A 57,745-nucleotide genomic window follows, 5' to 3' on the forward strand; every position below is an offset into this window, starting at 1 on the left:
AGGAGGTTGTCACCTCCGCCCGCCCACACATCATCATCTTATCAGGGAGGAGATTCGTTTGTGTTTTGCAGCTGTCTGGCTGACTGGTGCTGGCCGGGCCAGACACATTTCTGGAAAAAAACAAAACAAAAAAACAGAACAGAACAGAAAAGGGGATTTCTGTGCGCCACCGACGTTACAAATGAAATTGATTTTCATCCAGTGTGTCTGTGTGTGTGTGTGTGTGTGTGTGTGTGTGTGTGTGTGTGTGTGTGTGTGTGTGTGTGTGTGTGTGTGTGTGTGTGTGTGTGTGTGTGTGTGTGTGTGTGTGTGTGTGTGTGTGTGTGTGTGTGTAGCCTACAGCAGCTGAGCCTATTCTGACAGCAGGGTAAAGTGGGATACATACCGCAGCCAGACACTCAAACAAGAGATGAAGATGATTTCTGGACAGTGAGTGCGGTAACTGCCTGTGCATTCCACAGGCCTTAGCCGTGACATAAATCAGCTCCCATGATGAGTGGAGGTGCAGAACGCACACCAGAAAAACAGAGATGCTGGCAACCAGTACAGTGCTTGAAGGTGGAGAGAAGTGCCGCACACTCCCTCGAGTTAAATGAACAAGTTTTTAATGTGACAACGTTTCGGCCTGTCTGCCTTCCTCAGGTCACGTGTGCATAAATCAGTTCCCAACCAGGGCAGGGGTACACAACAGTGCACCGGTAGGAGTATACGACCGCAATACAGGGGGCACTACGTGGAAAAATGTAGGCATCTTATAACAAAAGTATGGAGAGCATTTCACACATGTAGAATATGAGTTAGGGCAGTGTTTTTGGACCCCATGTAAGGTTGCTTGGAATTCAAATGGGGTTGTCTGAAATGTCTAGGTGTGAAAAAAGCAATACTGATAGATATCACAAATTATAACATAATAACTATTTAATATTCTGAAACAGCACATGCAATCTTATTCTTTGATGACTGTCTTTAGGGTTTCATAGCATATAAGTTACCTCTTTGTTTTTTGTTTTGTTTTTTACGTGTAGAAATTTGACATGAGAAAATGGGGTCCCGGGTCAAAGAAAAGATTGGAAACCACTGAGTTAGGGGGTACTCATGCCAGGTATAACAAAAATAATAATAATAATAATTGTATTTGTATAGCACTGTGTCATACAAGGCATGTAACTCGAAGTGCTTAACAAATGGGGGAAAAAAAACATTGTTAGAGATGGATTTAGAAGGAGAGGTATAGAGGAGAGGCAGAAATAGCAGGAAGGCAGAGGAAGAAGAGATAGATAGAGATCGTAGAGTCATAAGGTCAACGTAGGTTAGGACCAGGATTCTTAGATGCATAAGGTCCATGGTGGCTGGGCCTAGCATAAGTCATAGATAGTCACACAGAGATTGGGCGCTCAGGTGCGGGAAAGGCTTGGGGAGTGGACCACAAAACAAAATGGTTGGGAAACACTGATCTAAATTAATACAGCATGACCATGCAATGTGGCACGCAGCAATGGGCACGGGTGGGGCACGAAAAATCAATACCACAATCCCTTCTGAATACAGTGTGGAGATAAATCCCCATCTGTACAACTGGTTGATGGTGGTGAGGTGACCTAAATCCATGCATTGGGTGGTTGGTAGGGTTTACAGTGATGCCCTGGCGGTGCATGGGCTGGACACATATGTTTTTCAACTTCATAATCCTCCTAATCATAAGATGTCATGACAGCTGAACTGTAAGTAATTGAAGCTAACTGTAAGCTGTCTGCTGGACACCTCTCTTGGCTACGAGACAGCCAATCAGCATGGCTGATGATGGGGGACATGCATGCGTGTCTGTGTTTACGCTCGACTAGTGAGCTATGTGCACCTACATGCTTGCTTACCAGAAACCCTTGTCTGTTGATTACGCTGCTGCTGCTGTTGTATTCTACGCCACCCTATGGGCCTACTTGGCTGACCTGATGACTGGGTCGGTTACGGTGAAACCAGTTTGCTCACATTGTAGGCCTATTAGACACAGTGTTGAAATGTAATGATAGATCTGTGCACTGCACAGGCCTGATCTAATAAAAAAAACGTGATTGCACAAGGGAAATAAAAATAAAATAAAATAAAAGAATATTGTGTGGATATCCTTTTGGCAACAATGGAATATCAAGGTGGTGTGTGTGAGGCAAAGGACAACAGCTAGGCCTGTTCACTAAGCAGTGTCTAGGCCTAGCGCTGATCCAGACAGCTCAGAGGTTAGGGAGAATGTGAGTGTGAGTGATGATGACGGAACTTGTCAACTTACCATTGAGGCCATTCGGGATGCTTCTGTGGTGATGTGGGGCCGACAGGTCATCCATAGACCTCCCTATGGTCGTCGTCGACACCACCTTGGGGTCACTAACTTTGTGTGAGTGATTGTGGTTGTGGTGATGGTCGGGGCTACCCGCGCTCCCGGTGCTTGAGGTGCTACTTCCATCTCCCACGTCTCGCACGTTGCCCGTGCCCCCGTTGAGGTTGGTGAGGCTCGACTGGCTGTCGATGGAGCTCCTGGAACCAGCTCCGTTCCGGTCCTCGTCCAGCATGAGAATGATTTCCTTCAGGTCCGCGTTCTCCCGCAACATGCTCTCCTGGCAGGACTCGAGCTCCTTGAGTTTCTGTTGGTACAGGCCCACATCCTTCCACATGGAGCTCGCCGTGTACCTGCCAAAGCGCTGCCACTCCCGCGACAACTTCTTGCCCTTCTGCCGGTCGTCGTCCAAGAAGCAGCATAGCTCCCGCAGCTCCTGGTTGTCGTCCTGAAGTTTCTGGTTGATCTCCTTGAGATTCCTGATCTCGTGCAGGTGTACCTGCAGCCGACGGTTGACGTCCTTCATCATGTTGCCATGTTCTATCATCAGGTTCATCTTCTCGCCGTCCGCCTTGCGCAGTCTTTTGATCAGCTCCTCTTTGCTACATCTGAATAGTTCCTCGTCGGAAACCTTGCCCAGGTCGTCCCTGAGACCGTCAGTACAATTTTTCGCCATAGCCTATCCTCGGGTAAGATTTATGTCCCCACGGTCCTCGTTCAAATACTTCAGAGCCCGCAACCCAGGCTAAGTCATTGTGATGGAATGCAAAATGTAACCGAAAACAATTACTATAAACTGTTGCGCGCGCTCAGTCAAAATCATACATCAAACAAGTTGTAACTGCACCGATGGCATGGACATCAAATTCGACCAACGACTGAAATAAATCATTTCATTCCACCCTCGTCCAGTCTGTGCCGTCGTTAGGCTAAGCAGCCCACTTTACAATGGCAAATGTCTTTTTAATAGCAATGCGTTGTAACTGAATAACAGATTAGCACATAAATATAGCTTCGATATCTTACCGTAAAATTATGTTTTAGAACCATAGCGTTGGCTCCATCCTCTAGGGCGCACAGCGCTATGGTGTGCGACGGGAGTGTACCAATTCATCCGCATGTAGCTCACAGAAAATCCTAGGACGCGAGCCAACAGTGTCAAAATATGAACGCCAGACGAAATAAAAACGAGAAAACAGCAACGAATCCAATCTATTCTGCTGAAATTCACCGGTTCAAAATAGGTCCACACATTAAAATTCTCATGGCGCCTGAAAAAGGCAAGCGTAAACGTTCCAGAGACACGCTCAAGCCAAGCCCGGAGTCTTCCCCTGGAAGATGTTAACGAATTGGGGTAGCCTATTGAGTCCTCCCCGTTGGAATTAGCTGCGCTGTCCTCCCCCGCTTCCCAAGGATTGGTTTGAAATCATTCAAGAGGATTTTGGCCAAGACGGCCAATCAACACGGAGGGAAAGAGTCTGAGCAGGTACTCAGATGAGAACTATGGTCAAGCCTATCCTTCACTTAGCTCTGCCTTCTTAAAGGGCCAGCAAACCCCACCGATATGTAACCCACACCTGCTCCGCGCCAATTAGGCCTAGTGCACAATCCACGAATTCAATCGGGTTATTTAGTTTTTCAACAGGTAGCCTATGCCTAATGACGCCTAAAGTATTTGGGGAACAACTTTAAAAAACAGTTATTAGGCTATTTTATAACTGGCATGGCATTAATAACTATAGCCTAATACTATAATAACATTGTTATTGGTGGTGGTGGTGATGATGATGATGATGATGATGGTGGTTGGTGGTGGAAATGGAAATGATGATGATATTCAGTTATCAACATATTTAGGCTACTATTTACATATTACATTACATATATTTTCTCAAATTGGCCTACATGCTCTGTTTTTTAATCTACCTTATAATTCATAATAATTGAGATGCATCTAGTTTCTGCATTTATTTCAGCAGTTGGTCCCAATTATTTGTGCTATAGACCTAGATTGGAATGTGCGCCTAGATAGGCCCACTCTGGAAAGTAGGCCCGTGCACCAATTCTTAATAGGCCTACAACATGAGATGCTTCAGCCTTACAATCCGAATGGCTCAGATCACAAGAAAATAATTTATAAAAACTGCCAGTTAAGTGAAAATATATGTGATGAAACAGCTTTTAGTCAATAATAAAAAGTGCCCTAAGTGATCCAAGGTTAGACTATATATTGATATGTCCATCAAAATATGTTGTAAGAACTGCTCTACATTTGTTTATTGTACTTTCTGTTTACTTGTCTTATAAGTTGTTTTATTTACTTGTTATTCTGTTTTTTTGTTTTACCTGCTTACTGTATGTTGGATTCATTTTCATTTTTGTAAAGGCTTAGTTGAGCAACCTTGCTGCAGGTATAGGAAATATGCCATGTAAATAATCCTTATACCTTCTTATTGATTTATAATACAGTATAGGTTTAATACATAGCCTATAGGCATATGTGTATGGTGAATGTGCTGGTGAAATGGCAGAGTAGTGGCATACATTGAGGTGCAATTACATCTCAGGGTACAGAAATGAATGTAGGCCTACTTATATCAAGGAAATAGCCAAGGCCACACATTTTGTTGTCTGAGTTTGTAACCTCTTTGAGAATGCTGCCATCTAGTGGATGATAAAACACTTACACATGGATGCTCGTCCAAAGTCTTCATGTTGAATTCTATTGGTCATTCTGATATAAATATTCTGTTACTATTAACCTAATTGACTTTTGTAGGTTACTGCCAGGCTCTGGTTACTGCTGAATTGGTGGACTCACACATCTAATAGGGTCATAATACCGTAAAGGAGCGGTTCTCCAACATGATTGGAACGCCGAACAAGAACCATACATACCCTACCATATGTGTCACCTTTTGTCAGGAGGAGAGTTTGTGGGGGGGAGGGGCTTAGAACAACATTTGCAAATAGTTTGAAAAGACATTGCAGCAACTGGAATTCTAACAAAAACAAAAAGGAAATAACGTATGCATGACTGTTGAGCATATAAATTCCCAAAACTTGCCGCTAGGTGCATCAGCGGGCTCCATAGCTCAGTGGTTAGAGCACTGGTCTTGTAAACCAGGGGTCGCGAGTTCGATCCTCGCTGGGGCCTAGGGCGCGTTCCTTTTCATCTGTGAAGCTGATCCTTTGAGATTCTTTGTAACTAATTCGCGAACATGATACAATAGGGGAGATTTTGTAACGAATGCGTGAATATGATGCAATATGGTGGCTACATGTGTTTCTAGCTGTTATATAATTCAAATACAGTACATCGAACAGTAAATAGCCTAAATCCCATTATGACTAGATGTGTAATCTGCGAATGGTTTTGTTGTGAACCCTTGATTTATCTGATACAGTCAGCCAAAACATTGAGTGAGAATATTTTGTAAATAGCCCAAGTGACATGTAAAGATTCAACTCACCTCAGTCAGTGCTATTCTAATCTAATTTATCCCGGCAGGCACCCAGGATAGTCATGTTAGGCAGAATGCTGGCTACTGTGGCTTTGTAGGCCTAGGTCACAAAACAAGCTTCTTTTATCATGCGTAGTGTACACATATGAATGTATAATCTTTGCTCATCATTTCTTGATCGATTCACGGATCCTACACTTCATCTAAACGCACCCTGGCTCGTAAGGTATGCCCCAAAGACAAGACGTATAGTACTCCCCACTGACTTACTCCCCCAATCCATATGGAAATGCCACCCCCTGTTGGCTCTCCCTGGTAAATTCATGTTAGACCACGAGGAAATCATCTGTAATGGTGCTGGTCTCACTTGTGACTTGTAACCGATAGCCTGGCTAGGATAGTGCTGCTGGTGTGGAGTCCTCAACAAACATATTCTGAGCTGCAAGGATGCAGAGAAAATACACCCGAGTTTTTTATTTTCCAGAGAGTCGCACCATGTCAAGGAATTGTGTCACACTGTTTGCCTTACAAGCACAAGAAGGAGAAGGACGGAGAAGAACAACATATAACAAACTTGTAAAACACATATTTAATGTTTTTTTTTCCAGTAGGCTGCTGTTATTGTGATGCACAATGAAGCTGCATATATTACTTTGTATTTTGCAAGGTGTAAATAACTGGAAATTATGTGTGGATGCAGTTTTGTTCAATTATTGAATGCAGGCCTATTGATAAATACAGTATAGCTTACTATACAGTATTATCAGGGCTCTAAATTAACACACGCCAACACGCCAAACACGGGTGAAAATTCATTTTGGCTAGTAGAAAAAAATACCTACCCGCCAATTTGGCTAGTAGCGCCCGAGTACAGTAACTTATGAACGGTAAACCGCTGCTCTGACGAACGTTATACGGCGAGATTTCCTACATTACCCATGGACACTAGCGTCACGACGTAGCCTCCCACCGTGGGCTTTCCACAAGGCTTTCCAGTGCATCGAGCGTCAACTCCATGCTGTTGCGCGCGCCAGGATTGAAAACATTTCAGACGACCAGCCTTCTGTCAGCTAAGCTGTGCTCACACTATTCTGACGGGCGGCTCTCCTCCTATGCTCTCGCCGCTTTCGCTACAACCTTTTTAACGTCAACCTTGCTGTAACAGGCTGCATTTTTGAAGCAGCGAGGCCCTGACCGTTTCAATAACAGGACTTACGCAGATTATGCATAGCGCTACTTCTGTTGTGTAGACTATGTTTAGTGCGAGTGATGAGAATGTGGCGAGGGTTAGAGCAAGGTTCTGTGTGTTGGTGAATGCTAGTAGTGGTTGCAAATAGTGGCGTTAAAAATGAGTGGTTTTGGAACGAAATAGCGGCCGGGGCGGGGGAGGAGGGCCGACTGTCAGAGTAGTGTGACCGTGGCTGTCAGTTCAGTTGTCTTCTGAAATGTTCAGTCCTGGCGCAACGCAATTGGAAAGCCCACGCCATCGGAAAGGGAAAAAAAGCAACCAACGATGAAACTGTGGAAGTAACAAAGGAAGCGAAGATTCCCGAGATTTACTTTTAATTAAACTAGGCTTCTTGTCATTTTGTTGCGCATGGTAGAGAAGAGCTCCTCCTCTCTCCTCTCCTTTTCCTCTCATCTCTTCTCCTTCCTTGGGGTGTGCGTATGTGAGGTTTAGTGTTTGGCTGTGTGCTTGGTTACTGTATGTTATAGGTCTGTTATGTGAGTGGCTTGTGTGATGTGATTCAGCTGTTTTCAGAGGAATTGAACAAAAACTAATCAAATTAATTAGGCCTAAGTAATGAAAGTAAAAAATAAAGCAGAAGTTACAAAATAATTAAAAAATATATAGCCTATAATATGCTTATTATGTAGGCATATAATAGCCTATGCAGCCCTATAGTGTATCTGTGTTGTAGAAACAGTTGGACAAAATGACCATTTAATTAGAAAAAAAATAACTAGCCTAATGCATAGTTTATTTTGGCGAGATTAAAAAAAAATGGCTAGTTGAACTTCTGTTTGGCTGGTAAGAAAAAATGTCCACTAGCCAAATTGGCTGGTGGTGGAAAAAGTTAATTTAGAGCCCTGAGTATAATACAGTATAACACACTACTGTCCAATATGAAAATTTAAATTATATATGTATATTAATATTATATTAATACACACGTATATTAATATTCAGTTATTTTAGTACATATGCAAATTAATAAATAATAGTCAATAATGTACTTTTTCAAAAGCAAAGATACATTTTCCATAGCTCTATTTGCACAGAGTAACCAAGGATTAACTCAGTCAACCAACCAATCAATCAAACAAACAAACAATCAATCAAACAATCAAACAAACACGCTACCAAGAAAATCACAACTCATGACAATGATATTTTTATGTCAGAAGCCTCTTTGTGCAGATGGGGTCGCCGGCGGGCATATTCACTGCTATGACATTATCGAGAGCCTTAGGTAACAGATTAAGACATAACCATTACAATTTTGGTGACAGCAAGGTTATAACCTAGGATTTACGCAAAGGGGTTAACAAAGTCTTATAGATATGACATAGAATGAAAGTGCTTGAATACTTTTGTCCTCCAAACATACAAAGTCAGTGCTCGTGTTCGTGATGGTGTAGTTCTGCGCAGATTGCGCTGCGTGCACACGCAATGTGAAATTACGACGGAATTTTCTAAGCAGAATGCATCGTACTTTCTCATTGCCCATGCACGTTGCGCAGAGTGCACAGAAATGCGCCGTCACAAACACGGCCAATGTCTCTGTGGCTTATGCAGTGCCCCGCAGTTTGAGCGTGCACATGACCCCACTCTCAGGCCGCAGCGTGCCTGTGTCCAGGATCTCAAAGGACTGCCCAGGCACCAGGCTGAAGTCAAATCTCTGCAGCAGTTTAGCCATTGCAACCTTTGCCTCGATCTGCAAAACAAACATGCCGTTTATGGCCCCACATTAGTGGAACTGACAGGTCATTATTATGTAATCCTTTAATGGGAGGGTAATATCAAGGCAGGTTGGGTGATTGTTGCCCTGTGTTGGTGTGTATGTTTTACCTGAGAGAAGTTTTGACCAAGACAGGAGCGTGGGCCCAACGCAAAGGGAAAATAGCAGTAGTAAGGTCTGAGAGAGAAAAGCACAGCAAGATGCTTTTACTGCTTACAAGACAACAATTTTGTATACAATTTATGTCTTCAATGGAAACAAAAGAATTTGATGTCTTACTTGGGAGCATTCACATTAAATCTCTCTGGGTCGAACGTCAATGGATCTTTGAAGAATCTGTCCAGTCTTGAACTCACATATGAACTGAACTATTGACAGAAGAAAAAATAATTACCTTAAGGAACTGCCAATATTAAACAATGGTTATTTAACAGTAATATGTATCATATTTAATAACATTACAAACTAAATTGTGGCAAATAAACAATCTAAAATTGTTATCACATCACTGTGTGAGAAATTGGACACTCACGAGAACAGCGCAGTTGCCTGGGACCTTGATGCCATCGATGACGATGTCCTTAGCCAGCCAGCGAGATGTGCCAGGGGCAGTAGGGTACAGCCTCAGAGTCTCCTTCAGCACCTTGAATAACAACCAAGGATTGACATTGGCACTTGCAGACCAGCAAAATACTGGTAAACCAACCTGTGGGCAGTTCAGTGACACTTGTCCACTTTGGCAGGTAGCCAAGTGTCCTTTTCCCCATTGTGCATGAAAAAAACCTCAAAACAACACTCAAGAAAAGGCACATTCCAGACAGTGTGACAATGCAATTAAAGGACCAGTTCTGTCAATTTCAATATGCTGTTGTATTGCTCACGCTACCCTTGACTTGTCAGTAGCCGGTGATGCTGCATTTTTCCGAGATCCGAGCTATTCTAATGGGGGCAGATTACAACTCCAAATGTTTTCCCAAAATGTATCACTGTTTGCTAGTTGTTTGCTGATGTTGCATAACCTTTTAGATTAGGGGTGTCAAACATACGGCCCGCGGGCCGCATCCGGCCCGGATGTAAAAAAAAATATATATATATATATATATTTTTTTTTTTTTATTATTTATTTTATTTTTTTAAATGAAATAACCGAAATGCGCAATTACGGCCCTCGGGGCAAAATCGAAACCTGCATGACATTAACCCAATGGTCCCTCTGTTACACTGTATATATGTAGTAAAGTGCACATCACACTTCTATTATAAATAGTGAATTTGTACTGTAACAGGCATTTCATAAAGCTCATATATTATAGACCTCATATATAGAGATAAAATGTTAATACTTCTTATTCTTATTGTATTGGTATTGGTTGTAATTAAATAATAAATATAATAGGATTTGTATTGGTTCCTATTAAGCTCAAACTGGAAACGGGATGTTAGAATGCGTGAAAATGCAGGAAATTACATATAAGAAATACAAAATGTTCTGGGGGTAAACCCCCAGACCCCCTGCCAAAATGAACTGTCCCATATTTAATTAATTGACGGTTGCCAATGAATGAATGAAGTCAAGGAAATTTTGCATAGGATTATCAGTATTGCATTGCTTTCTACATATTCAACACACTTAAAACGTGATAGTACTGAACACTAATCCTCTGCTTTACGTTTTTTTTTTTTTTTTTGCGATGATGTTACTAATGCGGCCCGCTTGAGGTCCACATGGGTTGTATGCGGCCCCCGGACCAAAATGAGTTTGACACCCCTGTTTTAGATGTTATTGGGAATAAATTAAGATGTTTTTTTGAAATGTGAGTATTACAACTGCATGTTGAAATTCGCAGAAGTTATCCTTTAACTTCATGTCAAAACTATAATGATATCCCAGACTAGTGGCAATGTAATAGTGGTGTGTGTGTAAATGACCTGGTTTAGATAGGTGAGGCGACCAAGGTCTTCATTGCTGATATCCTGTTTAACTCCAAGCACATCGTCCACTTCCTCCTTAAGCCTTGGTTAGCGATCACATACTGTACATTAGTCTCTCGTGCAATTATTCACAGATTAATAAATGGCTAATGAAACAATTCTCCGTTATGTATTGTCTGTGTTATTACAATCACATACCTCTGTAGTATCTCAGGGTGTCTTCCAAGTTCCATGATTGCAAATGCAAGCTGATTGGCAGTTGTTTCTTGTCCTTGATACAGAAAAAATATTCAACCAATTAAAACATAAAGAATAATTGTTAGGTGAGTAATTGAAATAATGCTGATTTAGATTTTCTGTTTGCGTATTGTGATTATAACCTGCAATGAAGAATGTGACAAAGTTGTCAAGCATGATTTCTTCGTCATCATCTTTCTTGTTTTCCTCTGTAAACACAAAACAACATGGTTTTTAGTATCCTCACTTACCCCCATCTTATGATCACTTTACTTTTTGCAGAGTGTCTCCATGCACCTTACCAGGATTTATATTCTTTGTTAAATACTATTTTATGTCTTTGTCCACTATCTTCTACATTACAATACTATATCATAGACTTACTGTATCTGTCATTCTTGGTCATGTTAACCTCTTGTCTACCTCAACTCACAGAACATGTTTTTGCAATTGCCATTTTTTCTGTAATTTTTATTTTTCCCTCCCAAATTATTGTCTGTATTATATGTGTCTTGAAATGTCCATGTGGACATTATGTGTATTTATGTAAGATAAATGACACCTTCATTTCCTCTAGGGGATTTAAATATACATTGCATTGTACTGTATGTTAAAGCTTTACCATATGTGCAAAACAGAAATATTTCATATTGCATTCCCAATAAAACTTCAAGTGTAAGGATGGTGTGCGGGATATTTGTTGTCCAGTAGTCTACATAGAGTATCATAATCTTTGTGCTGTTGTATGAAGAATGTATAGAAACATTAGTCACCAGCACTCTTGAGGATCTGAGTGAGAATGTCCATCGGGACCTCCTCTCCACTCTGGACAGCCTTCTTCCTCTCGTTTATCCACATGGCTCCAGTTTTGCGAAGCAGTTGGCAAGCTTCCTTTATTTCCTCAATCACCTTTTTGTTCTTACTCCAAAGCTGGATTAAATCAAGAGAGTTGTGTTTCACCGATATAAAGTTAACCGGATTCATTTGTTTGAAAGAGGGTATCATTATGTTTCATAAGTTCCAACAGAGTTTCCGAAAACATTAGCTCGGACTTTGATTTGCCACTGAGACTTATATTATTTGCAAACGTTAGTACTAGTAATAAAGCTAGTACTTAGCCATTTTGCAAATCGATGGACCACTACAATTTTGGAAACATTATTTAAGGAATCATATTTAATGTTGTTCAAAGCAGGTTTCCATTAGTTGATTAAATATGTGCGTTGAAATCCCTCTTGGTAACACTTTAAAATAACATCCTATTCAAAGGCATATAATCACTTCATTAACATTTAATAATAATTAAGATTTAACAAAGCATTTACAAATGTTTGTAAATGAGTAATAACCAAAGTACAACTGTACAGTGGAGTGGGAATTAACTTCTACTGTTTGAGTTTTATGTGGTTTCATGCCTTCTGGTCTTTGGAGGAGAAACTTCCAGGACCGCTACGACTGCGCTGTGTCTGCTGTGTTAACACAACGCAGTCTCACCCCAAGTAGTCAATTTCTGACTACCTTGAACCAGACTGCAATTTTTGACGTCTTGGGTATTCCTTCCACGTCACATCTTGACTATGTGGCCTAACCCTAAACCTATTCCTAAACCTAACCTCAATGACGTTATGCTGCCACAAGGGTGCGCCTTTGAGGACATAGTCAAAATGTGACGTGGAAGGAATACCCAAGACGTCAAAAATTGCAGTCTGGTCAAAGGTACTCAGATATTGACTACTTGGGGTGAGACTGTGTAGGTTAACATAGTATTTCTTGCCCATTTATAAACATTTTAAACATTTTGTTGATAATTAGTTCATTATTTATAAAGTGTTTATAAAGCTGTGAATAGGACGTTATTCTAAAGTGGTACCTCCCTCTTTGTAAGAAAACGAAATTTCATACAGTAACAAGTTCTGCCCCTGTTGTGCCAGTTGCTCACCTGGAAAAGTGGGTCTCGGATATAGTGGACCATCCCTTTTAGACACATCTCAATGGCTTGGGGAAATGGAGAGTCATTGACATTCATCAAGTCAAGGTCCACTCCAAATGCAATCTGGATTACAATAGAAAAAACGCAACTTCGTGATCAACAGATTAACTCTCACTATAATGCATTTGACAACTTCTTAATTGTAATTGTAAAAATATTTTCTTAAACATGTATGAGGGGGCGTGATAACATTTATCTCTGGCATCTGGTTAAGCGAGATGAGTTTAAATTGTATACCACCTGTTTTTGTGCTATTGTAAATTCTAAATACTTTACCTTTACATTTCTAATTTCTAATTTACCTTGTTTCTAAACTGCTTCTTTTCAGGTGCACTATACTTAAAATTGGTATGGCTCTATAGGCAAATACACACACACACACACACTTATATACTATATACCGTAGGGTGAACATTGGTAAAGTGGGACAACTGGTAAAGTGGGACAGTTAACATTTATCATCAATATCTTCATATTGCTTTACTGTAGCCAATTAAATCTTTTGGATATATTTTCTCTAGCATGTAATGTTTAAAATATAATATTAAGTGTGGTTCTGATGTCTTCCTGGGGGGCGTGATAACATGTCATTCAAAGGCTGAGCCAAAAAAACAACGATTTTGAAAATGACATAGCAATCTGAGGTCAATAATGTTAAGGGCCTAGCACTTTCAAAATTGATGTTAGGCCTCAACAACTGTTTTCATATGAAAGGTGACTTCATTAAGTATCATCTAGTTAAAAATTCATTAATTTTTTTAAATAAAATATTTTAATTAGGGGCACATTTTCCACTGTCCCACTTTACCAATGGCTATTGGTAAAGTGGGACAGGGCACATTTTTTATGGTGAAACAGCAAATAATGTATTATATTTCAATAAAATGTTGCTTATAATTGCTTATTATAAGAAAATTACCAATAAAATCGTGTATTAGTCTCTTTTTCAGTAGTAATATGCATGCTGTATCAGGTTTATGGGTGCGTTGCATGTAAACAGGTTTATGCAACAAATTCTTCATATAAAGGTAACAAAATGTATGTAAACAAACAGTTTTTACATAAATGCACATATAACAAACTTAAATATCCATGTCAATTGTTTAATAAATAAAATAAAATGTAAAAAGCAGCAATGTCCCACTCTACCAGTGGTCAGGAAGTTCATTCTGAACTTGGCCAGAACTGTTTAAAGCCAAATAATTTCTTCTGTGATGAAAATATTTCCAAAATTTCTGCTTAATTTTGTTAAAGACACCCTAGATTTTGAAAATAACATGAAAGTTTGACATGTGATGTAATGGCATTTGCCTACAATGGCAGAAAACCTGAAATTTCTAAAATCGTCCCACTTTACCAATGTTCACCCTATATATCATCTGCCTTCGAGACGAAATTCTGTTCTGATTGGCTGATCGGTCAAGCATGCAACTTAGATGCACATAGAGTCTTCGTTTGGAACGCCGACGGTATCTAAGACACAACGCTGTTGGATTTTGTGCTGTGCACATCGCCAGAGTTCTACACCTCTGCCTCGCCATGAACTTTTTGGAGGCTGCCACCTCATCGGCCGTTATCCCTTAAATATTTGAGTAATGTAAAATGTATTGATTTAATGTAGTATTGAACAAAATGTTAGCCCTAAACACTGAACACTAATTCTTCTTTAACCAACATTAACCCATTGATGCCTAAAGCACCTGCAAAAAAGGCTGCTGAATGCCCAAGCCCTTTTTAAGAAAAGTTGCCTTCAGCCTATAAAAACCTAAATATCTCAGCCTCTGAAGCACATTAAAGGATAGTTCCGGCGTAAAATGAAAGTTTCACCATCGCTTTCCCATGCCACATAGGGCCTAATGTATCTAATGATGAGCCATTCCGGGCAATGCCGCGCCGTTATGGAGTTAGCTAATTTTAAGCTTTTTGGTGAAAAACGCAGCCAACGCATCACGGCGGGGCCAATTATAAACCTATTCTTTTCTGATGTTTCCCCGCTATAAACAACTTCAAAAACGCTACACACTTCATCACAAAGGTCTCGTCAATCAAACCGAGGCACAGAGAATGTCATCGGACCACACAATCTTTCACTGGCCAATGTTTTCAGAGGTGTCTCACTGTTGCAACTCTCTGACCCGGATGCAGGCTACTCAATCAGGTGGCAAGGTAGGCTAAACATGGTCCGCGGTTCGCACCGGCTGCGACCGTAAAATGAAAAGCTGGAACCCCGACCGTTTTCACCGACTGCCACTGTCTAAACCAGCCATATTACGGGAATGGCTAATAGCATTAGAAGTGGACGAAACTGGCGTAAAAACCCGGAGGGATCGCTACTACCGTGTGTGCAGGCAGCAGATTTGAAGAGTTGCATGGTACAGGTAGGCAGACTACTCTTACAAAGTAATTGCAACACGGTATAATATAACATGGATTCAGCTTTGTCATAACGGGTACAGGTCTTTTCGTCGAATGGATTCTTGAGAGGGGACCATTCGAACAAAACGTTGGACCATTAGTATAAGGCAGGGGATCTTTAGTCGAGGACGGTCCGTCTACCGCAAAAGCCTACGAAAGGTCCTTAAAATTGAACTAAAGATCCTTAGGTTTCAACTAAAGGTCCCTTCAGTCTGCCTATATTAGAAATGTAAATCAGCTTTTTTAATGCGGGTTTTCTTAGAATCAGCTTTTTTATTGCTCATTTTAACGGTTTTGTCTATTTAAATATGTTCATTTTAACGGTTTTGTCTAGCCTATTTAAATAGGCCTAAATCAGCTGTTAAGTTTTGTTTTTTTGTTGATTTAAACATGTAAATCTATAAATAAAATGTACTTACTCGTTTTTACTGGTATGTTGTTGTTGTTTTTACGATTACGTCGTTACATTTTTTGACAATTTAGCCTACGTTTACGCCCTTAAATTTTTTGACAACAAAGTTTGGCACGAACCAGAACACTAGGCTTATATAACAGTGTTGAAAACATTACAGAACCCATGCACCTGTGTTAAGTCCATGGCTACAGTAAAGAGAGAGAGAGAGAGAGAAGTTAAATCGTTACATTAACACTGCATAGGAGCTCTCTCTCTCTCTCTCTCTCTCTCTCTCTCTCTCTATATATATCTCTCTCGCTCTCTCTGCCCGGCGAGGCAATGTTCTTGGGCGGTAACTTTTTAGATGCGAAGCACCAGCAACAAGAGAATGCTGTCTGCCGACACTTTGATGTTTCTGATTCTGAATGACAACAAAGTTTGCGCATGAGCCAGAGCACTATGCATATAACAGTGTTGAAAACATTACAGAACCCATGCACCTGTGTTAAGTCCATGGCTACAGTAAAGAGAGAGAGAGAAGTTAAATCGTTACATTAACACTGCATAGGACAGCTCTCTCTCTCTCTCTCTCTCTCTGCCCGGCGAGGCAATGTTCTTGGGCTATAGTTGTATTAATTGAATAAGCTGGTAGCTGCCTATTTTGTTTCATAGCCTGTCTTTTTGTTGGAAATCGTCCATCGATCCAGTCAGGCTGCCTATTTTATATCCTATTATTCCCGTGTGTCCTAGGCCTATTTCTTTTGTTCGAAGTCTAAATATGTGGTAAAACTTATTTACCCGCGATTCATATAGGCCTAGGCCAAATAATTGCACAAACTGAATGACAATAAATAGTTCGCGCATGAGGCAGAAAAAATAACAGTGCATAATGCTATATTAACACTGCATAGGAGCGCTCTCTCTCTCTCTCTCTCTCTCTCTCTCTCTCTCTCTCTCTCTAGTAATGTATCTAGTATCTAGTAATCTAGTATGTAAATCAACTGTTTTTTTTGCTGTTTTCAGATGTGCTTCATAAATAAAATGTACTTAGGCCTACTCATTTTAACTGGTATGTTGTCGGTTTTTTACGTTTATGCCGTTACATTTTTTGACAATTATCTAGGTTACTTTACTCCTTACATTTCTGGAACAATATTTGAGAAGCTTTTTTTCACTTTTACGCCGTTACTTTACTCCGTTACATTTTTTGACAAATATCTGTAGGCCTATGTTACTTTCTACTCCTTACATTTCTGGAACAGTATTTCAGTAGCCCCAGCTGCGGGCAGAGAGGCGGGACCAAGCACAGCCTTGTCGCTTTGAATCAGGGCAGCGTGTGTCTACTGAGCACATTTGGTTGTCATGCAGCGAGTTTTCTGACTTTCCGGTAACTTTTTAGATGAACGCTTCTAGCTACCGTCTTCTGTAGGTCTGGAATATACCTACGTGTGGAGTAGGCCTAGAGGTGCGCGGTGGATGTATTATTTCATCCGCAACCGCTTCTTAGAATTTCTAATCCACCTGCTATCCACCCGCCCTAATGTTTTTTCTCCAATTTCCAAAACCGAATCCACCCGCCATCCGCCTATTAGTTTTTAGTATTTAAGATGCCTGAGGCACATAGTCGATCGTCTTTTTCAAGCAGTGCAGGTCATTTACATCTTGCCAGCCTATGTTTTAAAAAAATCTCTAACTTACAGCGATTCCCAAGTTGTCTCCACCCATCGCACAACGTGAAAGTTGAAACGTGCGGATGCTTTAATGCAGCCAAAATTTTAGCAGTTTAAATAGGCCTACCTCCAGTCCAAGTAGCACAATCGAAACTATTGGCTATCTAGCTTACAATTTTGGCTGGTATCCCATAAGACGAGTCAAGTGACAGTAGAGTCTTGCAAAGAGTGCAGAGAATTACGTCGCGCGTGTGTGTGTGAGCGAGAGAGGGAGAGAGAGGGAGCGATTCCAAACTTGTCTCCATCCATGTACAACGTGAAAGCTAACGTGTATGCTTTAATGCAGCCTAAATTGTACCAGTTTTGCACCTCTCCAAGCACCTTTTTAAGTGGTGGCAACCATGCATGTTTTCTGTGGAAAACATCAGGTCCTCATGGCGACGCCAGGCTTGCTGAAAACGGCAACAAACACATTCAGAATACACATTTCTTAATGGGAAGTTGTTGAGAACAAAGTGTTCGCTAATGGGCATGAAGTCTTGTCATGCAAATGACCTGCCGTGTTCAGTGATGACTTCCCCTTCCCGCATAGACAAGGCAACCCTTTCAACAGGGCCACGCAGAGGGGACAGTGGAATGCTGCTTGAAATAAGTCAATAATGAATAAAATATTACGCGCAACGTCTACAAGAAAAGTAATGGCTATTATTACCGTTGCGCGTAAAGATGAGGAAGGGATGGATAGATGGATGGATGCTGTCCTATGGAAGGGGCCGTCAAACAGTCTACATGACATCTTCATTAAAGTCGTTAAATAAGTATCCATAGCCTACTGTGTTTGACGGCCCCATCTTCTTGCAAATATTTACGCGCAACGGTCATAATGGCGTCTCGCACTACACATACTCGGATGATGCCAGAGGCGAATAGCAAACAGCCAAATTAAGGCATATTCGACATAGACTACCACGACAAGTTACCGTTTGGGTCGCAGTTGGATGTTTATTCAGTAGAATTATGTGCGTAATATCAGCTCCATCCACCAAATGCAGCACAATCCCCGTTACTTTCACGTGAGGTTCAAATGGACATTACTCGACAAAAATGCAAGTCTGGGTACCAACAACTGAAGTAGGCTACAACATAGAATATGTACCACATATAGGGGATTACCACCCATATTTGGTGCAATTTGAGGACAAATTTCAATAGGCCAACTGCTTATTTCCCAGGATTCCCGGGATACAGTTCGTCTTTTCCTGGGATTTGATTAATTTTCATTTTCAGTCCTTTATGTGCGTTATGCCCAGCTTTTATTGAATACAGCGCAGGTTTTGAAGTTCACCAAACGAGCATCAACTTTGTGCAAGTCATTAAAACTCTTTTTTTTACCAGCACTGACCTGTACACTGTTTCATTTATTAACTAATTGCACTTTCTGCCTTCTCGTTTCACATGTGATAAATCCACTTAGTATGCTTTATCCAATTAGCCATGGATGCAGGATCATTCACTGGACTGGACACTATTGTAAGAGGTGAAATTTAGACCACGATTCAGGAACGACAGACAACGGGAGTAAAGGTTATGGTAGTTTTATTTTTACAATTTCATAAAATACAATTAGGAGGGAAAACCACCACAATATCCATGCAACCAGCAGCGTCTGTAAACTGCTATCGTCTTTGAATAAATGAATAAATAATCACAATCTGGAGACACTCGGACGATAGTAGCCTACAAAAGTTAGCCTAAGTTAAGTTAAGTTACACACTCAGCCACTGCTGCCGGACGTTGGCCCGTCAATTACTTAATCAACTATAACACGCGCAATAGCCTACCCAAATGCAACTTACACACAGTTCCCAAAGCGACCGGCCGCGCGCAATGGATACCTACAGCAGCCCTGCCCCACCCCAGCGTGTAGCGCACAAGTCTACACTATTGTCCGAATGTTGTTATTTCAAGAAAGCAAACTGTCACTGTCCGCCGGCCGCTGTCGTGACATATTTTATTAACACTAGTATGTGAGTAACAAGTGAAGAGCAAAGCGCATTTTAGATGCGTCCCAGCAGCAGTCTGTCCGTCCGTCCGAAACGCGTTCTTCAAATTGTTCCCTTCCCGCCTGTGTTCACAAGGTGGACTATTTGGCCCGAATTACGCACCTGATTGCATTGTGAGACAAGCCAGTGCAATGCAAGTGCTTGTACATTGAAGAAGAAGCCGTGATATAACGCGCCAGTTGCCCATTTGGCCCGGATTACGCAGTTGATTGCATTGTGAGACAAGTGCAGAGCGAGTGCAATGCAAGTGCTCATACATTGAAGAAGAAACAGTGATAACGCGCAGTTGCCTGTAGCCAGGACAACTGAAGAGGGCATTCAGTTTTCGGCATTATTTTGCGTTCGGGCCGTGGGAGGCAACTTCGTTTCGTTTTCACCAACACCACTGTGAAGTGTGTGTCACTATGTTCACGGGCTTTTGTCTATGATAGTGTCACGTTGTGCTCAACTATTTAGTTTGTCAGAAACTCGCGGCAATGACGGTGCTCCAACTACAAGTAGACAAATGCGCCATTCGACATAGCCTACGGCGTGTTAGTGTTAGCCTATGTTGTTCTCGGAGTCGGACATAGGCCTATTGCAAGGGAGTTTCATTTATTCGTTTTCTGCTGATGGCCCTGTGGACCGCACATGTGCTTGCCGTTGCGCTCAGAGAGATTGCTTTGCAGTCGTTTAAATTAGGTAAACTCTGGCACTCTTACAATGAAGCTGACTACTTTGACGGCTGGCATTGAACCAGAGCGCATGATTCACCCAAATGGTTTTCTTTAGCCTATTTTTTATTTGTCTATGTTTACATTCTTTCCCACATGCACATGACGCTGAAATGGCGTGATAGCCTACTAAAGGTTGATGAATAGGCTACTAACAATGCCTGGTGGTCACAGCCTACTACACCATGGTGCGCGCTGTGATGCGCACGCAAAAAATTCAGTTAGGCCTATCTGAGTGTAGACTAGGCCAATCTGACTGCAAACTATGGCCTACAGTAAAGCAAAAAAGCGTGATACAGATTTTTTTAACCAATACACAACACGTTATTCACATTCGGCGCTCATACGGTCTATAATCTCTTTATAATCGTTACATCGGAGACGGTTGGGGTTGAGGTTGAGGTTGTCATCTCAACGCAAGACTCTTCAAAGAATAGCCTACCCGACATCTACCTAGGCTCTATCTTAGCTAACCCCTTAAAAATTACAATGATTTTGGTCAGCATAAATATAAAAGGTTAAATAAAAATGGTTTATTTAATTATTTATTTGCAACCTTCCCCATTCAGAGACAATACAGAATCTAGTAAAACCCAGGGGGAGCCCCCAACGTGATGTCATAATCGCATTCTATCTAAGAATTTTGGCCAACCTGCAACCCCACCTTTAAATTATGAGCGTTCCACGAACTATCTTTCTTTGAGCACGCTATAAAATGGCAATAAACATGTTACTATAAACTACTGGTTTACTATGTATGCTTTCTAATGTTGGTAAAGGCGGCATAAGCGGGATAATGTATTGTCCACACGTGACTACGGAAAATATATTTCCTTCGAAGCGGAATAACAGCACTCCGCCTTCGGCATTGGGGGTGTTATTCGCCCCGTAAGAAAATATTTGTAGTCTAGGTGTAGTCTACTTTTTTTGAAGTGGGTATACTGTATATATTTATGCCATTCTAAATAATGGATCAATCAATTTTAAGTTGGTATACTGAATCCCCTAAAATTTAGAAGTGGGTATACTCCGTATACCTGCGTTCTACCACTGCGTGTGGACAATACATTATCCCTTACCTTTAAAGCTGTTGTAGGCCTACATTTAAAAAAAAAATCGTCGATATTGTAGCGGTGCAACCGACTTTAGTTTTAAGTTATGAGATGGGCGCCAGTCAGGCAGCAATAAGACTGCCGTTACCTTTCCAAAAATGAATACAAATCAGTGACCAACACATTAGAAATAACTCAGATCATCACAACGAATATCTTGTCTTATTTTTAGTAGTGCACTTTTGCAAAACCCTTGTTTGCAGACTTGTGCGCTTGTTCTCAATTTGGAACAGCTCACATCACTATTTCATAGGCCTACTGTATTTATGATTTAAAAAAAAGAGCTTGCATTGACACGCTGTTTGCATTTCGCATTTCTTTCAAGTTCATTTGGCATGCTTTATGGAATTAAGCATGGTGGACCATTCATAAGACTTCATTCTAATATAAGGTAGGGTGGGGTAAAACGCCCCCACGGGGCAATATGCCCCCCCACCTGTTTTCCCTAAATAACCACTAGAGGGCTTAAATATACATTTTCACTGTTTCTATGCATTACGTTGACAACGGGGATATACAAATTATCCAGAAAAAACGACTGAAACAAAGTATTTTTTGAAGGGAAACGATTTACATGGTATTGATGTAATTTTCAGATGTGAGTAAACAAGTGTTTATAAAAATGTAGTTAAGCATTATATTGCAGTATTATATGATAGAAGAAGAGTGAAGTCTGTAGTTTCAGAGCATATAGGCTGTTTATAATGAATACAATTACATTTGAATAACTTGACCATTTTTTGAAAAAACAGCTTGTGGGGTAAAACGCCCCCTATGCAGAGGGGCAAAACGCCCCCAGGGGACTATCACAATATTAGGCTATAATAACATTATTATTAACATTACTTTGTCAAAAAAAAGACATTTTTTTATATTTCATGGTGTAAACAGATGTTAAAATCTGAATATTTGAACAAAACCTAAAATATTTAGGCTAAGTTACCTCAGCTATTTAAATATGCTAGCAGAGTTAGCACAGTTAGCTAAGGCTAATAACTAGGCTATTGTATAATAGGCCTATTATTTTTTATGCATGTATTTATTTTCATATATACATTTAGCCTAGTTATTGTGGTATAGGCCTATATTTATTCACAATATATGTTTATTCATGCTAAATTTAGCTTGTATTTTACATTTGACTGTTCAGATTTATGCATATTAGGCCTATATTTGTTAATTCATATCATCCTTAAATAAATATGAATACGATATACTGCACTGTTGAAAATATTACCTCTCTTTTCTTTTCAGAGGTTAAAATTCATACTCTGGTCACTTTGGTGATGATATATGAAGCAAACAGGCTAGTAAAGGGGGGCATTTTACCCCATCTCAGGGGGCGTTTTGCCCCACTGGTGGGGTAAAACGCCCCCCTCACACCCAGTTTTGTTTTTGTTAAAATATGAATAAACAATTAATTTTTAACAATTTCCGTGATGGATTATTAATCATGTCACTGCCACCAAAAACTGTGACAAAAACTAAATCATATGGCTTACTTCTGCTTAGAGAAAAGTTACACTTTCCTTAAGGGGGGCGTTTTGCCCCACCCTACCCTATCTGTTTTTATAACGAATATAGGCCTAGATGCATACAGTAGAACAAATAACGTAACAGTGATGCGTTAATCCAGGACCAGTTTGACGTCTTAGGACAATTGTAAATGGCAGCTTTTGATTCTGCATTCAGCTCCAGTGTGCGACTCCTTTCTTTCTTTTTATATCTTTTTATATCTTTCTTTTCTATCTTTCTTTGCGCACGCTATAAAATGGCAATAAACCTGTTACTATAAACTACTGGTTAACTGTGTATTCTATGCTTTCTAATGTTGGTAAAGGCGGGATAAGCGGGATAATGTAGGCTATTGTCCACATGACTACGGAAATATATTTCCTTCGGAGCGGAATAACAGCTCTCTGCCTTCGGCATCGGGGGTCTTATTCGTCCCGTATAGGCAATATTTTCTTATAGTCATGTGGGACAATACATTATCCCTTACCTTTAAATTACTGTTGTAAGCCTACATTTTAAAACATTTCGTCGGTAGGCCTATTGTAGCAGCGGTGCAACCGACTGTTTTAAGTTATGACATGGGCGCCAGCTAGGCAACAATAAGACTGCCTTTACCTTTCCAAAAATGAATACAAATCAGTAACCAACACATTAGAAATAACTCAGATATATGTGATGCGATCTGGGAAAACCCTTCACATGGTGGGATTTTACATTTTTGAGATATTGTTAGCATTTGAAAGTCAATTTCAAGCTCTTTCCAAAGGTGTTTTCGTTATTTTCCTATCTTGTCTCTGTCGAATGTTATACTTACCCAAAGTCAACTTAGTCGTTCGGAGGAATTCTGAGAAAAAACACTGTAAAGGTTGAGTATGGAGATTGTGGCCAGAGGAGGTATTGCAACTACACAAGGTGATTGTGGCCACAGTGGGTATTGCAACTATGCAAGGTGATTGTGTCCAAAGCAGGTATTGCAACTATGCAAGGCACTTGTGGCCAGAGTAGGAAGATGTGAGGTTGAGTATGGAGGATTGTGGCCAGAGTGGGTATTGCAATTATTTTTTAATTGATTTATTTAATGTGTTTAGTTTTGAGTCAAGGAAACAACTAAGGAAAACAAGCAAAAAAATCCTTGTTTCAACGCAGCATGGATGGCACGTTCTTATGGATAGTAATTAATATCATATTAGTAATTATTATTATGAATATTATAGTTATTAGACTACTGTACAACTGAACCATTCTAGGCACTTGGATCACTCCAATTTTTTGTAAGAGCATTGTTTTCTACTTCAACACAATGTAATGATTCTTTCACGCCACCATGTAAAAAAATATAAATTTAAGTATCTACTGTGCAGCCTAGTGTTTTCCTTTGAGATTGCTGGAAGTTAGGTCATTCTCTGCAGAACTGTAATCTACAGTCTAGACTGTCCTATGACAGCCACATAGGGAGAAAGCAGTGCAGCCTCCTAGTACGATGCTCAGGATGCCGCACTGATGGTGGCAGATACGGGCAAGACAGTTTTTTGGTGAAGGTACCTCTTTAAGAATAGTCTCCTCCTTCTGTATTGTCTCTAGTTGAAGTTTGCTCTCATTCATGACCATAGCACAGCCCCACCCCCCTGAGCATCACCATAACCGAGCTAACTCATCTTAGAAGTCGCCTCCGCCCCTAGTCCCTCACCACAGTTGGAGTACTTAGAGTATGACATAGGGCCAATGAAATTAATTTCAAATGAATGCACATTGAGTTCTCCAACTGTTTACATGTTAGCTTGCAACTTTAATCTAGAATATTATGAAGAAAGGAAGAAAATGTTACAGGCAAAGTCCTTATTCAGATTTGGTAGGTTTAATTTAGAACGATGAATCAACATCAATTACCAGTTAGGCTACTGCTCTAGATTACATCATTGACCATTTTCATGACTCAAAAAAGTAAGCTCAAGAAGCAATACCCGAATGAAAGCAAAACTTAGGGAATTAATTAATTTCATGTATTTATTTGTAATCCAACGGCACTACTTCTGAGGACAACAAAACACTGGAAAAAAATATTGTTTGATGCAACAGAGCAAGAGTAGCACATTGCATTTGGCTTTGATATTCAGATTATTATTATTATTATTATTATTATTATTATTATTATAGTAAAAAAAAAAAACAGAAGGCTACTCATCAAACACTACCTACCGCATGTCCATTTCAAATCGGCTGAACCAATGTCATTTCATTAATTTTCACTAGGCCTATTAGCCTATGGCGTCTTCCATGTTTTTTTTTGTCTCCCTGAGACACCCAAACTGCTGGCTACTGTAGGTCGTCTAATAGGCTACATAGTGGCCTGTGTGCATAGAATATAATTTCAAATTAAATTGGGTCTATTGATTCGACATGTGTAGTTATGTAGCCTATTCGTACTTTACTGCCCAACTTTTGCCATTTTTAAATAGGTTCCTAAAGCAGTTCAGGAAAAGAAATGAATGACGTGTATTGTACATTTCTTACCGTTTAGGGTATGAAGCGAAAATATCAACAAAATGTGCCAGAAATGCAAACATGGGAACCATCAGTGTCTCGGAAAAGTGCAATGAGCTCTCTGCTTGGAGGTAAACATGGTTTTGCGCGCTTCCAAACCCACCAGCTCCACGCAAAAAACAAAAAAAAAACAAGCCTCGGATTACTTGTAGTAGGCTACAAGACGGTCGAGACCGCTTTGTTTTTTACACTCTGCAGCAGGCAGCTCATTATAGAAGAGAAATACATTAGCAGACATTATAGAAGAGAAAAGGTTTTCTCCGCGCTTATCTTCTTCACTATCTCACGCTTGAAATGACTTAGGCGATTTGAAAGACTGAGGTGAAAGTCACGGAGCATCTCAGTTTGACTTTTTAAAATTGACTGTTGAAGATGTGTTAACTGAACCCATTAGGTAGACAAGACATAAATGCATAGGCATATTATTTTTCAAAATCTGAAATGATCCAGTGCGCTTTTATAATATTAGGACCAATATGAGCAAATCCACGACACACGACAATTCAGCACAGCGTAGGCTATTATGACAAAGTGTGTATAGCCTACCAGTGCGGCAAAAGATTTCGCTATGGGCTGCCTCGGAATAGTAGCCTACAAGAGCACTTTTGACCCTCTGCAGCACGCAGCACAAAATAGAGTGGAGACGCGTTTTTCTTCATTGTCTGGTGCGTCGCGGGAAAGGACTGACATGAATTAGGTTTTAACGTCACCGAGTATCTCAGACTGACTCTGGAAACGGATTGTTGAAAACGTTTTAAATGAACACATAGGCTACATTTGGCACGGTTCTAAATAAAGGCATTTTAATCTTCCCCATCTGAGATGATGAGGCTTCTTTAACCTAAATTACAGAAACCTAACAACCTGTCTTGGCCACATCAGCATCTTCCAATTCAGCAGTTTATTATGACAAGTGTAGGACTACACACATCGCAGTAAAAATAAATGACACCTTTCGCGATAGATAAATCCCGTGGGCGCTTTAGTTTTAGGTTTGCCTGTGAGCTCTCCAATTAAAAAAAATGAAATCTATTCCAGTGCCGTTTAGTAGCCTAATCGCAGTTGTAGCCTATAAAAGTCTGCAAGAGGCACATAAGACTGGACTTGACAAACACGCAGGGCTCGACGGCTCCGATCCACGGAGAGGTGTCGCCTACTGTTTCTTTGTGTTCATTGGAATGTTGTTCCTTCTTTCTTTAGACCTAGGCTATAACTAGAGCGAAAACTCTGCTTCATCGAGACAGAAGGCGTTCAGATGCGCTGACAATGAGTGGCCAGGCCTAGAAATTCTACACACGAGCAAAATCTGAGCCTTTCAAGTCTACAAACTCCTGCGCGTGCTTATGTTTTCCCTCAATCTCGCGCGCCCCTGCGCTACAAACGTAGTCAGCACGTTGGCTGCGTAGGCAGACTGCTCACGGCTGCCTCCCTTCTCACCACACAGCGGGCCATTTAAATCTTCATTTTAACACATTAAAACAGCGATTTCAGACAAAATATTTTCAGAGATGATAGACAAGATGTTAAACAACAACAATTTAATTAAAAACCGATTTCAGGAAAACATTTCTTCTCGACCTATTTTCGCTGTTTCCTGAGAAAGGGCCAGCGCGACATCCGACGGGTTTTCCCAGATCGCATCACATATATATAGACAGATGTAGTGCACAGGGGGTAACGCTGCTATCTCACTCCGGAGGAGGCAGAGGCAGTCCGCTACGATATAGTATATTTATAAAATAGGCTATGAAATGGCCTAATGATAAAAAACTGAACTAAAATGAAAAATTAATTTAAAAAAATAGAGACGCACGCACGCACTTTCTACACGGTTCGATTTTTGTTTTCATTGCATTGTGGTGGTAGGCACACAAGTTTGATAAAATATAAAAATAATAGGCTAATAAAATAGGCAGACTAAACTAAACATCTGCCCAGTTAAACGAAAGGTTTGCATGGGTTGAACGTAACGTCCTTAGGTCTTTGACGAAAAATCCTCAGGTACTGCACGAAACGCCCCATGCCTTCTACTAATGGTCCAACGTTTTGTTCGAATGGTCCCCTCTCAACAATTCATTACACGAATCGTCTCGAATTCGTAATAACACACCACTGGTGGTGTACTTACATCTGTAAGAGTACTTCTAGTATAAATTCCTCCAGCCCTCCTCCGTTGCGTAATGGTCCATCTGACCTCGCGCGCCCTGGTCATTAGAGTCTACTTCACTGAAACTACTCTAGCATGCTTGACATCAACCACATCGAATGCCTCAGGTCGCACAATTTCACAATTTCACTTGCCATCCCGCGCTAGTTTGTTTTGACAGTGTATTTATCTCCTGTAGTGGGCTACATTTACTGCACCACTGTCTGTATGCCCTCCCAAAATAAAGTGCTTGCTGGCAAAGACGCGCGGTATTGCAACCACACAGATTCACAGTCAAGATTCATGAGCCAGACAAATTTATACATTTAGACGGTTTCGTTTAGGTCCATCTCCCTTACTCTTCTTGTAGCCATCATCCATCATCCTCGAAATTCTCCCTCCACACACGGTAGTAGCGATCCCTCCGGGTTTTTATGTCAGTTTCGTCCACTTCTAATGCTATTAGCCATTCCCGTAATATGGCTGGTTTAGACAGTGGCAGTCGGTGAAAACGGTCGGGGTTCCAGCTTTTCATTTTACGGTCGTAGCCGGTGCGAACCGCGGACCATGTTTAGCCTACCTAGCCACCTGATTGAGTAGCCTGCATCCGGGTCAGAGAGTTGCAACAGTGAGACCCCTCTGAAAACACTGGCCAGTGAAAGATTGTGTGGTTCGATGACATTCTCTGTGCCTCGGTTTGATTGACGAGACCTTTGTGATGAAGTGTGTAGCGTTTTTGAAGTTGTTTATAGCGGGGAAACATCAGAAAAGAATAGGTTTATAATTGGCCCCGCCGTGATGCGTTGGCTGCGTTTTTCACCAAAAAGCTTAAAATAAGCTAACTCCATAACGGCGCGGCATTGCCCGGAATGGCTCATCATTAGATACATTATGTGGCATGGGAAAGCGATGGTGAAACTTTCATTTTACGCCGGAACTATCCTTTAACACAAAAAATAAGTTGCATTTAAACGTCAAGTCAAAACGTCAATGTTGTGTCATGCAGCTCCAGGCACCAGGGCCAATGTTGTGCAACGCAACATGCAGCATAAATGGGTCAAACATATTAGTAACTCAGTATGTACTATCCTAACAGTATCATAACATTACATCATATGTACTATCATAACAGTAGACTACATATAGACCTTTGTGATGACATCCATGGTGAATGAGTTGATCATCTTGTGCATGTGCACAGGCTCCTCACTGTCTGCAAACTCACTCAGTTTGGTCATCAAGCGCTCGGCTCTCTCATTGAAGGTGTCAATCAGACCTCTCAGATATCTGCAATATTACATCATCACAGACATGACAAACAAAGTTGACCACACATATACAAACAAAACACCCAAGGTAGGATGATAACTGATTGCCAATAATAGAAAGAGCGCAAATAAATTAGGCACATGTGCACTACAGATCTCACTTCAGGATCACACTTCAGGAGGAGTAGGCCTATATCGGGTATCCTTTGTCATGAGCCCTCTCACTCCACCAGTTCACCACCTTAATTGGTTCCCATTACCTGCCACTCTGCTCACCGCTCTCTCTACTCACCCAAACTAGTTCCACCTGTCCCTTCCCTGCTCTGCTCTAATTACCTGGCCAGCTGCGCTACATTATCCACTCACCAACCTCTCCTTGCACCACTCTGCTCTGATTACTCTGCCAGCTGCGCTGCATTACCCACTAACCTCTCCCAGTATTTAAAGCCTCTTCTCACAGCTCAACTTTGTCAGATCGTCTGCAATTCCACACCCGGAACCAGTTTGCTGTCTTCTCTCTGACTCCTGTATCTTGACCCTGAACCTGCCTGTATCCTGACTACTCTTCTGCCCCGGAAAACCCGACCTGCCTTCTGCCTTCACGACTCTTGACTACTCTTCTACCCCGGTAATTCTGACCTGCCTTCTGTCTCTGCACAACGATTTTGGATTCTCCCTGAACTGTACTTCTGCCCTGTTTCACCGTGCTGTTGTGTTTGTGTTCCCCCCCCCAGGACTTCCGGACCACCTACCACCGGCTCCTTTGGACTAATCTCTGCCACTGGGGGGGGACGCACACACAGCACGTTGGACGAACCCTGGAATCCCGGTAACTCTTGGATCCAGCAGAACCCTCACTCTCCCAACTTCCCTTCCCCCTCAAGTTTTCAATAAACTTTCTGTGTGACGCAATTGTGGTCCTCTGGTCGTCTGTCTGAACCGTGACAGTACGATCTGACCACTATGGACCCAGCGCACACTTCCCCCAACATGGAAACCGATGAGCCTGAGCAACCCACCGCCATGCAACGTCTGGAAAATGCTGAGAGAGAGGTAACCCGCATGAGCGGCGACATTGCCTCCCTGCTACAGGTCGGCCACCAACAACATCAGCAGTTCCAGCAGCAACAGCAGCAGTTCCAGCAGCAACAGCAACAGGTCCAGCACCAGCAACAACAACTCGGCTTAATCATCCAGCTCCTCACCAACCTTACCCCAGCCGCTCTACCTGCCGGCCTTGCCCCAGCCGTTCTGCCCGCCAGCCCAGCTCCAGCCAGTCTGCCCACCAGTCCAGCTCCAGCCAGTCTGCCCACCAGCCCAGCAGCCGAGTCCTCTGCCCCAGCCACTGCAGCCGCGGCGCTTGCCCCAGAACCCAAGATTGGAAACCCAGAGCGGTTCAACGGCGATTCATCCCAGGTCCGGCCATTCCTGATTAGCTGCCGACTTCAGTTTTCCTTGCAGCCAAGGACCTTTGCCACGGAAGGGGCTAAAGTCGGTTATGCCATCACACACCTGACGGGCCGAGCTCGACTCTGGGGAACAGCAGAGTTTGAACGCCAGACCCCTGCATGTGCAACCTTCGACCTGTTTGCTGAGGAGATGCTGAAAGTGTTTGACTTGGATTCTCCAACCGCAGAGGCATCCCGTGAGCTTTTCAGTATTCGGCAAGGCAGACGAACAGTTGCAGACCATTCCATCGACTTCCGAACCCTGGCAAGAAGAAGTTCTTGGAACACACCATCGCTGGTGGACGCGTTCTTCAACAGCTTGGCCGACTACATCAAGGATGAGTTGGTCTCCCATGAACTGCCTTCCACCCTTGATGAAGCCATCGCACTGGCTGTCCGGATCGACAGAAGGATACAGACCCGCCGTCGTGAGAGGGGGCGCCAAAATCCACCAACCACTGGCATTCGGAGAAATTCGACTGGGCCCCTGCCACCTACTGCTACCCAACCAAGCCAGCTTGACCAGTCTGAGCCCATGGAAATTGGGCGAGCCTCTCTCACTCCAGCCGAACGCCAGCGCCGCTTCACCTCAAACCTCTGTCTCTACTGTGGCGGTGATTCACATCGTGTTGCCACCTGTCCTTTAAAAGCCGAAGCTCACCGGACCTAGGGGGAGTCCGGTTGAGCTCAATGACCGTCCAGTCCTCCGACCGCAAACCCCTGCTGCAAGTTCACCTCTGTCTCTCTGACTCAACTCACACCCTGGCTGCTCTGGTGGATTCTGGTGCCGAAGCCAACATAATGGACATCAAGCTGGCACGCCAACTGGGACTAGAGAGCCACCGTTTGACCCCCCCTATTCCTGCCCGGGCGCTGGATGGACACTTACTCGGATCGGTCACTCATGTCACGGCCCCTGTCTCAATGAATCTGTCCGGAAACCATCAAGAAACCATCCAGTTTCACCTGCTCCATTCCCCAGGCCAGCCCCTCATCCTGGGTTACCCATGGCTCCGCCGGCACAACCCTCAGCTCGACTGGGTGACCGGGGTGATCAGGGCGTGGGGAGAGGACTGCCATCGAACCTGCCTGCTTGCTGCCGGCTTACCCAAACGGCCAGTACCCACCAACTCTGCTCCAGACCTTGCCAATGTCCCGGAATGCTACCACAGTCTCAGAGAAGTGTTCAACAAAGCAAGAGCCACATGCCTGCCCCCTCACCGGCCATACGACTGTGCCATCGACCTCCTCCCTGGAACAGCTCCTCCCAAGGGCCGCCTCTATTCATTGTCTGCTCCTGAGAGACAGTCCATGGAGGACTACATCAATGACTCTCTGTCCGCAGGGTTAATCCGTCCATCTTCATCTCCTGCTGGTGCCGGCTTCTTCTTTGTGGGGAAGAAAGACGGATCCCTTCGCCCCTGCATCGATTACAGGGGCCTCAACGACATCACGGTGAAGAACCGTTACCCTCTGCCTTTGCTCACCTCTGCCTTTGAGTTGCTCCAGGGAGCTACAGTCTTTACCAAATTGGATCTCAGAAACGCATACCACCTAGTGCGGATCCGGGAGGGGGATGAATGGAAGACCGCATTCAATACACCAACAGGCCACTACGAGTATCTGGTTATGCCCTTTGGCCTCACAAATGCTCCTGGTGTGTTCCAGGCTCTTGTGAACGACGTGCTGCGGGATATGTTAAACCAATTTGTCTTCATTTACCTCGATGACATTTTAATATTCTCCAGAAGCCTGTCTGACCACACCCGCCATGTCCAGCAAGTCCTTCACCGTCTCCTGGAGAATTCCCTTTATGTCAAGGCGGAAAAATGTGAGTTTCACGTCAAGACTGTGGCCTTCCTGGGGTACATTGTGGCAGAGGGAAGTATCCAAATGGATCCAGCCAAGGTGTCTGCAGTCAGTTCATGGCCAGTTCCGGAGAACAGAAAGAAGCTGCAGCAGTTCTTGGGGTTTGCTAACTTTTATAGAAAGTTTGTCAGGAACTACAGTACTGTTGCCGCCCCTCTGACTGCTCTAACCAGCACCAAGCAACCCTTCACCTGGACCCCAGCAGCCGACAAGGCCTTCAGTATCCTCAAGGCAAGGTTCACCTCCGCTCCCATTCTCCAGATGCCTGATGTGGACCGGCAATTCATTGTGGAGGTGGATGCCTCTGATGTGGGAGTTGGTGCTGTGATTTCCCAGTGGGCTGCAGAGGATAAAAAGCTCCATCCCTGTGCGTTTTTCTCACGTCGGTTGTCCCCCGCTGAGTGCAATTATGACATAGGGAACCGAGAGCTGCTAGCTGTAAAGCTTGCCCTGGAGGAGTGGCGTCACTGGCTGGAGGGGTCCACCGTCCCATTCCTCGTTTGGACTGATCATAAAAACTTGGAGTACATCCGCACGGCCAAACGGTTGAACTCCAGGCAGTCCCGCTGGGCCCTCTTCTTCACGCGGTTTAACTTCACTCTGTCATACCGGCCTGGATCACGCAACACCAAGCCAGATGCCCTCTCCCGCCAATTCCAGAAAGGTGACACTCCCTCCAGGGATCCTGCACCGATTCTGCCCAGTCCCTGCATTGTAGCAGCTCTGACCTGGGATGTCGAAGAACGGGTGCTGAAAGCTCTTCGTAACCAGCCAGGTCTCAGCACTTGTCCAGTTGACCGCCTCTTTGTTCCCGAAAATCTCAGGTCCCAGGTCATTCAATGGGGACACGACTCCCGCCTAGCCTGTCACCCCGGCTCCAACCGCACCTACGACCTGCTTGACCAGAGATTCTGGTGGCCCTCTCTGAAAAAGGATGTACGGGAATTCGTCCAAGCCTGTCCCATCTGCAGCCAAAACAAGTCGTCCTGCCAGCCCCCAGCCGGATTGCTGCAGCCCCTGCCTGTGCCCACACGTCCCTGGTCTCACATCTCCCTTGACTTTGTTACGGGCCTGCCCCCTTCCAGCGGTATGACTGTCATTCTCACCATAGTCGACAGATTCAGCAAAATGGCACACTTCATTCCTCTCCCCAAGCTCCCAACCGCCAAGGAGACTGCCCAGGTGGTCCTGGAACACGTCTTCCGCATCCACGGTCTGCCCAAGGATGTAGTTTCTGACCGTGGCCCACAATTCTCCTCTGCCTTTTGGAAGGAGTTCTGCCACCTGCTGGGAGCCACAGTCAGTCTAACTTCTGGATTTCATCCCCAATCCAATGGGCAGTCAGAGCGGACAAATCAGGAGCTTGAGAAGGCACTGCGATGCATGTCGTCCCGCAACCCTCACTCCTGGTCACAGCAATTGACATGGGTGGAGTACGCACACAATTCTCTGACCAGCTCTGCCATCGGTATGTCCCCCTTTCAATGTGTCTATGGATACCAGCCTCCTCTATTTGCCAGCCAGGAAGGGGAGGTTACCTGCCCATCTGCACTTGCTTTTGCCCGTCGATGTCGTCGCACCTGGTCACAAGCCCGAGCCACCCTCCTCAAATCCGTTACCAGCTACACTACCGGGGCCAACCGTCGGAGAATCCCTGCGCCCGCCTACCGTGTGGGCCAAAGGGTGTGGTTGTCATCCAAGGACATCCCACTAAAAGTGGAATCACGAAAGCTGGCGCCCAGGTTCCTTGGTCCATTCCCCATCCAGAGGGTGATCAGCCCAACTGCTGTCCGGCTCCGACTGCCCAATTCCATGAGGGTGCACCCGACTTTCCATGTGTCAAAGATTAAACCCCTTCATGAGAGTCCGCTGGTTCCTGCTGCACCCCCTCCTCCTCCTCCACGCCTTGTCGATGGTGGTCCAGTATACACCGTCCGCCGCCTGCTTCGGTCCAGACGCAGAGGTAGGGGCCTCCATTACCTCGTCGACTGGGAGGGCTATGGACCAGAGGAGAGGACATGGGTGCCGGCTGGTCGGATTGTGGATCGGGCCCTCATCACCAGCTTCCACCAGCGGCATCCTGATCAGCCTGCAATCCGGAGGGGGCGCCCCAGAGGGGTTCCTGACCGCCCGGCCTCCCGTCCTGTGCCTGACCCTGACTCTGTCCCGCAGCCTGTGACCCGTGGGGGCCATCTCAGAAGGGCCCCTGGTCGTCCTGCCCGCTCGGCCACCTGTCCTGTGCCTGACCCTGACCCTGTCTTGGGCCCTGTCCCCGACCTTGGACCTCCGGCTTCCTCGGAGGATGAGGGCGCTCGCTCTGACCGTTCCGAGGAGTTCTAACCCTCCGCCGGCTCCCCTCCTCCCGCCCGACGTGATGTTGCTCTTGGGACTTCTGGGGCCGTCCCTTGGGTGGGGGGTTCTGTCATGAGCCCTCTCACTCCACCAGTTCACCACCTTAATTGGTTCCCATTACCTGCCACTCTGCTCACCGCTCTCTCTACTCACCCAAACTAGTTCCACCTGTCCCTTCCCTGCTCTGCTCTAATTACCTGGCCAGCTGCGCTACATTATCCACTCACCAACCTCTCCTTGCACCACTCTGCTCTGATTACTCTGCCAGCTGCGCTGCATTACCCACTAACCTCTCCCAGTATTTAAAGCCTCTTCTCACAGCTCAACTTTGTCAGATCGTCTGCAATTCCACACCCGGAACCAGTTTGCTGTCTTCTCTCTGACTCCTGTATCTTGACCCTGAACCTGCCTGTATCCTGACTACTCTTCTGCCCCGGAAAACCCGACCTGCCTTCTGCCTTCACGACTCTTGACTACTCTTCTACCCCGGTAATTCTGACCTGCCTTCTGTCTCTGCACAACGATTTTGGATTCTCCCTGAACTGTACTTCTGCCCTGTTTCACCGTGCTGTTGTGTTTGTGTTCCCCCCCCCAGGACTTCCGGACCACCTACCACCGGCTCCTTTGGACTAATCTCTGCCACTGGGGGGGGACGCACACACAGCACGTTGGACGAACCCTGGAATCCCGGTAACTCTTGGATCCAGCAGAACCCTCACTCTCCCAACTTCCCTTCCCCCTCAAGTTTTCAATAAACTTTCTGTGTGACGCAATTGTGGTCCTCTGGTCGTCTGTCTGAACCGTGACATCTTTGAGCTATTGTCTTTAGATTATATGACACTTGAATCTAATGGCATAGTGAAGTTGTATGTGTTTTCAACTTAAATCTCGCACCTTAATCCCCCCCCCTCAAATGTGGGATTTTGGTCAGCAGTAACCCTTTTCTTACTTGCGCTGCGTACCTGCTGAAAAGTTTATACTGGTGCTACGCACCCCCTGCCACCCCCTTACTTTCACCACTGTACTTAACACTCAAGACAACACCCGTCAGGATACTAGTGCTAATAGAAAGTCCAGAGACCATGGGAGGGTCTGAATCTTGTACTAATAAGATCTTTGTCTTTTGGGTTCCCCGCTTTAAGCAGCTGAGTGCAGCTTCCTAGGGTTTTTTCCCTTTCAATAGAATAGAAAAAGAATGATCTGTAATACAATTTTCCTGTAAAGATATTGAATAAAAAAAATAATCGTATCGTATCATATCTTCGACATCCCTATTCAGGGTTCTTGAGCAGGCCATCTAACCCAACGCAGTCTCACCCCAAGTAGTCAATTTCTGACTACCTTGGACCAGACTGCAATTTTTGACGTCTTGGGTATTCCTTCCACGTCACATTTTGACTATCTGGCCTAACCCTAAACCTATTCCTAAACCTAACCTCAATGACGTTATGCTGCCACAAGGGGGCGCCTTTGAGGACATAGTCAAAATGTGACGTGGAAGGAATACCCAAGACGTCAAAAATTGCAGTCTGGTCAAAGGTACTCAGATATCGACTACTTGGGGTGAGACTGTGTAGTCTAACCACACTTTACAACAGGGATTGTATCCTGTACCTAAGAATAATTAAGTACCTTTAAACACAATTGTCTAGTTATTGCAATTTACTGTAACATGAATGATCAGGTGATTGAATCTGTGTCACTCACACACTGCTGAATGCGGGGTCCATGATCCTGCGTTGCTTGTACCATGACTCATGGTCCATGGCGGTCACAAGGCCAGTTCCAAGAAATCTGATAGAGACAGCAGTCAAGACGCGAACATTGACTGAGAAGATACACAGGCCTTTCAGGCCCAATATCAAGCCTAGTAGCAAGAAAACCCCCAACAAGATGAGGTAGGGTAGGGTGGGTAGCAGAGGTGGCCGAGGGGTCACATCACATGTGGCCTATTTCATCCGTTTCAAGAAGGAGGAGGCCGCACCTTGCATAGTAGTGTTTTGTATTGCACAGACGCGTTTCGGCGTGTGCCTTCTTCAGTGTGCAACGCTACTATGCGAGGTGCGGCCTCCTCCTTCTTGAAACATTGAATTTAAAATGTGGGCCGGCAAAGGATGAAATAGCAGCATACATTATTGTCAATTATATTGACACAGGGAAGTGACGCAGCTCACTTCCCTGTGTCAATATAATTGGCAATAATTTATGCTGCTATTTCATCCTTGCACATTGTAAGGGAATGAATTTAATTGAAAACAGTGTCCTTAGCCTTGTATCATCTGAAACCCCTTAAGACTAAGGATAGTGTGGAATCAAAATTGGATCAAAATAACGGCCCACCCCTGGTCTATAGAAACATGATGCAAGCAGGAGATGGGATAAAATGTTGCTTTTCAAAATTTCCCTCTGTATTTAGTAGAGTAGTGCTACAACCAGGGCTCTAAATTAACGGGCGCCAACACGCCAAATGCGGGTGAAAAATCATTTTGGCTGGTAGAAAAAATAATCCACTAGCCAAATTGGCCGGTAGCGCGCCTCCGACTGAACGCTAAACAGCTGCCCGCACAGATCTGTAGCTGCCGTCTGATGAACGTTAAAACGTCGCCTATCCCACACCCATTGTCTGACCGTTAATCACAATAAGGCAGCCTCAAATCCATTGGCTGCGAGTTTGATACCCGCGCGCTGGAACTAGTGTTGATAAAATATGTTCAGTGAGCGGAAATAGAGAATTGGTGGAGCGAAAACGGCGTGAGTGAGTGGAGGGACAGGACAGCTGTTTGTCACAACAGTGTCGTTGCCGTCAGAAGCCATCTGATATTTGCGAGGTCCTCGCAACTACAAACGATGGAATTGTCGTTTCCTAATAACGCCCACGCCATCGCAAAGACCCTGCACGAGTTTGACATGGATATACGAGTAAGTGAAAAAAAAGATAACAAAAACTAGCGACGAAAGTAACAAAGTAAGCATGGTCTCTGTGGTCTTATTAGATACTGTAGGCCTATCTAGTTGATAGCGTAAAGGTAATTGTCATTCCAAGCGTTGTAAGTAAACCTGGAGGAACTTGAAGGTGTCACGCAGCAGCAGCATAAACACACAATGCAGACATCATTCACCCACTGTATAGGTGTGTGCAGGGCTCTAAATTAACTTTTTCCACCACCAGCCAAAATGATTTTTCACCCGCATTTGGCGTGTTGGCGCCCGTTAATTTAGAGCCCTGGGTGTGTGTGTGTGTGTGCGTGCGTGCGCGCGGGTGTCTCCTGTCCTTCTCCTCTCCGTCTCCTTCTCCTCCCTTCATCTCTTCTCCCCTTCACCTGTCTTCTGTGCATTGTCAATAGTATTTGGACCACTGTGTGTGAAGTGATGCTGTGTAGGGGATATTAGGTTTTGCAGTGTTTGGTTGTGTGTGTGTTTGGCTAGTGTATGTTGAAAGTCTGGTATGTGTGTGACATTAGTGTTGAAGGCATGCTGTGTTGAGTTGTGAGTTGTAGGCCTATACTGTATGTGAGGTTTGGGTGATGGTGTGTGAGGTAATAGGTGTTTGGCTGTCTGTGCAGTATATGGAAATTGAATGAAAAATAATGAAATGCAGGAAATAAAAATAGAATTACTAAATAATTATAGAATAGACTGAATTATATTGAGTATAATATTTATATTGTTTATCTGTGTTGAGGACATAGCTTAGTTTAATAAAATAATTAAAAGCAACATAATTAATGCATGGTTTATTTTGGTGAGAAAAAAATGGCTTGTTGACCTTCCATTTGGCTAGTAAGAAAAAATGTCTACTAGCCAAATTGGCTGGTGGTGGAAAAAGTTAATTTAGAGCCCTGGCTACAACCAATCATTGCAACAAATAGAATGACGTATAGGATGCACTTAACCCGTTAAGACACACTGTTTTGCTGTTAACCAAAATGGCAATGACCAAGTCATAGTGCATTACTAAAGGCCCTGTGTTATCTCATAGTAGTGTAGTACTATGGTAGTTAACTTTTCAATGACTATTACAGCGTGCCATAGGAGGTAGAGCATGCATTTTGGGGCTACAAGTGATTGGCTGGCCAGTGCTACCAGTATCCATTTGCAAGCCCTACGGGTTGGCAATGACGTCTCCTGTAGTGACCAAGAGCGTTTATCCAACTCCCACAGTAAATAACTAAAATTGTTTTGGATAAACCGTTACTAAGTCTAATATATAGCGGGAAAATATCACTTCGTTCTCTATGCCTTCAAATGTCTGTGTGCTATGTGTGTCTGTGTGTGACTATCACATTACCTTGTACCAAACAGATTGAACAGGCGCTTGTACACAAACGGATCTTTGGAATACTTTGGTGACATCAAGACCTCCTATAAATGTAGAGATTGAGGCTGTTTATGAATAATCTGTGCACAACATATATTATATAGGCCTATTATATTATATAATACATTATATGTTATATTAGATCTCTGTATTATGTGTTTTCAGGGCTCTCAAGTTTTGACCACAGTAAGGAGCGAGATTTCACTATGATGCCGCTCTAAATTATGGTGAACGTATTGTGTGATTTTGGACGCATAATATTTGAATAGATCCAATCATACGCTAATAGGCCGACTATGCTGTTTTCTCATTGGCTAAGAAACATTCTCCTCATGGACATTCCATACAGGGATGCAAATAATAAGGAAATGCTTGAAAAACAAAACAAATGCAGTAGGGCTTTCTAATGATTTGTTTCATAGTGTGAAATACTAAGTGTGGAGTGAGAAAAGGTCAAATGAGTGAGACTAACTCCCAAAGAGGGAGACTTGAGAACACTGGACTGTTTTTTGAGCTGTTACCTTGGTTGCCTCTGGACAAGACACAATGAGGAAGATACTGTGTAAGCTGTTGATTCTGCACACAGGGCCATATTGCTCAGCCCTATAGGGTATAAGTGGAAAAGTCATGTGATCAGTTCTATTCACAGAGGGCATAATTCATTGCCTCCAATTGTGCGCAACCATGCAGCCCAGTGTCATCACCAGGTTGCCATAGGCATAGCTACTCGTTTTGGTTGGCAACACACTCACTCATCTTCACGTTTAGTTCAGTAAAACACCGATGTAAACCTAGTGGTTGCTTTAATTTAAGATATACAGTAATTTATGCTTTGAAATCATTATATTGTGAAAACGATCATCTCAGCAGACGTGGTTCAAATGAAGACGATGACACAATACGCAAAGCCAGATACCAGCAGTTCAAAAGTTCAGTGAGTAGGCCTAGTTTAAAAATGAAGTAGCGCGTAGCTAAATTACCATTCCAGAAATCTTTCGTTGATATGGCGGCCTGGTGTTCTCGAGTCTGATAGAATAGTTGGCATATGTCCAAGTAGGAAGCTGTAAAGCAACAAAACATGCAATGAGAGAAACCACCGAATAAGTCATGGTGCACATGCTTTTTAAACACATTTTAACAAAACACAGCAGCGGAAATCCTCCACAATAGTGTATGCGCATAATGTGAACTCTGTATTAACTTCTATGCGTTCTCATCGTGATAATTTGCGTCACTTACTTATCTCTCGGCGGTCCCGGAATGTGGTCGTATTTTAGATGAATGTATTTTACGTAAAGGACATAGCCGACAAACGCAACTAAGATGACCCCAAATAGTATTAATAACAGATATCCAGCCCATCCAAGAATTAGGCTTCCTACTGATGCCATTCTGTTGTTGCTTCCTTCCTAGGCTGCGTGGGAAGTCAGCACATTCAGATGACAATCTCCCCCTTTTTATCACTTACACAACAGGTTAGTGTTGCATAGCCACAGCAGCAGTCAGCTGGGACAGGAATGTGTATCAAAGGTAGGCTTTTCTATCACGCAGCATGCACACCTTTTGTAACGAGAATAAGTAGCCCTATGTGAATACACGCTGTAAGTCAACACATATGGCAACCACTAAAAATAACCATTTTACACATGCCAAGAGTAGCCTATTTCAGTTGCTGAAATGAATTCCTATGATATTCCATACCATACAACACAATTTTATTTAGGCCTAAAAACCTGGGCCTTTTTTGTGGGTCTTGTTTTGTTATTATTGTCATTATTATTATTATTATTATTATTATTATTATTATTATTATTATTATTATTATTATGCCTATTATTATTATTATTATCACTATTATCATTGTTGTTGTTGTTGTTGTTGTTGTTGTTGTTATTATTATTATTATTTTCTCTTTTTCATTTTCTTGTTAATTGTAGTATGACCAGAAGGCTGTGAGAACAGTTGCACCTTGCTTATATGGTCTCCTTTTAAGCATTCCTGCTTGTTGCAACCATCAGGAGGGGTACTCCATACTTTTACGTTGCTTCATTTTGACAGGGACAGTGTACTAAGCCACTCGACCGTTATTTCCTTCATTTTTCATTAATTTTAAGCATGTGACCTTGACCAGAGTAATTTAATTTGGGAAAAAACACAATTGTTTGCCTTAAAGAGTGGCAAAAGATGGTCTTTAGAAGCAGGAGAATAATCAGTTGTTGTTTGGACAAAATAGCCTTGAGGTGGAGTCAAAATATTACATTCTAAACACTGAAAAAAATAATTAAAAAGAGCCAAAAGAGCCAGTTTTTTGAACGGCTCTTTGAAAGGAACGAGCCACTAAGATCCGGATCCCGTTAAAGAGCCATAAATCCCATCTCTAATTACAATAAAGATGCCAGTGTGCTGCTCATGTCACCTATATGGAGGAGGACAGTTTGATTGATGGTACTCATGCAGTGCTTCAGCCGTTTACAAAGTCCAGACTATCTGCGTTAAGGCCTCATGACTCCATGCGCTGAAATTCTGCTGCCTAATTCTGTGACACACAATCATAACAAAGGTTCACTTGCTGCCTTGATATTTGATATGAGGAAGGGGAGGCAGTGCTACTGCACGGCAGGAAGCTTAGCCAGGAAAAACAACATCAAAGAGCAAGTGACTTTGCACTCCAGACCAGTACCATGCACACTATTGTGGTTATTACATTAGGCCTACATTGCATTACATTACATTACATTATTATACATAGGTTTCCCATTTACACACATTTGCGACGTGAGGAGCGGAAGATACTAAGCAGCCAACCATGTGAGCACATTTTTTTTTGAGTGACAGCAGTTTCCAACAATCAGAGGTTGAAGAGTGCACAGCCGGGGGCGTGCAGACAGGGATTGTTTACAAAAGGGGAAACCCATGTATTGGTTACTGACGGAAAGGGATCAGCAGGGGGCAGCATCTACTGGCAAGCCTCAAAGCCTTCTATCCAGCCTGTATATATGGCGCTGGGAAAGTCCACAGCCTTCTATCGAGTATACTGTATCTACGGCTATGGGAAGGCTCACAACCTTCTATCGAGTACACTAGTCTGTATCTCAAAGTCAAGGATCCTGGCCTTGCTAGGATGTGAAACTCCCAGTGATTGGATACTCTTTGGTGAACTCTGTGGAGTATCCAATCACTGGGCGTTTTTACACCCTAGCAAGGCCAGGATCCTTGACTTTGCGAAACAGCTGTATCTATGGCTATGGGAAGACTCACAACCTTCTATCGAGTATACTAGTCTGTATCTATGGCTCTGGCCAGGTTGTTGCAATTCACCAGCTGCCAATTAGCAGAGGTGTTAAAAAGTAAAAGTACTTTTGTGGCGTAATTACGACACTAACACATGGCATTACATAGCTGTTACGCCATTTACTCCATTGTACCTAATGAGATGGATAGTCTGTGTTGTTACTGAAAAACATTGAAAATCTAACAAGGGCCCACCACAAACTTGATCCAACCAGCGCAGAGTTAGCCAACCGTAAGGCAGTTCTACTGTTTACTCAGATAATTTGCTTGTGTAGCAAGGAAACTGTTTCTTTTTTTACTTTCACTTTTACTTTTGACACCTCTGCTGACAAAGTGTATTCACATAATTCTTTCTTCCCTCATATGTGGTCAGTTGTGGTCATTTCAGAGGTTAGTCACATTGTAGGCTAGTGAGTCACTCGTTGGTCACATGTTATAAGGAGGGGCTATCTTTGATAGGTTACATATTTCTGACTCAGCCGTGTGGTATTGTGCAAGTGATAAAAGGAGAGGTCATCATCTGATATTGCTGAAAAGACTTCTCACACAGCCTTGAAGGCAACAGCAGAATGGAGCCTCTAGGAAGCCTAATTCTAGGATGGGTTGGATATCTGGTGTTAATACTACTTGGGGTCGTCTTAGTTGCTTTTGTCAGCTTTGTCCTTTACGTACAATACATCCATCAAAAATTCGACCACATTCCTGGACCACCGAGAGATAAGTAAGTGACACACACATTAGCATGATAAGAATGCATCGAAAGTTATGCATATAGCCAGTATGATTATCCACATTTAAAGTATTGCATTTGGGTTCAGTTTTAATACAAAATGTTGTTGCTTTACAGCTTTCTCCTTGGACATTTGCCTACCATTCTATCATACACGAGAACACCAGGCCGCCATATCAACGAAATATTTCTGGAATGGTAAAATGTATTTCTATATATTTTGATAAGTTTATGTGCTACGTCCTTGTCCCTACATCATATGTAAACAATTCACTGAAGTAGGCTATTGAGATGGACTCACTCAAGATGGCAGATTGGCATGGTGAACCTTCTTTCAGTGGAGGTACCGCGCCTTTGAACTTGATGCCTGGTGAGTGTGCAGGTTACAGTGGATTAACTTGAAGCAAGGAAGGGGAACTTGCACACCGTTCTGCCGAATGCAATGTTGAACTTTTTATTGCATTAGAAAAACAAAAAATGTGCTACCCAAGTGTAGTGCAAACGTTTCGGTCACAGTCAGACCATGCCAATAGGAATATTTGCCTATTGGCTTTGCTTGTAATGCCACACACTGTGAAGATTTGCACAGTGCACATGTGCACCGCAAAATGCATTGTATTTTTGCAGTCCTCATGTTCACGGCACAAATGTGCAGAATGTGCCATTAGTAATGTTCCAACTATGATGTAAATGACTTTATGTTTAGAATTAAAGGAATCAGTAGGCGTAACTTTATTGGGGGTTACCAAACTAGACGAGAGGATGAGTGAGTGTGTCAACAGAAATGAGTAGCTATAACAAACCACATGATGGCATTGTAGGTCAGGGATGTCAAACTCAGGCCCGGGGGCCAAATTTGGCCCGCGGAGCCATTTTATTTGGCCCGCGAGATCATTTCAAATGTGTATTACAGTTGGCCCATATACACCAATAATGTTTAGCGTAACACAACTTGAACATGAAATTTGCTGTGTCACAAGATGTGCAGACACATTTGAACTGACATATATGACAGGAAAGAGTGTGTGTGAAATTTAACTATGACTATGAGGTGCATGCATGCACAATTGTTTCCATTTTTAAAAATAATTGCTGAGTTCGGCCCGCGACTTCCTTACAGATTTTGATTTTGGCCCTCGGTCAACTTGAGTTTGACACCCCTGTTGTAGGTTATACATAACCTAGTTATGCACACGATGGGTGCCGCGAGGGGGGGAAGGTGTTACAGATTCTAAGGGCCCGACAGCACTGAGAGGGCCCCTGGAAGGATGCTGATAACATAATTTGCCATTCTGGGGGCCCATAATTTGAATCTTTCATGGGGCCCAACATTTTTAGCAGCACCCCTGATGCACACTAGGTTGTGTGTACAAAGCCATCATCAGCTTTGTTACACCCCTGGGTAGGAATTGTGCCGTCCGTGAATGGGGGCCTGCTGTCTACAGCTTAAACTTGACCGCATGACTTTACCACTTCTGCTATAGGACTGAGACGTACGGCCCAGTGTGCAGAATCAACAGTTTACACACTGCATTTGTCATTGTGTCTTGCCCAGAGGCCACCAAGGTAACAACTCCAAAATACTCTCAAACAGAATGTAGAGCTGATATCTATGTGTTGCACAGACAATATAAATAGCTCCACTCCCTATGTTTGTAGGAGATCTTGATGTCACCAAAAATTTCCAAAGATCCATTGTCATACAAGCGCCTGCACAGTCTGTTTGGTACAAGGTAATGTGATGTACACTGCACACACACTGTACACAAACATTTGAAGAAATTGATATCATAGTACGTAGTTGAATGATAGTAGTGTACAGGAAATGTTTTTATCCAAATGTGTTTTTTAGTTAATTTCTCTAGGTGCAGGATACAGGCCCTGGAACAATGTGAATTTAACAGCTTGTCTTTTAGAACACTCCAGCATTCTTCCTAGCATTCCACCACAAAACCCATAACTACGGGATGTAGTGTACACTCTAAGAAAATTTCCCTGCAAAATAACGGCAGTTACTGGCAATTATATTTACCTGTAATTCTACTGTTATTTCACACCAAAAATCAAACACAGCTCATTGCTGTTTAATGTATCACAGTATATAACATTTTTTCAGCAGCAATTGAACTGTTAAATAACAGTACTCTAAAGAACGTTCACAGTATTAGTATTGTTAAACTGAAAGTGCTCTACAATATTTATACAGTAGTATAGGTAAAATAACGGTACACTACAGTTAAAAAGTTGAAGATGTACTGTGAGATAGCAGGCAATTACTGGGTCATAGTTCCATTCATGAATATAGCCATGGCAACTTCCCTCCCACCCATACCCTGGCCATGTTACCGCCCCACCGTCCCATCGGTCACCATGACTGAAGTGACTTGAGCATGATACCATGCCACCACTATGCTATATTGAGATGCTGGTTTGCGGTGGTCCTTTGAATATGAAGGGCATGAATACAATTTCAATGCAAGCCTACGCAGTGCTATGTTACAATGACAATGGGAGTGTGTGAGGGGGGCTTTTTAATGTATCAGCTCTTGATGAGCCAATGATGAAAATATCATTGGTCAGTCTGTAAAAACGTAATTTGCACCAAGTAGCACAGCAAAAAAGCAGCACTACAAGCTAGCTCTCAAAGCAATGCCTAACTTGCAGCAGACACATTATATGCAGTGATGTGACAAATTATGCCACACACAGCAAGTGCCACAAAGCAAGCTTTCACAAAGAGGAAAGTATGCAAGCCTGTAAGCAAGCTTGTAGGCAAGCAAGTGCTATGCTGTGCCATGCAGGCCAGCCAGCAGGCAGGCAAGCAACTGAAGTGTTGATAGTCCAGATTCATATACAGGTGCAAGGGTACCATGTGACCAGAGTCATCAGGGATTTGGCAGGTGAAGGTCGTAATTGAATAATGGCATAACAGCCCTTAGTACTCAGGTGAGGCCAGGCACTGATTAGCAGATTGGTTTAGATGGGACTGCTTGTTGCAAGTGTTACAAGTTCTTAAAATGTTTCAGCCATTCACACTTTCATCACTATCAAAATGCATGTGCTACTCATACTTTGCTGCATCAAGCACTTTTTAAGTATTGTAGTTTCTTTAGAAATAGTTTCATCATGCTTGATAGTATTAGAGAATCTTTAACCAGTGAGAATTACTTAAGTTCTTCAGGTGGTATTGAAGCTTGATGGTGATCACGGACAAGTGGAGGATGAATGGGTTTCAATGGTGCTGCCTAAAATAACTTGGTTGTTTCCACTAGAGATGTACAGGATCCAAGATCCGGTTCCGGATCCGGCAGGATAATAGGGTTTTTCACAGGATCCGGTTCCAGGATCCAGGATCCGGTAGCCGAGGCTTTTCAGTCAAAATAGTTTGAGCCAACGTGATAAAAAAGGGCCCACATGTGTGAGTAGGCTATGTGTTTCAACCCTTTCGTAGGATCCGGTATCCGGTTCCGGATCCAGCAGGATCTTAAGCAGTGGATCCGGTATCCGGCAGGATCCTAAAAATCAGGATCCGGTGCATCTCTAGTTTCCACAACGGTGAATGCTGCTATTGTGCAGTACTTACTGTTTATGCTCAATATGTGACTCAAAGTAGTATTTTCACAGTAGTTGTCTGTTTTTTCGAAAAACAGTAGAATGCTGTTGCAGAATTGCCCTAAATTAACAGTTATTTGTTACAGTGTAGTTCATCTCTTTGTGTCTCTCCATTTTGGTAACAATTAGGGTATAAAAGAGGCTTTCCACAAAGGGGTTAAATGAGAGATATTGGAAAGCCTTCAGGCAGTAGAAGGGATGCCATGACAAAGCATACAAACAACATGACAAAAGGGTGAATAGTTTTACGTTAACCAATCAATAACATACTCCGCGGGTGAGTTCACCACTCTCTATTGTTTGCTGATTGGCAGAACCGTGAGCGAACAGAGCTAGGCGGGTTTGGCCCGATACTGTACGGAGCTAAATCTTTGGCCAGAAGTACGTAGGATGGCGTCGCCAGGCTATTCAGACAGTCCTTTTGGCAGCCAATGTAATTCAGACGTCTAGTGGCTTGTGATATGCTTATTGTTACCACTATGCAGTATGTCATCCTATTTGTTGCGATGATTGTAATACATGTTGTAATACAATCCCACTGAATGCAGAGGGATTTGAAAGACCCTCTGTATGGCATGTTTCAAGAGAGCCCACCGGCCACCCCATCTTGCTGTATGTGCTGTTGCTGGTGGCGCGCTCATGGGCTTGATATTGAGCCCTGAAATGCCTGCATACTGTCTCCGAAAATCATCTTGTCTTGACTGCTGTCTCTTAAAGATTTCTTGGAACTGGCCTTGTGACCGCCGTGGACCATGAGGTATGGTACAAGCAACGCAGGATCATGGACCCCGCATTCAGCAGTGTGTGAGTTACACAGATTCAGTCACCTAATTATTTATGAAAAAATGACAGTAAATTGCAGTTAGTGGACATTTTTGTCTAAAGGTACTTACAGTTATTCATTCTTAGGTACAGGACACAATACTTGTAGTAGGCCTACTATGGGGGTTGATATTATTATTGCTCAAGGACCCCCAGAATACCCAGAGACCACCTACATTCTTCCTATTAGTACAAGATTCAGAGCCCCCCCCCCCCCGGACTCTGTACTTTCTATTAGCACCAGTATCCTGAAAGGTGTTGTCTTGAGTGTGTTAAGTTGTGTGTGTGGTTGTGGCTGTGTGGTCAACTTTGTTTGTCCTGTCTGTGATGATGTAATATTGCAGATATCTGAGAGGTCTGATTGACACCTTCAATGAGAGAGCCGAGCGCTTGATGACCAAACTGAGTGAGTTTGCTGACCGTGAGGAGCCTGTGCACATGCACAAACTGATCAACTCATTCACCATGGATGTCATCACAAAGGTGTTTATCGTATTTTACGTTGGATACATACTAAGAATTTTTTAAATATCACATGAAAAGAAAAAAACATTTTATTACTCAAATACGTATACAGCACCTGACAATAAGCAGTTTAGTCAGTGGGTAAAGAATGTCACTGCCATATAGACTTAACGGTGCGGCATGAAGAGATGATATAAAATTTGAATTAATTTCACTTTAACAGATGCCTGCATGTTAGTCTGGTGGTCATGAAGTGTTTTTCTATTGTAATCCAGATTGCATTTGGAGTGGACCTCGACTTGTTGAATACCCAGGACTCTCCATTTCCCCAAGCCATTGAGACGTGTCTGAAAGGAATGGTCTGCCATACCCGAGACCCGTTTTTCCAGGTGAGCAACTGTCACAACAGGCAGAAAACAGGTTACAATTATATATTTTTCTTCTGTTAGAGCAACACTAGATATGATCCCTTAAATAATGTTTACAAAATGTCAGTTACAAGATTATATTTTTCTTCCACAGGGATTTCAATGCACAACACTGAATATGATTAGTAAAATAATGACTATTTATATTAATATTATAATCGTATTGTAGATGCACAACAAACCATTAGCTAACCATTAGTAAACCATTTATAGCGGAAGGTTATTGTGAATTCTTAAAAATCTCTCTTTCAACGTCAAGATTATAATTCATCCAGTTAACAGCAATGAAAACTCTGGACCTCTTTCAGCTTTGGAGCAAGAACAAAAAGGCGGTGAGGGAAATAAAAGAAGCTTGCCAATTGCTTCGCAAAACTGGAGCCATGTGGATAAACGAGAGGAAGAAGGCTGTCCAGAGTGGCCAGGAGGTCCCGATGGACATTCTCACTCAGATCCTCAAGAGTGCTGGTGACTAATGATTGGATTTAGCCTGGCGATGCCATCCTATGTACTTTCACCCAAAGATTTTGGCTCCGCACATAGTCTGGCGAAACCCTCCAAGCTCGGTTCGCTCACTATTTAGCCAATCAGCAAAGAGTTGCGAGTGGTGACGCAGAACTCGGATACGGATTCCTCTTAGCTTTCGTCAGACTGTTTGACGGAGTCAACAGTCGGCTTTCGCCCAGGCTAGATTGTATCTACATCAATCTGTACAAACAACAAACAATTAAATATATAGTTATTACTTAATTGTCTTAAATGAGGATGCTAAAAACTGTGTTTTGTGTTTACAGAGGAAAACAAGACAGATGACGATGAAGAAATCATGCTTGACAACTTTGTCACATTCTTCATCGCAGGTTATAATCATAATACACAAACATCAAATTTAATTCAGCATTAGTTGAACTACCCACCTAACATTAGTTGAACTATCCACCTAACAATTATGTCTTTATGTTTTAATTGGTTCTTTTTTTTCTGTATCCAAGGGCAAGAAACTACTGCAAATCAAATTGCATTTGCCATCATGGCACTTGGAAGACATCCTGAAATATTACAGAGGTATGTGATTGTAATAACAGACAATACATAATGGAGAATTGTTTCATTAGCCATTCATTAATCTGTGAATAATTGCATGAGAGACTAATGTACAGTATGTGATCGCTAACCAAGGCTTAAGGAGGAAGTGGACGATGTGCTTGGAGTTAAACAGGATATCAGCAATGAAGACCTTGGTCGCCTCACCTATCTAAACCAGGTCATTTACACACACACACACACCAGTGTTTAAATTGGCTTTTGGGAGGTGGGGGAGCCCTTCACTCGCGGTCAAAATAGATTAAAAAAAATAAATAAAAAAATTAACATCACCCCATCAGGCAAATACATGTATTCTATGAAGTTATTGCCCATAATTAATATCATACATAAATCAATGTATTACTCAGTTATGAGAAAAACAGCAAGGTACCCTCATTCCCTCTTCACTGTATTGGGTTGCTAAAAATAGGAACAGTTAGACCAGTATCACACCTGATGCATTTATGTAGCCTACTTTTTAATATTCTCTCCTGTCAGTTGGCAACAGTATGCTATTGGACTGTCAGTACAGGGGCAAAAAAGTTTTAATTCTGACCACCATCACTGCACCATCAAGCTACAAAGGTGTAGACCTAAGACTATTAAGAACTCATATTATTTGATGTGAATAACAATTTGTTTTAAAAGATCATATGATTGATTTAAATTCTCCTATAATGTCATGGGTTTAGCATGCATTTATTAGCACGTTTTATGCCTAATAAGTAACAAAGTTAAAAGAATAAAAATGCAAGCTTAGGCTATGCTGTTCTATTACAGTGCGTGAAAGTGTGCACTGTCACTTTAAATCAGGCGGAGTCTGCAGAGAATCTTCTCACTCGGACACGTCTTTTCTTTACAGATTGCCCCTTTGGCTGACTGATTATATGGGGCGTTCTTATTTCAGTAGTATAGTTAGTTCAGCTATCTCGCTCCGTGCATGTGTTTTAATTACACTTCAGTCGCATTAAGTAAATGCTTTTTTGCAAAGCAATAACTTTGGCAAAAGGCGGCAATAGATTGGAACTTGCTGCAGCAATTCTAGCGCGAGAGAGACGGTGCACTGCTCTACACGCAACGCTAGGATGGACACGCAGGAATCCCTGTCATTTGCTTACTGTCTAAAAACGTTTAATACGTTCCTGGCATGTTTAAGCCCACATAAAAGTAACCTGCAACCAAATGGCTACACATTCTGACAGAACAATGGACGGAAATCCCAAACTTGATGTTGATTTTCTCACATTAACAAACTGCTGTTAAAGTAGGCAGACACCACGCTATTCTGCATGACTGTTTGGTTAACTTTGCCTGAAAGCTAGCCGATATCAAATGAAATGACAGCTTACCTCCGTTTTGTAAAAGGCATTGTATCTAGCCTACTAACTTTGCACATTGAACATGAAAGCATGGAGGACAGGCTTGAAGTAGTGACATACTTTAAGCGGAGTAGTTCTAGCTGTGAGAAAGAGCAAGCGCTCCGGCCGCTCAACTGTTGCAGAGTTGCAACGTTGCTACAAACTGAAATTGTGGTGTCTCGCAGCGCATGTGCAGAATGCAGATGCATAATAACTGAAATAATGCGGGAGTCCCTTAATCTTATTTTATGTTGCTATCATTGGAAAACTTTCATAAAAATATGATATTTCAAGAAGAGGTGAAAATATATGAACTGTGAATACACTGAAGGTGGGGCAGCAGGAGCGCAGCTCCGTTTGGCTGTCCCTCCGAGGTGAGGAGGCGGAGCTGCGCTCCGGAGGGCTCCGCCCCAATTTAAACCCTGCACACCACTATTACATTGCCACTAGTCTGGGATATCATTATAGTTTTGACATGAAGTTATCGGTATATCAAGCTTTTGAGTTTAAATGCTCATCTAAGAAACACGACTTTAACATTTGATTTTGACATTTTTGGAATAATGTTTTTGTTAGAGGCAACTGATAATTCTGACCATTTGCTCAATTTTTGTTTTCAAGGCCTTGGCATTGTTGCACTAGACACTGTTCTGCCTGTGGGACGCTTTACTGAATTCTAAAAAAGCAACCTTACATCATCTTTACACCATTATGACATTACAAAATTATAGATGGTCTTAATCAATACACTGCAACTTGGTCATTGTCATTCTGGCTGTAAGAAACATGTAAATGTGGTTGTGTTTCAAGGGGTTAAAGTGTTGTGGTAGCACTATATATTATGGATTGTGAATAAGGTGGTAAGGACAGTTTCCATGTACTTTCAATGTAATAATCATTTATGACCACACAGTAAGTAATTACCTTGAAGTTTCAAGAATTGAACACGTATACACATACCGGTATGCCTACATGTGCAAATACATGTACATTCATTAACACAAGTGTGTTTGTATTTGTATGCATCTAAGTGCCAAATTCACGAAGCTAAGTGAGTATCAGGAAACTGCTTAATAAATGTGAATTTAAAATAACTGGTCCTTATGTTGACATTACATTGAAATGACCATAGAATTCTAATATAATTATTCATTTTTTACATTTCTGAAAATAGCTGCTGGGCAGCTGGGCCCACCGGGAAATGCCCGCTATGCCAGATGGCTAGTCCGACCCTGATTGTAACCCATGTTGTTGTTTTGGAAGGTGCTGAAGGAGACTCTGAGGCTGTATCCCACTGCCCCTGGCACAACTCGCCGGATAGCTAAGGACATGGTCATCAATGGCATCAGGGTCCCAGGAAATTGTGGTCTTCTTGTGAGTGTCTGTTTGTCACACAATGGCATGATTGTAATTTATATGCTAAAAAATCAACTAAGGAATGCTGCTACACTTTTTTTCTCATATAATGATTTTAATAATAATAATAATAATTGTATTTGTATAGCACTGTGTCATACAAGGCATGTAACTCAAAGTGCTTAACAAATGGGAAAAAACATCATTGTTAGAGATGGATTTAAAAGGAGAGGTATAGAGGAGAGGCAGAAATAGCAGGAAGGCAGAGGAAGAAGAGATAGACAGAGATTGTAGAGTCATAAGGTCAACGTAGGTTAGGACCAGGATTCCTAGATGCGTAAGGTCCATAGTGGCTGGGCCTATCATAAGTCATAGATAGTCACACAGAGATTGGGCGCTCAGGTGCGGCCCCTGGTGGCATCAGGGGTGAGGAAAAACTCCCTTTCGCATAGTTTGTAGGGGAAAAAAGCTCAATGAGGTCTGAGAAAAAAAAACCCTGTAGTCAGGAAGAAACCTCAGGCAGAGACCAGCGGCCACCTAGGGGAGCCCCCTGCCAGGGCTGGTTGTGAGCAGTAAGGGCGCTGCGGCAGCTGGGACACTATGACGCCTTGGCAGCTAGGAGTTGGCAAGGATGAAGAGGTGGGTCTTCAGCTGCTTCTTGAAGGAGTCGACGGAGCTGGCTGATCGGATCTCGATGGGGAGGGCGTTCCATCTCTTGGGCGCATAGCAAACAAACGCGGCGTCGCCGATCTTCTTTTGCGGGGGGGTGGGGGTCCTTAGCAGCTTGGCATCAGTGGACCTGAGAGCTCGAGCAGGGGCATAAAAAGAGAGCATGTCAGAGATATAACTAGGGGCAAGTCCATTTAATGCTTTAAATACTGTCAGCAGAATCTTAAAGTCCATAAGGTGCACTTTGGCTCAAGGAAATAAAGTTGCTTAAAATTATGGTCAGACTTAACTCCAGTTGTGGCTGTTGATAAGGTCTGCCAAAGATTACAAAGGCACACCGCTGATGAAGTTAAAAAGCCTTTAATTAAATGGGCTGACGCAGTGAGGAGATGATTGTAATTTTTTAGGGGTTTTTTTTGGCTATAACTTTATAAAGGTGATTCTTGTCTCTTCTCTCTGTAGTTCAGTTCATTTGTGAGTTCAAGGCTGGACAGATTCTTCAAAGATCCATTGACGTTCGATCCGGAAAGATTTAATATGAATGCTCCCAAGTAGGACATCAAATTATTTTGTTTATGTTGAATATATGAATTGTATACAAAAATTGTTGTCTTGTAAGCAGTAAAAGCATCTTGCTGCGCTTTCCTTTCTTAGGCCTTACTACTGCTATTTCCCCTTTGCGTTGGGTCCACGCTCCTGTCTCGGCCAAAACTTCTCTCAGGTAAAACATACACACCAACACAGGGCAGCATTCACCCAACCTTCCTTATTACTCTCCCCTTTTTTATTATTTTTATTTCTCCTTTATTTTACTAGGGTAATCACATTGAGGCAGTTGCCTCTTTTGCAAGTGGGCCCTATAGCCAAGAGAGCAGCAAAGACTCAAAACGCACTACATAGGACTCACAATACAGACAGAAACAAACAAGACACAAAAGACAACATATCCACAAAAAGCAAAGCATAAAAGATTAAGATATAAAAACATGTAGGACATAACCATGCACCATTACCTTGCACCATTACCTTAAAGGGACACTGTGTGAAATTTGTAGTTGTTTATTTCCAGAATTCATGCTGCCCATACACTAATGTTACCTTTTTCATGAATACTTACCACCACCATCAAATTCTAAGTATTCATTATGACTGGGAAAATTGCACTTTTCATACATGAAAAGGGGGATCTTTTCCATGGTCCGCCATTTTTTAATTTCCAAGAATAGCCATTTTTAGCTGCAAGAAATGACTCTACTTGAACCATACTAAAATATTTGTATATTACCTAGAAAACTTTCATGTAAAGATCAAATTTGGCAATAGGCAGCCCAGTTTCAATGAGCAGCATAGTTGCAGTACCTTTTTTGACCATTTCCTGCACAGTGTCCCTTTAAAGAATCTCTGCCATTACTCTCCCTTTAAAGCAGGGATAGGCAACTGGAAGCCACGAGGGCCACATGCGGCCCACCTCCTCACTCAATGCAGCCCATAAATAAATAAATAAAAAATAATGACCATATTTTTTAAAAACGACCACTGAACCAATCTGTAATCAATAATTATACTGTTGGCCAATAGAGTATTGAGTATAGAGTATTCTATTCCTTCTAAACAATATGGGCAGTCAGTAAGCAACCCACAGCACCTCCAACTCTGCGAATAGGAATCAGATCCGTGGTCAAGAGGCCCTCCAATGGTGGCGATGATAAAAGTTGCCCATCCCTGCTTTAAAGAGTATGCATTACATAATCCATGTCCATTCTACTAATGCCGGGCCATAAACGGCATGTTTGTTTTGCAGATCGAGGCAAAGGTTGCAATGGCTAAACTGCTGCAGAGATTTGACTTCAGCCTGGTGCCTGGGCAGTCCTTTGAGATCCTGGACACAGGCACGCTGCGGCCTGAGAGTGGGGTCATGTGCACGCTCAAACTGCGGGGCACTGCATAAGCCACAGAGACATATTTCAACACTTTCATTCTGTCATACCTGTAAGACTATGTTAATTGCTACGTTTACATGACGTTTTTAATTCCGAATTAGTAACTCCAAATTAAATGGTTCCGTTGAGTTTACTTTGATCTTTTATGTAATTCTAATTTGTGAAGTGTTTACATGAGAATTCAGCTTTATTCAGAATTAAAGTGAGTTCATTCGGAATTGAATGTCTCATGTAAATGTAGCCAATGACATAAAAATGTCAATGTCATGAGTTGTGATTTGTTTGCCTGTTTGCTCGTTTGTTTGTTTCTTTAATTGATTGATTTATTGATTGATTGATTGATTGTGCATTACATTTTTCGGTAACACTTTATTTTAGGGATACATCTATTAGCACTAATACATACAATGTTAATGCCTGCATAAGTAACTTGTAAGGCATGTACTAAGCAAACGCTAAGGCCTACTAGGTCCTTACTAAGGTTAAATTGGTAATAAATCCCTTATTGTGCATGAACAAGACATTTGCGAATTCATGCCTAACAAATGTTTGATTTTGCTTTGTACATGCCTTACAAGTTACTTATACAGGGACTTGTATCTTAATATACTGTTGCTCTGGGATAGTCTACTGATGTTGGGAACTGACACACAGGTGGGGAGCCACTCTTTTCACTTGTTTTGGTTTGCTTGAGCATGTGACCTTCACATGAATACCTCAATTTCTATAGGGCCTATATATAAAGTTCAAATGAGCCAGTTTTGAAACGAACCAGCTTTTTTGAAACGGCTCCTTTGGAAGGGGTGAGCCGCTATGATTCTGACCCTGTCAAAGGGCCATAAATCCCATCTCTAGTTCTCTTGTGCTGAGACTGAGTGGTGTCTGGTTCCCTAGTGCGGTGCTGCTCTGCACGTGTGTGTGTGTGTGTGTGTGTGTGTGTGTGTGTGTGTGGTCGGCTGGTGTGGACTGGCCATCTCGCATAATGGGCATTTCCCAGTATGCCCCGCACCCTCGTGGCCCCCAATTTTCAGAAATGTTACAAAAGGCCCTGCCTTGGCCAACCGGTGAGGTACTCGTCTGCCATGCGGACGACCCGTGTTTGATTCCCAGCTTGGGTCCTTTGCCGATCCCTCCCCATCTCTCTCCCCATTCGCTTCCTGTCCACCTCTCAAACTGTCCTATCATCAATGAAGTCATAAAAGAAAAAAATAAAAAATAAAAAAAAAAAGAGTTTTTTTACATTTCTGAAAAAAGAGGCCCACGAGGGTGAGGGGGCCACCGGTGAGTCAGTTCTGCGGGCCCCTTTAAGCCACAAGTGCCCGGGCCCTATTTCTCCCCCAGTCCAGTCCTGGTGGTCGGCTTGTGTGGATCACTTTCATCCGTCTACCACTGGGGACCTCTGGCTCTGTGGGTGGCAAGCAAGCTACACTGGCGGCCTGCCTGAGAAGAGGAGAGGACCAGGGGGAAGACTTCAGCACACGCACAGCACACACACATATACACATATGCACACATGCACATGCGCGCACAAACACACACACACACACACACACACACACACACACACACACTCACTTACTCACTCACATACACACTCTCTCCCACTCTCTCTCTCTCTCTCTCTCTCTCTCTCTCTCTCTCTCTCTCTCTCTCTCTCTCTCTCTCTCTCTCTCTCTCTCTCTCTCTCACAAACACACACACACACAAATGCATACACACACACTCATGCACATCCACACTGACAGAGGATGCTGCAAGTATACACAGCTTCAACCAACCACAGAGACCTGGAAGAGTGCCTAAGGAGACCTCATCATTAACACCATCTCCACCACACACACACACACACACACACACACACACACACACACACACACACACACACACACACACACACACACACACACACACACACACACACAAGCGGCTCACATGGGCCCATCCACAATGACTATTCTAGCCAAAAGTTAAGATACTGAGCTTACATGAAATAATTAAAATACAGCTAGAATTGTGAAGTGCTAGATTATTAGATTATTTCATACACTGATTTCAACCTCCTTTGTCATGGGAAATACTGTATAGGGCAGCTTAAAGGTAGCGTATGTAATTTTAGTCGTTTATTTTCAAACTGTATTGTATGCCCATTACCAAATTTGATCATGAATATTCAATGAGAAATAAATTATTATTTACTGGTCTGACCAAAATGCAGAACATTTTACAGCCGTGATTGTTACACCTATGATTTGGTCATTTGAAATCGGGATATGAAGAAGATCCACACATTCATGTATGAAAAGGGTACATGTCAGAGTCATAATCAATACTTAGAAATTGACGGTGGTGGTAAATATACACCCGAAAAGATAACATTTGTGAATAAGCAGCTTCATTTCTGGAAATAAACTACTAAAATAATCACATGTGCTACCTTTAAGAGTGCGATTCACGATTCTGTTTACAATTTGTTGACGTTTGAGCTGAATAGCTCCAGACATACAGCTGCAATCTGCAACAAACAAGAATGAGACGTCTAAAATGAAGACACTTATAAACAGCCATCAAAGGGGAAAAGGTCCATCCCAAACAACAGTGGGCAAACAGCAGGAAGTGATAAAGCGGTGAGGTCCAGATGCCAGGGGCACGCCATTATAAATAAAGCACAGACCAAATCTCAAACTCACAGTCAACATTTTAGTTCAGTCTGGCCAGTTCCCTAGAGAAGAAAAACATATAAGACGTGCGTATTCATTAATAATAACATTGTTTATTTATGCTGTAGCTGCATCTAAATAGTATGTGCCGATTGGCCTATGAGCACATGGGAGTTCTTCTATTGATGTTTATGAGACACAAATAGCAGCCTCTCAATATCCGGTGTTCTCATGACATATAGTTTGTTTGGTATGTCATCCCTTCTTCTTCTTCTCCTTCTTCTTCTTCTCTCTCTCTCTCTCTCTCTCTCTCTCTCTCTCTCTCTCTCTCTCTCTCTCTCTACACACACACACACACAAAGTGGTTCACATGGGCCACTTCTTCTTCTTCTTCTTCTTCTTCTCCTTCTTCTTCTTCTTCTTCTTCTTCTTCTTCTTCTTCTTCAAACATGCCCACCCTTCTCTGTCCTCTTCCCATGTGTGCCTGTTTATCTGTGTCTCTTCATGTGCTACAGATGTGCTCCACTCCACATCTGTCTGCCGTTATTTCAAAGCCTACATGCTCATCTGCAGTCTGCATCTACACTCTTCCTCTTCA

General features: G+C 42.7%; 3 protein-coding genes and 1 non-coding gene across 5 annotated transcripts in view; 2 read left to right on the plus strand and 2 right to left on the minus strand.

Moving 5' to 3' along the window:
• Window positions 1–3,803, minus strand: part of ccdc85cb (coiled-coil domain containing 85C, b) — an 86,074-nt gene extending 82,271 nt beyond the window's left edge. The window contains exons 1-2 of one of the 2 annotated variants that reach the window (XM_063223287.1): window positions 3,353–3,803; window positions 2,282–3,071 (exon numbers count right to left, since the gene is read on the minus strand). In XM_063223287.1, the coding sequence (XP_063079357.1) occupies window positions 2,282–3,002 (721 nt within the window). In that variant the 5' untranslated portion in view covers window positions 3,003–3,071; window positions 3,353–3,803. Of the gene's footprint in view, window positions 1–2,281 lie in introns of both variants that reach the window. The other variant, XM_063223288.1, reaches the window with a different exon arrangement.
• A 1,607-nt stretch (window positions 3,804–5,410) lies between these two features.
• Window positions 5,411–5,483, plus strand: trnat-ugu (transfer RNA threonine (anticodon UGU)). The gene has a single exon. It is a non-coding gene; the product is annotated as a tRNA-Thr (tRNA).
• An 873-nt stretch (window positions 5,484–6,356) lies between these two features.
• Window positions 6,357–40,383, minus strand: LOC134469174 (cholesterol 24-hydroxylase-like). Its single transcript, XM_063223285.1, has 15 exons — window positions 39,976–40,383; window positions 39,717–39,797; window positions 39,258–39,339; window positions 38,707–38,780; window positions 36,126–36,212; window positions 28,630–28,768; window positions 12,862–12,975; window positions 11,696–11,852; window positions 11,066–11,131; window positions 10,884–10,956; window positions 10,683–10,767; window positions 9,286–9,396; window positions 9,033–9,121; window positions 8,864–8,930; window positions 6,357–8,729 (listed from the first exon to the last, which is right to left on the minus strand). The coding sequence occupies exons 1-15, from the start codon at window positions 40,125–40,127 to the stop codon at window positions 8,583–8,585; spliced, it is 1,524 nt and encodes a 507-aa protein (XP_063079355.1). The 5' UTR covers window positions 40,128–40,383; the 3' UTR covers window positions 6,357–8,582.
• Window positions 40,384–42,154: 1,771 nt separating this feature from the next.
• Window positions 42,155–54,760, plus strand: LOC134469170 (cholesterol 24-hydroxylase-like). The gene is made up of 15 exons (XM_063223281.1): window positions 42,155–42,748; window positions 42,875–42,955; window positions 44,242–44,323; window positions 44,417–44,490; window positions 47,087–47,173; window positions 47,536–47,674; window positions 47,932–48,045; window positions 48,393–48,549; window positions 48,876–48,941; window positions 49,074–49,146; window positions 49,261–49,345; window positions 51,789–51,899; window positions 53,013–53,101; window positions 53,205–53,271; window positions 54,352–54,760. Exons 1-15 carry the CDS (start codon window positions 42,597–42,599, stop codon window positions 54,496–54,498), a joined length of 1,524 nt encoding a protein of 507 aa, XP_063079351.1. The 5' UTR covers window positions 42,155–42,596; the 3' UTR covers window positions 54,499–54,760.
• The last annotated feature ends 2,985 nt before the right edge of the window (window positions 54,761–57,745 follow it).

The sequence above is a fragment of the Engraulis encrasicolus genome, chromosome 18, assembly GCF_034702125.1.
Source record: "Engraulis encrasicolus isolate BLACKSEA-1 chromosome 18, IST_EnEncr_1.0, whole genome shotgun sequence".
NCBI classification, from domain to species: Eukaryota; Metazoa; Chordata; class Actinopteri; order Clupeiformes; family Engraulidae; genus Engraulis; species Engraulis encrasicolus.

Bases quoted from the DNA above. Each gene is read 5' to 3' on its own strand.
- LOC134469174 (XM_063223285.1), bottom strand. From the start codon at position 40,127: ATGGCATCAGTAGGAAGCCTAATTCTTGGATGGGCTGGATATCTGTTA. The intron at 9,397-10,682 runs GTCATTTACACA...TTGTTATTCAAG, and splicing joins GCCTCACCTATCTAAACCAG to GTGCTGAAGGAGACTCTGAG. The intron at 8,931-9,032 runs GTAAGACATCAA...TTTCTCTCTCAG, and splicing joins TTTAATGTGAATGCTCCCAA to ACCTTACTACTGCTATTTTC.
- LOC134469170 (XM_063223281.1), top strand. From the start codon at position 42,597: ATGGAGCCTCTAGGAAGCCTAATTCTAGGATGGGTTGGATATCTGGTG. The intron at 42,749-42,874 runs GTAAGTGACACA...GTTGCTTTACAG, and splicing joins CCTGGACCACCGAGAGATAA to CTTTCTCCTTGGACATTTGC. The intron at 44,324-44,416 runs GTAACAACTCCA...CTATGTTTGTAG, and splicing joins CTTGCCCAGAGGCCACCAAG to GAGATCTTGATGTCACCAAA.